The 70,292-nt window shown below is 41.8% G+C and overlaps 5 protein-coding genes and 1 long non-coding RNA gene across 15 annotated transcripts in view; 4 read left to right on the forward strand and 2 right to left on the reverse strand.

The window, feature by feature from the left end:
* Positions 1-4,024: 4,024 nt before the first annotated feature.
* Positions 4,025-26,383, forward strand: LOC147313853 (ATP-binding cassette sub-family G member 4-like). Of its 2 annotated transcripts, XM_086260554.1 has the most exons (16): positions 4,025-4,135; positions 4,789-4,925; positions 12,678-12,946; positions 16,870-16,987; positions 17,118-17,250; positions 17,388-17,438; positions 17,675-17,820; positions 18,858-18,981; positions 19,236-19,350; positions 19,471-19,592; positions 22,085-22,183; positions 22,299-22,467; positions 22,562-22,662; positions 23,216-23,374; positions 23,451-23,569; positions 24,930-26,383. In XM_086260554.1, the coding sequence occupies exons 3-16, from the start codon at positions 12,691-12,693 to the stop codon at positions 25,153-25,155; spliced, it is 1,938 nt and encodes a 645-aa protein (XP_086116680.1). In that variant the 5' UTR covers positions 4,025-4,135; positions 4,789-4,925; positions 12,678-12,690; the 3' UTR covers positions 25,156-26,383. The 2 variants fall into 2 exon arrangements, with proteins under 2 accessions (XP_086116680.1, XP_086116681.1); XM_086260555.1 differs by lacking the exon at positions 4,789-4,925 and having other exon boundaries at positions 4,040-4,135.
* A 301-nt stretch (positions 26,384-26,684) lies between these two features.
* On the forward strand, positions 26,685-32,926 carry lyrm9 (LYR motif containing 9). 5 transcript variants are annotated; one of them, XM_086260560.1, is made up of 4 exons: positions 26,685-26,747; positions 28,838-28,981; positions 31,189-31,281; positions 31,360-31,828. In XM_086260560.1, the coding sequence occupies exons 1-4, from the start codon at positions 26,685-26,687 to the stop codon at positions 31,375-31,377; spliced, it is 318 nt and encodes a 105-aa protein (XP_086116686.1). In that variant the 3' UTR covers positions 31,378-31,828. The 5 variants fall into 5 exon arrangements, 4 of the variants coding, with proteins under 4 accessions (XP_086116686.1, XP_086116688.1, XP_086116687.1 ...); XM_086260562.1 differs by having other exon boundaries at positions 26,698-26,794; positions 31,360-31,824; XM_086260561.1 differs by having other exon boundaries at positions 26,741-26,845; positions 31,360-31,823.
* A 163-nt stretch (positions 32,927-33,089) lies between these two features.
* Positions 33,090-38,603, reverse strand: ift20 (intraflagellar transport 20 homolog (Chlamydomonas)). 3 transcript variants are annotated; one of them, XM_086260557.1, is made up of 5 exons: positions 38,298-38,603; positions 34,730-34,867; positions 34,561-34,646; positions 34,302-34,405; positions 33,090-33,821 (listed from the first exon to the last, which is right to left on the reverse strand). In XM_086260557.1, the coding sequence occupies exons 1-5, from the start codon at positions 38,323-38,325 to the stop codon at positions 33,740-33,742; spliced, it is 438 nt and encodes a 145-aa protein (XP_086116683.1). In that variant the 5' UTR covers positions 38,326-38,603; the 3' UTR covers positions 33,090-33,739. The 3 variants fall into 3 exon arrangements, with proteins under 3 accessions (XP_086116683.1, XP_086116684.1, XP_086116685.1); XM_086260558.1 differs by lacking the exon at positions 38,298-38,603 and adding an exon at positions 36,187-36,493; XM_086260559.1 differs by lacking the exon at positions 38,298-38,603 and adding an exon at positions 35,966-36,137.
* Positions 38,016-45,019, forward strand: tnfaip1 (tumor necrosis factor, alpha-induced protein 1 (endothelial)). The gene is made up of 7 exons (XM_086260556.1): positions 38,016-38,172; positions 39,278-39,633; positions 41,506-41,675; positions 43,132-43,215; positions 43,488-43,540; positions 43,710-43,905; positions 44,332-45,019. Exons 2-7 carry the CDS (start codon positions 39,387-39,389, stop codon positions 44,560-44,562), a joined length of 981 nt encoding a protein of 326 aa, XP_086116682.1. The 5' UTR covers positions 38,016-38,172; positions 39,278-39,386; the 3' UTR covers positions 44,563-45,019.
* A 3,560-nt stretch (positions 45,020-48,579) lies between these two features.
* The window catches only part of sgsm2 (small G protein signaling modulator 2), a 111,011-nt gene continuing 89,298 nt past the window's right edge, over positions 48,580-70,292 (forward strand). The window contains exons 1-2 of one of the 3 annotated variants that reach the window (XM_086260566.1): positions 48,580-49,194; positions 57,550-57,625. In XM_086260566.1, the coding sequence (XP_086116692.1) occupies positions 49,135-49,194; positions 57,550-57,625 (136 nt within the window). In that variant the 5' untranslated portion in view covers positions 48,580-49,134. The remainder of the gene's footprint in view (positions 49,195-57,549; positions 57,626-70,292) is intronic. The other 2 variants (XM_086260564.1, XM_086260567.1) reach the window with 2 other exon arrangements.
* LOC147313858 (uncharacterized) lies at positions 67,439-70,027 on the reverse strand. The gene is made up of 4 exons (XR_015124816.1): positions 69,733-70,027; positions 69,197-69,275; positions 68,723-68,818; positions 67,439-67,968 (listed from the first exon to the last, which is right to left on the reverse strand). It is a non-coding gene; the product is annotated as an uncharacterized LOC147313858 (long non-coding RNA).

Genomic DNA, 70,292 nt, shown 5'->3' on the forward strand with positions numbered 1-70,292 from the left:
GGTTGAGCTGCTTGGCAGTCCGGATATGGATCAGGTTCTGATGATCAGTCCAGATCAGAAAAGGGTCCTTCGCTCCCAGAAGCCAATGCTGCCATTCTTCTGAGGCCCACTCGATGGTCAGGAGTCCCCGGTCCCCGACACCGTACCATTGCTGCGTGGGAGAAAACTTCCTTGAGAAATAGCAGCATGGGTGAAGTTTTCCATCTGGGCCATGTTGAGAAAGGACGGCGCCGGCGCCAACATCAGAGGCATCTAAAATCTCTTTAGAGATTAGTGAATTGAAAAAAATTCTCCAACAATCCTATTACTCTATGCTCTGTCAAGGCCTGGAGGTCTATCCATGCTTTGGAGGGCCGGGCCCATTTGACATCCTCCCTGGCAGGAAAGAGACCTAGGCCGCTCCATAAATGATCTAGTGTCACGGGACCGAGTGGTCTGTACTGAACTGAACTCAGGCGCAGAAACCCAGAGCAGAGACAGCAGATGGTTTAACAATATTTTATTAGGCTTAAGCGCTAGAAACGTAGCAAGGACAAAAAACAATAAGACGTAGAGTGACGTGGCGTGGCCTGGGAAACGTGGCTAGGGCGAGGGAACGGGGCCTGAGATGCAGAGTGGAGCTGAACAGGGAACAGTCACCCTGAAGAGAGAAGACAGCAGAGTTAGGGAAGTAGTGGAGGTAGCGCTGAAGTGGTAAGTAGTAAGTATAGCAATTCTTAGCTGCAGTGAGGGACACAAAGTGTTGAGAGGGGAGTGACGAGAATCCAGGGGAGCTGAGTGGCGTGGCAAGGCTGACCTGAGATCTTAGTTCTTCAGATGGAGTGTGATGGCAGGAGGGCAGGCAGGTGAGGCACAGAGTGATTTTTAAAATCATTGCTTGGTATCCTGAGTCCGGAGGTAGAGCGTGAGCCAAGATGAATCCAGTAACTGCAGCACAAGAAAGTCATGTTAACAAGATAAATCACAGAGAGAACTTGAAGCATAAGGGCCTGTTATCAACATGGGTTGATGACAAACTGGTGGTGAATGCACATCAACGTGTGGCTTAAATCCCTCTGGCTTGATTTCCTGCCATTGGCTCCAGGTGTGCAGGAGCTGGAGGAGGTGGCCCTGCCCAGGGACGGATCCCAGGTAGGTTCAGGAGCCTTACGGAAATTCCAGCCACCCACCGCAGACCATGACATCCAGACTGGCAGGAGATTTGGACGTGTGCCTCTAAGATATCTGTCTGTAATCAGGCTAAATGGATTCAGTTAAAAATTGTTCATCGGGTATACATCACACCCTCTTTAAAAAAGTATAATAGATGGAAACTCCTCCCCTTATGCTCGAAGTTTAATGCTGAGGACGGTGACTTTATGCATTGTTTTAGGTCATGTGTGAAAATTCAACAGTTCTGGTCTGATGTTGCAAAGGTGCTTTCAGTTATTTTCAACTCTGTTGTTCCTGTGGTCCCTCTGTGTCTTACACTGGGAATAATGGACAATCTGGTTATCAAAGGCAAGCACAATAGACTGCTCCAGCTGTTATTCTTTGCGGCCAGGAAGAATGTCCTGCTCCTCTGGGGCAGGCCAGCAATCCCAACTAAGAAATCCTGGCATAACATTGTATGGACTGTATTCCCAATGAATATATAACTTGTATGCTCAACTCCACCTTGGACTCTTTCCACAGAACCTGGGACCCATATCTGAAATATGTTGGACCTGTACTGTCATCCTCCTTGTTGCGGGGCTTTCCCAAACTGAATTAATTTGCCTGACTATTGGTCTTACTGTGATTTGTTTTGAGGGGTTGTGGTTTACCTCAGAATCTTGTATTTCCTGAGCTTAGTTCTGTCCTGGTTCTTGTGTTTGTTTTCTTTTGTCATTGTCTGTTTCTATGAAAAAAATCCTAATAAAAATATTTTAAAAAATGACCCAGGACAGTTACATTGTGTTCGTTTAATAAACATTGTTATAAAACGTTCGTTCCTCCTCCAGTCTGGGTTACTGCACTTGGGTTCAGTTCAAGTTACCGGCCTCCGGCCCCTTTTTGACAAAGGGAGTCTGAAGAATTCTTGAAAACAGAGACAACCACCTAGCTTTTGCCAGGCAAGGACACAATGACCTGAATAAGCAGGTAAACCAGTGCAGCCCCACAGTCTCATTGGAGTGAACTCAAGGGGCACAGCCACTGGAGTTTAACTGCCTTGGTGACCTCTCCTTCATCTCCAGACTCTGTCATCTCTGCTAGCTCTGTAGACCCTGTGTTTCTTACACTACCCGATTAGATCCTCATTTGAGGTCAGCAGCACTCCATCCACACCAGACGCGGACAGAAATCCGCCTAGTGTGAGCTGCCTGATGGTTTGGAAGAGGAGAAATCGGGCTGGCACCATCAACTATGAAATAAGATCCTCCCACCACACCCACCATTGTCATCGCTATCACTGCCACTGGACTAGAGCGTCGTGAAAGCATGAACAGGATCTATGATGGAATACAGTGGTGCAGTAATGCTGTTCTTCTTCCCCCCAATATTTTGGACTTGAATACTGTAGCTTATACACCACAGCATTCATTTACTTATAATTTTACAGATTTAAAACTATAGGTGTACTGCTATATGTTGATGTATTATTGCATCAGTAAGTGTATTAAATAAAATAATATCTAGCTACAGCATTAAAGTGACTCATGAATCAATCAATAAAATCATGTTTGTGATTCTATATAATGATCTACTAATACTGGGTACTCTATGTGCATTTAAAAACTGAATGATACATTACTTAAATAGGGTTGTAAGTTTTTACTAAATAAATATTTTTTATTACTTTTATGACAGTTAGTACAAAACTATTTTCAGACTCTTGTTGAGTGACATTTTCACATGTTACATCTTTATGAGGGTACAGAGGACACATAAGCCTGGAAACTGTGACCAGTGTTTTCTACAAGGATTTACAGAAAATATTTAATGTATATGTTGTTTTATGAGGAGAATTTGACAGATTACATACATGTGTGGATTTTTACTCTTCCTTCTAAACTTCATTTAGTGTCCAAAGTAACACACAGCAACAATGACTGCTTGCATAGCTTGCTCCTATCAAAAATGAGCTAATCTCTCAGTATTCGCTTCTTTTTAGGGGAAGCCTTAGTCATTTTCCTGGTGCGTCCTTTGTATGACGGTGTTGAAAACAAATCTTAACTGCAGAGTGTGGAAATGCAACTTCTCACCTGAAATTGACTCAGTCAATAAAGTTTTCATTCACTTTGTAAACACAGGTTTTCAAAATGTCTCTTTGCAAGTCGCCTTTTTTTCTGTTGTGTTTAAATCTCGTCACTGTTGGGAGTGAAGCAACACGTCTGAAGGGCCCCGTCGTCCCTGTTTGACACCAGGTGTGTTCAGGGCATGTCCCAGGTAGAGAGGGATGTGCTGTGAAAAGGTATTTGACACTTTCTTTCTTTCTTTTTGCACATTTGTCACACTCACATTTCAGATCATCAAGCAAATTTTAATATTAGGCAAAGATAACCTGAGTAAATACAAAATGCACTTTTTAGATAATGATTTCTTGATTTTAAGACTATCCATTGTTGCTGTACTTGTCACATCTTTGAAGACTCTGAAAAATTCCCATCCTTGACTTTCACTCAGTAGATACGGTGGCATCTGCTGTATCTCTACATTATACGTAGGCTGCACAGTTACAGGCTACTACTGTTTAGTGTTCAGCAGGACCTGCAAATACCATAAATCATCTTTAAATCATCTCTTTACCTTCCCAATGACTTCACTTTGCACATTGTGAAGCAGGGGTTAGTGTAAAATAAGGCTACAGGCTTTGGAAATGTGGGTTACAGAAACATAAGCCGGCACCTGTCTCTCATGATAAAGCTTAGAAATGCAGAAATCCACGTTTCTACGAAGTAAAGGAGAATTTTCCTCCCCTGTCAGATCCAGTGTCCCTCCTCCATCAGTTCACCAGGCCCCACCCCTCCCCTCCCAGTCTGCTCTGCTCTGCTCAGCGTGCAGAGATGCTGTAGATGCGGCAGACTGGAAGGTGTTTGGTAGTGGATGCTGCAGCCGGAGAGATAACAACATACTGACAGACACCGAGAAGGACAGTCACCCGACAGCAGTCATTGTAAGCTTTTTGTTTGCCCTCTTCTCTCCGTGTCTCCTGCTGACAGGCTGCCCATGTCTTAATCTGTGTTGCACTCTTTATATTAAAGCTTACTTAAAATACTTAAAATGTCTTTTTGAACCGGGTTGGTATTGTGTAACATTTAGCTAGAGCATTGTATTTTGAATGGGCCTAGCCAAAAATGACAGTTTTATCCTGCTTCATAAAGCTAACCTGTGTCTAACATAATCAATAGCTAACATTAGTGACAATAAGCAGATTTTGTTCTACAACAAAGCCTGTTACAAAAATTTTAGTATATTTAATGATTTGCATCTACAGACAACAAGCTGACGATACCTGTGTATCAGTGGCATGTCAGGTGATTTCTCTTCATTGAATAACATATTGTGGTTTATTGATGCCTTACCATGAATTTAAGCTGCATCGGTTTGTACACCGACTCTGCATTTAGAGTCAAACCTGGTCAGAAACATTTAAAGAAAATCAAAACGTATGAAAACACAGTTTATGTATTTTTATTACTCCTGCTTACAATAATTGCAGTTATGCTAACATGTTGCTCAGCAAGGATGTACTAATCAGGGAAGTAATGCAAACTTGGATACAACTTTCAAAATAAGATGTATATTTTGTTCATTAATGTGTTTCAGCTAAAATCATAGATGGAAGCTAAACACTGACTTGTCTGAATCTGCAACTGAAATGCAAGTACAGAAAGGAAAACTGGTGGAAGAATATTTGAACTCAATCTTAGTGAAATTGCAGCGCTCCTGCAACCCTGAATTGGGTAAGTGTAAGACGGATATGGATGGAAAAGCAGCTCAAACATGAACTGTTGGGTAAAAACTGAAGTGAAGCCCTGAAAGAAAACAAGTTTGCTTAGAAGTAAATTGATTAGCTGAATTTTCTCATATTACAGGAAGAAAAAAGAAGATTCATATTCATGTTTTCACTCAAATAATTTCAAGTCCCTACATGTAAAAATTATTATAGCTTATCAGCCTCTCTGTGCTGTAACTGTAGGAATGTGCACAAGCTTTCATGTTTTTTTTCTCAGCCAAAGCCTTTTCAGTGATTTAGTTCTCATTCTTTCAAAGTCATGGGAGATCAGTAGTATTAACATACTTTCTTGGGTTGGAACTTATCCTTATGGTCACTGTTCTCATGTCATGTAAGAACAGCCTGCTCTACTATAAGCTTTAGCAGAACAATCCGACCATGTTTAAGTTCCAAAGAGAAATCCTGTTTTTCCAGCAGATGTAAGGATCTGTCATATTTCACAGAGATGCAACACACAGAAAAGCTGTTGTGGCTTTTTTAGTAGTACTCTTTCCTTTCTCTTCGACGACTTGTTCATGTGCAATAATGCGAACTATCCTTACTGTATAGAAAGTGACATTTTTATCCACTAAAGTTTTGATATCTTTAATTGCAAGTCTTACATTATTAAAAAAGAGAACTCAGATCGTTTAATCAGCCCTGGTAGAAAATATGTCTGCTTGTAGGAGACAGGAGCAATAGTACAAGTACTTTGGCATTTCAACCACAGATGGGTGTTACAATGCTCGTTGGCTCAAGTGTAATGCCATGTATTAAAAGCTTTATTTATTTTTAATGGGTTGATCTGCTTGTGTGAGATGTGGATGGATTATGAGGCAAACAGATCCAGCTTTGCTGCGGTCATTTCTCCATCACTGTTTGATTCAGTTTGTTGTTGTTTTGTTCTCTTTGTTGTCATTTTCAATTTCTTTATGTTTCGAGTCTGTTTATGTGTTTGCACCACTATTTGGTTCTTTGGGTCTCTCTCTCTGTATGTGTGGTTGTAGTGGTGTTCATGGGTGTTGGAAGTGTCGTGTGCTTAAAAACAACCACACACAATTTTTCATGAGTGCAAATGTTAGTCATGGGATTCCACAAGGTTCTGTGCTGGGACCTGCACTTTTTACATTACTTCTTACTTCCTTAAACATTATTATTACAGAACACACCAAACTTTGTCATTGCTTTGCATTGCTATGCAGGTGATACCCAGTTGTGTTTATCCATGAAGCCCAATGATAAAAATCAGTTAAACCATCTGTCTGTCTGTTTCCTCTCAAGTATGAAAAGTCCGTCTCTGAACCTGCTGTGGCTGCACGTTTCTCACAGTTAAAAGAGTTTTTACTTCTCGCTGTTGCTAAGTCCTTGGTCATCTGATTGTCTCCTTAATATTATAATACAAATTATTTTTAGACAGTTGTTGGTGTGATTTGTTTCCCGATACATATAAAAAGTCTTTCTCTCCAGTGAGTTTCTCATCGTGTAGGTGTACTTCACCTCGTTCTCAGTGCAGCGGCGCATGAGGCAGTCCTCACCTGCTGAAAGTTCTCATTAGCAGAACAAGGTTCATCAACGCCAACTAGGCAATCCATCATCCCGGGGTCAGAAGGACCAGCACGTGGAGGAAAAACCACTTAGATTTAACCTGCAATCTCAAGGCAACAAAAGCAGACTACAGTAGACCAGCTCAAAACAAATTCACTGACACTTATTGGAGTGTTATTAAAGATATGAGTTTTCCTACAAAGAAAAGATACTTGTGTACTTTTCACTTATGTATATCATTGATTAGAGACTTTGATTACTATTTTTTCGTGCTCCACACATGCTTTTGAATGGTGAGTCAAAAAATTGTCACCTTGAAGCTATAACAAAGCCAAAGGCTAACAAAGCATGAATAAAGTGGAACATCCTGAAAGTAGAGTTTTTAGAGAAATTATGTGGTACAGACAGGAGACTCTAGGAAAGGGTTTTGATAATGCATAACTACAGGCATTATCAAATGGAAGGTTTGAAGCCTAATCTTGAAAGTAGAGATAGTGTCCGTCTCCTGAATCCAAACTGGAAGCTGGTTCCACAGAAGAGGGGCCTGAAAACTGAAGGCTCTGCCTCCCATTCTACTTTTAAATACTCTAGGAACAACAAGTAGGCCTGCAGAGCGAGAGTTATTTCATCTAACTGTAAGCCTTGGAGTCAGAAAAAAGTGTAACAGCAGTACAGTAGATAATCTAAAGCAGTCTAATCCCAGGTCATGGAGTTCTTTCCTTATCCTCTCTTCCCTCCGTGGACCTTCCCTCTCTCCAGAGCGGTACAGGACCATCCAAGCTGACTCGTGACACGTTGGCATACATAACATGTCTCATTTCTCATTTGTACCCTTTGACACCAAGACCTCTGGTTTCTCCCATGTGCGTGGAAGGCACGTAGAGGAGCAGTCGATTCCCATACGTTACCTCGGTTGGGTGCTTGGTAGTGTGCCTGACTCTGCAGATTTTTCCCAAGGCAGTAACTACAGCCCCTCCTGCAGATCAAGGAAATAAAAGAAAGTTCATTTTAATCCCCAAGCGGATTAAGAACCCCATGAGTGATTAAATGAGGCTTCTGTCTCAAAAAGGACAAATTACTGTACCACCTCAGACTTGGGAACCATTTTTACAGTTGTGTGTGCAGAACAAAGTAGATTAGACGTATCTCAGTTTCAGTGATCATTAGTCACGTCAGGAGATTGCATATTTCTGCTGCTTAAAGTTCTGCATGGATAGTAGAAGTGGGTTTTGTGTGACGCTGGTCGTGCCTAAGCTGTCTTTTCCCATGAAATGTACAGATGTTTACATTTAATCTAGACTAATGAACTAATAATCACAAGAAAATCTATTCAGGACATTTCCAACTTAGTTATACTGAATTATCAGTTGTCACTGATTAAATCAATAGCTTTTGCGCTCCTCAAGTAATACTTCAGAGCACAACAGCAATACTTCTACATCTTACTGAAGAAACATACAAGCCATGTCTTGTTTTATACTTGGCTTAATGAATGGGAGACAGTCAGAGGCAGCGTTGTACTTCAGGTTTTTGAATGGTGAAATCAAAAACGTTCTGGCTAATGTGAGTCCTGGTGTGTTTTAGAATAGCGATGCATTATGTACAAAACTGAACAAAAGCAATATCAGTTGGAAATATGAAGCAGTATTCAGTAAAGCAGCCAACCGTCTTAGGAGTAACCAACCCGTTCTCACTCCCAAAGCGTAACATTTTACGCTAGGTGACAAATCGTCACCATATTACGTTTTCGGCTACCCACCACGTTCCTAAATGACGACCTCGGAAAAAGAGGAAATATGAGAACCGTCTGGACTGAACCTACACATGTTCGCTCTTTTTCTTCAAATCGCTTAGAAACACGCTATTTAACATCATTAAAGTCCTGGTTAAGGTCAGGAATAAGGTTATGGTCAGGGCTAGGGATAAGGTTAGGTTTAGGGCTGGAATACAGGGCTGGAACGTCTACTCCCGCGGGAGCGTCATTGCACTGGATTCCAGCCATAACCCGCTGCGTACCATAAGAACGCCGAAGGTCTCCTTTCGCGTTCCTCAGGAACGCCGCGGGACGTGACAAAACGTCGACATGTTACGCCTCGGGAGTGAGAACGCTCTGGAGTAACCCAGGACAGTTTTTTCTCACTGATTTCAGAACTTACACCAAGCTATTGTTCGGTGTCCTACTTCATAGAATACAGTTGTAAGATTAGCATCAATCTTCTTCATCTAATTTCTGGTATTTGTAACATGGAATTAAGATCTGGACAGAAAAACAGTGTTAATTACACAGGGATCTCTATCTGTGTTCAAACAGTCAAACTGCAACGCTGCGAGATCGTTTAAAACAAGGCAGCATAAGCAACCCTTGATTCTGTCTTTACTGTCAGTGCTTCAGACGGGCTGAGACTTATCACCCAAGTGATCTCAACTTTGACAACTGAGAATAAGGTTATTGCACACGGGAGATCTTTACCTTCTGTCAGAAAGCTTTTCTAGTGCGCTAACCCAGTGATCGCCAACCTTTTTCGTCCGACAATGTTTTCACAGACTGGCCTTTAAGGTGTCGCAGATAAATACAAACCAGTACCGGTAAAAAAAAGAAGAAGATTTATTCATAACACACGAGAAAAGACCCAGGGAAACCAAGTTAAAGCTAAAAACCGATAAAAATCCTGAAAACCATAGATTTCACACCCAAGCCTCAACTCTCACGGCCCGGTACCAAACGACTGATACCGGTCCGTGGCCCCGGGGTTGGGAACCACTGCACTAAACCATATGAAGGGGAATTGGATCAACAATCCAATAAAACAAATTTGGTAGTGGAAAAAATGAACGTTACAGTCTTGCTGTAATACCTTTCTAGGATAGTGTGGGTATTCCTTGTTGTCCACAGATAACTAATCAAAACTGGGCACTTACTTCAAACTACACAGGAAACCTGTTGTTGACATGACGTAGCTCTCCAAGTACATGTACTACAAAGCAAGTTCAGCATACATATATTTTCTTTTTCTGGATACGGCTTCATTAACATCAGGAATCATGTGGTCACATAAAGGTGTTTATCAACTGGTCACTCAGCCCAGGGTTTCCCAATAAGTTACAATATTCCTAATGTGGTGTTCAGATCAAAGGGCGGGTTTTTGGCAGAACCTAATTAACCTAACCCGGTCATAGAACGGTCTACCAGCAGCCGAGGAGCTGATTTTACAAACTATAATATCAGAAAAATATCGAGAGGTTAAAAACATGATACAGGCTGAAGCAACTGCACCAGATAAATAAAACTTAACTGAATGTAGCCAACAGGTAAAAAATAGGAACACGGTTAATCTAATAATTCTTGGAACTGATTGGTCGATAAATTCATTATGTAGGAAATCAGTAAGTGCTGATTTTGTGGTCTCTCGTCTTCAGCATCACCTCCTTTGGTTACCATGGGGATGAACGCCAGCTCATAAGCACCCATTGTTACCAGTTGTGGGTGGTGTTTTTTTCACCAGTCAGTTGCCATGGTGACACCTACTGTAGCAGGAAGAAACCCTCGTATTAGTTTTGGATACTTTGGGAGTCACTGTTTATCTGCAGCGTAGTTTTTAGATACTACAGTGTTTCATGAAATTTCCTCTGTAGAGATGACATGAAAATTAAAAGAAATGTTGATACTTGTTGTGATCCAGAACTTGTTGTTGTTACAGATCCCGGGATTATCTTAACTTTAACACAAAGATATAATTCATCATGGGCTGAAATGCATCAAAAGGAAATGATATGATTAATATAAAGCTCACAAACCTGCCATGAAACTTTGAGGAACAACCAGGATGTAATTTATGTTATAACTGATAGTGGAGAGGAAGTGGAATTACAGGCATTTTATACGTGCTGCAGACTGGATCAACATCACTGCCTGGAAGAGCAAGTATTAAAATAATCACCTGACATTTCTAATTTGCATGAGTGTCAATGTTGAGAAGACAGATTGATATAAACCAAGTGGATGAGACAGTCTTTGTTACTAACCATCATTTTTTTTTATTATTTCTGTGTGATTCTCGCGTTTGGGGAAATGGACTTTAAAAAAACACAACTCATAGATTAGTTAACTTCAACATTAAAATGGAACATTAATTGCATCACATTACATAGATCAAAAGACTGAAAGTATTAATAAAATATAAACCTGAGAGATTAATAGATCATACTAATTGTTAGCTGCTACAAATACAAAATTCATACTGATTGCAAACTATCAGTATCCTCTTGCTGAACCTGAAGCATTAATAATATTATTAATAACATTTTATAACACCGCTCAGGACTAAGGCTTTAATTTCCTTAGAATTAAATTGAATTTCCATGTACTTTACGTAAAATGAAAGTATTTACAAAGAAGTACTTAGCAGTATATAACCTAGCAAGTAACATTTATTTATTAGTGCTTTTCAGAGCAAGAAATCAGCCCCTAATTAATACAGGGATCTCAACAAATAAAGAAATAAAGAAATTACTTAATCAAAGCTTGTGCAAGAATGAACACACACACGCGTGAACCTGTGAAACAACAAAACTCAAAGCAGAGCCGGAACGCACACATTAACTTTTAGGGACGTTACAGGGTGCAAAAGAGAGGGTGGCGAGCTGTTTCAGAGTTTTGGAGCAAAGTTTTTGGACACACTCTTACTTTTCAGACGCATCTTATCTCAATGACCTTGTAGTACCATATCACCCTATTAGAGCACTTCGCTCTCGCTCTGCAGGCCTACTTGTTGTTCCTAGAGTATTTAAAAGTAGAATGGGAGGCAGAGCCTTCAGTTTTCAGGCCCCTCTTCTGTGGAACCAGCTTCCAGTTTGGATTCAGGAGACAGACACTATCTCTAATTTAAGATTAGGCTTCAAACTTTCCTTTTTGCTAAAGCATATAGTTAGGGCTGGACCAGGTGACCCTAAATCCTCCCTTAGTTATGCTGCAATAGACGTAGGCTGCCGGGGATTCCCATGATGCATTGAGTTTTTCCTTTCCAGTCACCTTTCTCACTCACTATGTGTTAACAGACCTCTCTGCATTGAATCATATCTGTTATTAACCTCTGTCTCTCTTTCACAGCATGTCTTTATCCTGTCTTCCTTCTTTCACCCCAACCAATCACAGCAGATGGCTATATAAATAAAATTGAATTGAATTGAATTGAATTAAAATGAATTGAATTGAATTGCATGTTTGGGATCAAAAGAACCGTATCTGCAGACCGAGGGCGGGAGTAGATTGATAATATAGGTTAGGGCGTCACCTCGTAAGGCCATGAAAGTAAGAACTAAATGCAAATCCAGAATTGAACACATCAGGATTAACAATAAACTGATGAATATTTTTATTTACACTTTGCTTTCTTTCTGCTTTCTTCTTTATGTTCTGACTTCTGTTTTTCCCCATTTTTTGATGATGAATACATGTGAGGAGGAAGAGGAAGACTCCCTGGCCCTGCTCTCTGATGCATATTCAATTTTTTTTAACTCTCTTGTAGATGATATTCCAGGCTCAGTCATAATTATATCTCTATGCCTAATTAAATGTAACCCATTCACATAAAGCAAATCTTTATAAATAATGAACATTATACAACCTCAGATGTTTGGAATGACACCATCAGAAGAATGCTTCCAGTGCTGTGTTTGTGCCATGTTGTGACTTGTGCTGGTGCAGTGGCGTTAGTGGCTGTCACTCCCAACATGCTCCTTTAACATACAGGTTTACTATGGATTATGACACAAGTCCTGATGTAAACCTAACCAGGTACATTTCTGTGGTATAACATCGCTGATTTATTTTTTTACCTGACCCTATCCAGGTAGGCCTTGTTGCCTAAGCACCAATAACGTTTCATGAATTGGTCAGCCTATTTTTAGCTGGTTGCTGGCCTCATAATTCACAGCAGTGTGGATGGGAAACTGAAACAGTGTGCAAGCCAGCAGTGAAAAGGGCAAAAACATCGTCTCTGTTCTGAGCAGAGCTGCTCGCTGGCTCAGCTTCTCTGCTGTTCTGTTGTTTCAGCGTTGATAGATAACTTAACTCAAGCACAAAACCTCACCTGTAAAATTAGACTGTTGAACCGTGAATGACCTCCCTTCTCCTTTTTGTCTCGTCTCTTTCCTCCCCACACTCCTCCACCCACAGTCTGTGATCTAATATGGATAATAAGGCACTGGAACTTGACTCTGTTAGCCTCCCTATGGAGGAGGTGGTCATATGTAATGGTGACAGCCAGCCTGCTGCTCAGCCTCAGCCACAACAGGAGGTATCCATGCTGACCCACCTGAAGAAGGTTGAGAACCAGATCACTGAGGCACAGCGATTCACCCACCTACCCCGACGCTCAGCTGTTGACCTGGAGTTCATCAACATCTCCTACACCATTCGGGAGGGACCGTGCTGGAGGAGGAGAGGTAACAGACTTCTAACCATCCTTTATATACAGTTTTCCACTTTAACCAGTTTCTAACTGAGTAAAGATACTGTGAAAAGGCAAAATCAAGACACGAGACAGTAGATGTGTGGATGGATGAACCCCAAAATAAACCGCATGTATCTAAAAGTGTTCCCAGAGACAGCGAGCTAGCACAATGCTTAAAAAGTCGAGAACAGCTAGATCATTCATTGTTTCTAAGCGGGAGACATCACAGTAGATGGACACGGTAGTACTTCTTCAAACTAATAATAATAAAATTAAATAATAAGAGTTATTTAATGGATGTCAAAAACAAAAATAAACTTGGACCAACATCAGTATCGGTGGGTGTTCACCCAAGTAAAGTCTGTGTTTGCTTCAGTCGGTGAACGCTCGGCTCATGTGGAATCATTCTCTGTTTCTCCATTCAGTCATTCAGCTTTTGTCACCGCGCTGTGTGTTAAATATTTGCTGCCTTCAGGCTTAAAAGGCGCCTCTGACATAAAGTGTTAGGAAATCTCTGGCCTGTGTCTTCTCTGTTTGCTGTGCAGCGCATTCATGCTGCACAGTAAACGGCAGGGTGCACGTTTCACATTTGATACTGGAGATGTGGAAATAACGGTTTTGCAACGCTGACAGAAATAATTAATAAGTGGTTTAAATCTGCACTCAGTCTTTCAGTTTAGGTGGGAAGGTTTCTGAATGTATTGTGTAAGCTTGTCAGTCATGCTGCAGAGGCATCTATATTATTTAATATATAGAAAACACATAACTGGATTTGGTTGTGTCATAATGGGCTGCTCAGTAGTTTTGTGCATTGTAGTGATACTCAGGTACATAAATCATTCTCCTTGTCTGTCAGCTTTAAGATGCATGAGGTGCAGTGCAGTCACGGGTATGTCTCCTCACGTTTTTGATGACACTGGCTCAAACACAGCACGAGGTCTACCCTCCACATGTTATAAATGACAATGATTTCCTGTAGTTTTGCAGACTCATTTAAACTGTTAATATTTTGTTGCCAGCGGTATAGCCTACAATAACACACATCGTGGGTAAATTATGACTCTTTATTTGGGCAGGACGTTTATCTGCTTTCTGCAGCTGACAAAAAAAATCATTTTTCACTAATATTTCTCTCGTGTGTTTCTTTGCGACTGAATCACCAGAAGATGAAACGTTGACACATTCACTGACAGCAGTGTGTGCTTCCAGCTGTTGTAACCCTGATCGCTACTGATTTTTCTTATTTCCCCGTCACACAGAGGAGGCGAGGCTGATTGTTTCTGACACGCTGCCCTCCCTACGATCCACCCTGTTCACACCCCCGATCAATCCATACCATACATCGCTCACAGAGACTAACACACAGATGCTATGGCTATTACTGCATGTACTTTAGTCAGTACAAATAAAAAGTTATGTGTATTTGATTTTCTTGCATGCACTGCCTTAACTTTTAGATCTGATACTGAATTTATGATTGAATGCAAGATTCCTGAACCAACCTCACTCAAGAATATTTGCACCACCAGTCTTTAACACTCGTACAAAAGTTTGTTGGTCATTTGTCCAGGCAGGTCGTGTCTTAATGCACATCTTTCTTCCTGTCTTATGTTCTACATTCATCAGCTAAGCGCTATGCAAATACAGGCCATTTACCATCAGCTCCTTGAAGCCCTCCTTGTATTTCTAAGCAGCCTCTCTTCACGTGTTATTACATTTCCATTTGTATCCTTAAACATCCAAACAAGCTGCACATCTTTTCCAGCCAATGAATACAAGTCCTTCTCTCCTTCTTTGGTGTCCGGCCTCACATATAACTGACAGCAGGCCATTTCCTTTGCGACCTTTGTCTTTGCTGGATGCCTGGCCTCCCAGTACACCTTACTCACCCCCACCCAGAGAGAGAGAGACATTTTCATCCAAAACAAAACAATTCATTTTCTAATCAGTAAGTCAGAGAGTTCCTTTTAAGATTGATGATTTTTTAACTTTGAACTCAAACAGACACAAAACACATGAGTTGTTTAATTAACTTTACTTCTGGGCAATATAAAGAAAATGCACTCTTTAGACTTATGACAAGCTTTACAGAACACAGAGATAAGGAATTTTAAGATGACACAGATAACAATAACACTGGGGATGTGCTGCTCAGTGTCCTGTGGATTGCTGAAAAGTCAGGGATCGCAAACTCATAACCAGAAATCTGTCTGAATAACAAGACAACGTCACAGCTTTACTAAGGGAACACGCACTAAAAATGGTGCCGCGGATACTAGAATAAATTAATAAAATTAGAAAGAAACCAAGGTATTATGAAATTCAATTCAATTCAATTTTATTTATACAGCGCCAAATCACAACAACTGTCACCTTAAGACTTGTAAGGTAGACCCTATAACAATACATGCAGAGCAACAATCATATGACCCCCTATGAGCAGCACTTTGGCGACAGTGGGAAGGAAAAACTCCCTTTTAACAGGAAGAAACCTCCGGCAGAACCAGGCTCAGGGAGGGGCGGGGCCATCTGCTGTGATTGGTTGGGGTGAGAGAAGGAAGACAGGATAAAGACATGCTGTGGAAGAGAGACAGAGGTTAATAACAGATATGATTCAATGCAGAGAGGTCTATTAATACATAGTGAGTGAAAATGGCTCAAAAACTAGTATAGAGACTCAGAAAGCAGAGAGAAACACATATGAAAGCAAAAACACTCAATAATCACTTCAGCCATAAACTAGAAGACATCGAAGAATTGTTTTAAATTATGAGAGACTTGTATAAGGAACCATAAACAACCACCCTCACCCACAGCATAGTTGGTGCTCCATGTTGATGCTGGTAAACTTGACATTGACACGTGATTCTGCACAGTCTACTGTAATATAACAGCTTACTGTCAAAAGCAAGGGCCAGTTTTTACTGCTCATTTGTACAACAATCTCAGATTCATTATAACTTGGACCTAAAATTAAGCGCCTTGAGGCAACTGTTACTTACAATGTGTTTGAGGCTGTCAGATTGTGTAGTGGGAAAAGCATTTATCAACCTCTCAGAAAATGTGACCCCGGTGAATCCAGAGTTGGGAGTGTGGGAAGTTTACTGGGGATCATCAGTCATCACCATCCCAAAGTGCAGAGGACATTCATCCACTTTAACCAACCATATTTGTACTGTAAGTGTTGATGCATCTGCCAGCTGAATTTACTGGTCAGTTTTACTGTCAGACATGTATTAATATTATTCCATATGAGCCACTTCTAGTAGAGAATAATGTGCGATTGTAGCTCTGAAGACATTATTTTATAATTATGTTATAATCAGTGGAAGGTGGAATATTGAACCTCAAATTCTTACCTTGTTGTATTAGCTCAAAACATTTCCCCCTGTGCTTACATTTCTTTTAAAGTTTTAAGCAGTTCCTATACGTGTTAAATGATGAACAGAGCAGCAGAAAAATAGGATATGTTAGCTAACTGAACAGTTTCATTTCTTGTCCCTGCTTGCCCCTGGTGTTTAGGGAAAGTAGGGATCCTCTCATGCCCCGGCTTGTAACACAGTGGGGAACACCTGGCCCCACCAGCTCACATCTCAGTGGAAACCCTTCTATGCATGTTTAATTGAGGACTCAATATTTATGTTATTTAGCCACAGTTGCTGTGCATCTACAAACCACTTTACAACCCTCCTCTGCCCCAAGACTGACTTTCATCTGTGTCATATGTGTTCACGGACTCCTGCTCTGTTCGGTGATGGGGGCAGTGGTGAAGTCTTTTATTCCAAGTGGCTTTTTTTGGAACTAGTAGCTCCTATTTAACATGAGTATTTGCATTATGCTTACATAAAGTTTGTTCTTGTGGAGTAATATAATATCACTGCTCATTCCCATGAATACCCTGTCACTTATTTGCAGGTTTCAAAGCCTTATTAAAGTGCCTGTCAGGAAGGTTCTGCAGCAGAGAGCTTATAGGGATCATGGGACCATCGGGGGCAGGGAAGTCCACCCTGATGAACATTCTAGCAGGGTACAGGTGAGCCGACTCTCTGATACAGTTATGATGACATAAATGAGGCCTGTGTGGTACAAACATAAGGTGTAGTTAATTAATAAAGTTTGTCTGGGCAGTGAAATGTTTGGTATCTGTCCTTCGTGCTGCTCAGGGAAACAGGGATGAAGGGTCAGATCCTGGTAAATGGGAAACCCAGGGACCTGAGGACCTTCAGGAAAATGTCCTGCTACATCATGCAGGAAGACATGCTGCTGCCACACCTCACTGCCAGGGAGGCCATGATGGTGAGCCGTAAACTCAGCCTCGGAGCACATTTTGAAGCGTTGCTTTTGTGTAGCATCTGAACCTGGCTTTGTGTTTTGTTTCGTAGCTTTTTTTAGCTTGTGATTACGTTAATGCGATCTACTTTCTCTTTGCTCAGGTTTCAGCCAACTTAAAGCTGGATGAAACTATGGATGTGAAGAAGGAACTGGTGAGAGCAGTTTACCATGCGCTGTAAACTGAACCAGCCAGTTTACTCATAATGTCCACAAGCAGTATTTTATTACTCACCATCTATTTTGTTATGTAGCACCACATTCTTATTCCTGCCGAGCATTTTCATGTTTTTTCTCCCTGTTTAGATATAAATATAAAGAAGACATTTTTTATTGGTGCTTTGATAATCAGTGAAATCCGGCACTGTGCCTTTCTCTCTTCTCTGTTCAGGTGAACGAGATTCTGACTGCTTTAGGGCTCCTTGACTGCGCCCACACTCGTACCAGCTCACTGTCAGGTGGTCAGTGTAAACGTCTGGCCATCGCCCTCGAACTGGTTAACAATCCTCCAGTCATGTTCTTTGATGAGCCCACCAGGTGAACGGGGAGGAGATGATGTGTTGCCGATTGTATACCTAAATTATATCTTTTTATTATGTGAGATGTGCTTCCATAAAATCACATGCTGATAGTTGACTGCTGGTTCAAAGACTCAGTGAGTGTCAGAACTGGAATACCTGGTTTTAAATCGCACCTCTCTCTCTCGTCATGTTTCTTTATATCAAATGCAGCTGCTGCTCGAGACATTTTCAAATACAGATGAAATGTCAGTACTTTCCTTCATCTTTGTGTGCAGACCTGAGCTTCCGACAGTTTTACACAATAGCTTACTAGATTCAGCACTTCAAAAGGTTGCTGTTAGCATTCCAGCTCTTAGTACAATTTTGGTATCCAATCTTCCAGCCTCTCAACTAACATTACACATGTTTGTGTTTCGGATTCTTAGATTTTTCTCATATAAACTTTTATCCAGAGAACCATTCGGTGCATTTCAGCAGCTTCAATAACAATTACAGAAATGTAAGAAAAACACTGATGTTGTAAACAGCAACAAGAGCATTAGCTTTAGTTGTCAAACTATTAGCAGTTAACTGATAGCAACATGAACCAACATGGTAGCAGCTAGCCGCTATGGCTAGCCATTATAGTAACATTTATGTGGGAGCTTTAAGGTTTATAGACTTATCTAAATTTAACAGATTAACAATTAAAATCATACAGTTATTTTACTTTATGTATTAATTATGTTATTTTTTGCAGTTTTCCAGTTTTTACATAAAGCCACGTTTTCTGGTTGTAGGACGGAGCTTAAACGGTGTACATCCTGTATGGTAGTGTATCATTAGTGTGTCCGTTTCCTTTAAAATCTGCAGACAACTGAGAAAACATGTTTCCAAAATTACTAAGCTAATACAATAACGACAGATTTTTTTAATAGAGAGATATCATCCTCAAGCTTTCTCATGTTTAGCTAAACTCTTATGTGACAGAGTGAATCTGCAAGTCATTGTGATTTATCTACTCTTCCGTTTCTTTTAGACCGGTATTCATGGATCTTGTCTCTGTGTTTTAAGTGGCTTAGACAGCGTGTCATGCTACCAGGTGGTGTCCCTAATGCGTTCTCTGGCACAGGGCGGGCGTACCATCATCTGCACTATTCACCAGCCCAGTGCCAAACTGTTTGAGATGTTTGACAAGGTGTGTATCTGCCAATGAAGGAGGAAATAATGGACAGAAGCATAGACGCTGTATTTTGAAACCTCAGCGTATTGTTTTGGCTGCCACCATGTTGGTATTTGGAGCCAAGTGTCTGAGAACCAGTGGGTGATATCATTCATAGCTATCTCCACCTTTTAATATACACCACTGCCATGTAAAGAAAAATAAGTTGCAGTTCTGTAAGCTTCTGTAGAGGCTGCTTTTTGTCAAACCTGAATGTTTTTGCTCCACAGCTTTACATCCTCAGTCAGGGACAGTGCATCTACAAAGGCACCGTCCCTTACCTCATACCCTATCTGAAGACGCTCGGCCTCTACTGTCCTACCTACCACAACCCTGCAGACTTCAGTATGTTCACCTTACAGTACCTGTTATTGCTAGTTCATGTTCCCCAACTTTTCTGCATGATAGCAGCATTTCCAGGGAGTTCATTCTGTTCACGTCTTTCTGCTTTTGCTTGTGATTCAGTCATTGAAGTGGCATCAGGAGAGTATGGAGACCTGAACCCGGTGCTGTTTGAAGCAGTCCAAGGTGGAATGTGTGCTTTAGAGGAGAAGAATCAATCAGTCTGTGCAACAATCTGCCCCGTTGTAAGTAACAGATGCTATTCCACACATGGGAGAGTGTGCTGCAGAGAAGTTACAGTGACAGCAGTGCCATCGAGCAAGGAAGAAACTTGCTAGGACATATTGCCCTACCAAGACGACCACTATAGAGTCTCTGTACGCTCTTCTTGTCAATCGTTTTGTTTTATTGATTTATTTTATTACTCACAGTATTATCAGTGAGGGTATTTTGCTGGAGCGGACAGCCCCCCCAAGAGTGCCTTCAGACTCTTGGGGGGGCTCCTGAAGGCTGAAAGGCAGCAACAACCAGTGGGGAGCGGCATGGAGGTGCTATAACAATCTAGAAGACAGATTCCCGCTGCCCAAATCATAAATAAAATTAGCCCGATCTACAAGTCCCTGATCTCTTCCACCCAGTCCTCCATAGCAGAACCACATGCTGACGCTTGTTCTGGAAGGAGAGGATTATTTGCAACAGAGTAGTGATGGGATTTCCGGCTCTTTTTAGAGAACCGACTCTTTTGGCTCTGAACTGGCTCTTCAGGTTGTTTTGTTGCTTTAATTAATTTATTATTAACAATAATATAAAATTATGCACAAAAGGAATTACTAAAGTTAAAAAAAAAGTGGTTTTATTTATATGTTTATATATAAATATATACGGTGGCCCCTAGAGACAAAACACGTACAAACTCCAAAACACATTTCTAGCATGAACTGAACTTCCAAAGCAGAGCTACTAGATCACTTAAATTACACAATTGAAAGCATGTGTGTATTGTTTGTGTATTTATACACAGGCACTTATATATATTCAAATAATTTAAAATATGTTCATTTACCTGTTACTACCACACACCAAATCCGGTCGTTGGTACTTGCTGGCTTGTGTAGCCACTAGGTAACAAAGCTCAACACTGCCCCCTAGCATCCTGGAGCACTTCTGTTGTGTTTGTACGTGTTTTGGAGTTTTTACGTGCTTTGTCTGTAGGGGCCACCGTAAATATACTTTTATTTATTCACTCCACATAAAATGTAATAAATAAATCATATAATACAAAAACCAACTATTCACATTTCAACTTTTAACTATTTAAATTTTCAGCTTTTTCTTTTTAAACAAATTTAAAGTGAAACAACACAAAACACTGCAAACCACAACACAATTAAATATAAATTAAAATATGAAAACAAAAAGAAGATGCATATTCTCTGTCATATGGACCTGCATGAATAAACTTTCTGAATCCTTTATCATCTGCAACTGAAAATAGTTGTGGATGATTACTATACCTTTCTAATGTGATGTTGTTGTCCCTGCTCTCTCTCTCTCTCCCTCCCACTCTGTTCCTGTGCTACTGAGTGTAACTAACGCCCCTCCCCCCTCTGCTCAGCGTAAAGCACAAGGCTCGCTGTGGAGTGAAGCGGGAAAAAAGAGAGAGAGAGAGAGAAAGAAAGAAAGAAAAAAAAACCCACGGCTCGCGATAAGGAGCCGGCTCTAAGAGCCATTTCGTTCGTGACCGACACATCACTACAACAGAGTTTAAAGAACCATGTTGACCATTATCTGAGTGGGGTGCATTAGGTGCAGTTTGCTCCTGCAGTACCTGTTCCTAGACGAGAAACTCCTGGAGCTTAGTGGTCATGACTGAAACGAGGGTGATTCAGTGCAATAAACACAGGTACTTCTTCTCCAGGATGACCAGAAAACATGCAGCACCAATGCTCAGCAGATCTCTCAGTGTTTGTACTGCTGTTTTAAAATTACATTTAAAATTAAATCAAACTCCTCTGAACCATTGCTGTGCCCTGCCAACCACAAGAATGTGGCCCTGCCCCACTGCATCAAGGCATTCGCCATTTAGTCTTAGATTGATTTACAGTCCTTTCACATTAACAGTTTAGCTTAGCTGTGTCCATTTCTGTTTCTCTGGATGATTGTGTTGCTTCCTAAACTCAGAACCAAAGCAGGAAACCATTACCCAAACTGGGACCTGTCATACTAGAAAAATAAGGGCTGGCAGGAAATGGGTAGAGCTTAGCTAACTATAAAAACCAAGAACTACCAAAGCCTGCAGAGACCTCAAAAGTCCCAACAGAAGAACACAGAGTTCAGCTGATATGGTCTGCAGGAAGCAGGGTACACTCAGCGAGACTGACAAACATTTACGCCTGTGGACAACCTAGAATCACCAGTTTAACCTAATTCCAGCAACTGTACCTGGAGAGAATCCACAGAGACACAAGGAGAACATGCAAACTGCCCACAGGAAGGCCAGACAGTGGATTCAGACTCGGGACCTTCTTGTTGTGAGACGACGGTGCTAATCACCAGGCCACTATGCTAGCTGTGTCAATAAAGACAAACTGACAGCAGGAAGTAGAACCAATATGTTCTGGCAATACCAGAAACCCATAAAAATGGTCTGTTGCTCTATTTTTACCCAGTTGATTCAGCTCTGACTGCAGGATGCTTTGTGTTGAGTTGACGATGATCATTTCTTCCATTTTTCCAGGATGCCAGGCACATAGAAAGCCACACCTTTGCCACAAGTACGCTAACACAGTTCTGCATCCTCTTCAAGAGAACCTTCATAACTGTATGTCGAGACCAGGTGGGTGGAAGGATCGCTTCAATAATCACAGCTGTCACGAACAAATCAGATGTGCTCTTACCTGAAACGAGCCTGATCATGGATGTTTTCTTTCTCTGCTGTCGTCCATTCTCAGGTTTTGACCCACCTCAGAGTGATATCCCACATCTGCATAGGTGTGTTAATAGGTTTGCTCTATCTCAACATTGGCAATGATGCCAGCAGGGTGTTTAACAACACTGGATTTCTCTTCTTCTCTATGCTCTTCCTCATGTTTGGAGCACTCATGCCTACTGTGTTGACCTGTGAGTATGATCGAGAGGTTATGGACTTCCTCCCCTGTTGATACTATTATGATAAATCTCATAAATGTGTGTAAACATTTTGGGCTTTTGGCAGTTCCTCTGGAGATGTCTGTATTCCTGAGGGAGCATCTGAACTACTGGTACAGCCTGAAAGCCTACTACCTGGCCAAGACCATGGCTGATATTCCCTTCCAGGTGAGCTGGCAGTGCTGTGATTGGATTGGTGGGTTTACTCACTGAGGGCCTGAGTGCTGACAAACAACAAAATATATCCACTTAGCTTCACAACACTGTACTCTAGTGTTAGCAGATGGTGTTTGCAGGTTGTAGGAGCAGATTAGTTTGCTAACATTGTTGTTGGGTCTCATCATGTCAAAGAAGTCACCCAAGTGTCGGTTATTGGTTACACTGTAGAGCGGCAGATTCAAACGTTCTCAGATGTAATGCGTGGGCGTTATCATGGATTGAAATGGAAACGAGGTAAATGTCACAGTGATTTGGAAAGCTACTTTTGATCCTGCTGACCATCATTGTCATTGAGTACAACCTTAATTTGTATTAAATCCATCAACATTTATATCTATTAAATAAACCATTGTGCAGTACTCCAGTCATTGTGATTGGCTGGCACGGGAGCTGAGGGCTCTGTGTTTGGATGCGAGTGTAGCTGCAGCACACTTTAACATCTGTGACAGGGTGTCCTCGCTGTTCCTCTACTAAACATCAGTTAATGAACGTGTTATTTTAGGTGATCTGCCCCATCATGTACTGCAGCATAGTGTACTGGATGACAGAGCAGCCTCCTGAGGCAAGTCGCTACCTGCTCTTCATAGCCCTGTCCACCTGCACTGCCCTGGTAGCCCAGTCTCTTGGGCTGTTGGTTGGCGCTGCCTCCACCTCACTACAGGTAGTGCATGTTTGCATTGTTTAATACACATTTTCTTGGCTGATGTAACACGATGTATATCCTCTACACCTCCCAGGTAGCCACATTTGTAGGGCCTGTTACAGCTGTCCCTGTGCTGCTGTTCTCTGGATTCTTTGTCAACTTTGACACAATCCCCAAGTATCTGCAGTGGAGCTCCTATGTTTCCTATGTCAGGTGAGTGTCGCTGGGAGGAACAGCTGCAGGTTCAGTCGGGTCCACAGGGTTTTGAGGAATGACACATTGCTTTTCTGTCTGTACACCATCACAGCACATTTTACATCAAGCATTTAAGAAAAGATTGAAGAGCAGACTTTCAGCTTTAATCATAAAATTATAAAACTATGTTTTCTTGCCCCAAAGATTATGAAGTTAACAGTATTTGAGTTTGGCTGATTAATATATGATTTGTGAATGTTTTATTTCTTTAGCAGCTGCCAAAACCTGGAAGAGTTGGTATCTTAAGTGTTTTGCTTAATTTGGTCACTTTCAGTCATTCATGTTAACTTAAGACAAGGATGTCAATCTCATATGGATAAAAAACCACACTCATAAAAATATAAACAATCTGCAACACAAAGCTTGCTGCTGCAGCATCGAGTGAAGCACCAGCTGCTGCCCTCCAGCACAAAATGCTTGAGCCTACTGTAATAAGTGGAGATTAGTGGACAAATAACTAATGGTAAAACACTGTTAACACATTTACATCTGGTTCTGTGCAGTCATGGTGACTCTGTGTTTGTGCTTTTTGATTATTAATGTGCTTCGTTTCAGTTAGTTTCTGGTTATGTTTCAGTGATTTCTAGTTCTTAGGTTTTGTTCCTGTGCCTCCCGTGTTTAGTGTGTCATGTCTCTAGTGTAGGTTTGGTTCTGTTTCCCATGTTTCTGCCTCTGTTCTTTATGTTCTGTCAATCTGCATCTCTGGTTTCCTGTTTTATTGTGATAGTTCCGCGTCCTGTGTGAGTCTATTCTGTTTTGCTTCTTCTGTCTCGTCGTGTCTGATTAGGTTCAGCTGTGTCTTTCTTCTGTTGTGTATTTCCCTCGTTACCCTCTGTGTATGTGTGTTCTGCTTTCTTACCCATCGGTTCGTCTGCTTATCATCCACTGATAACCGTCCATGTCTCAGGTATTCATGTATTTCCTAGAATTCCTGGTTTTTGTGTATTTCGTTTTCCCGGTTTAGGTTTTTGTGATTAGTTTCTCATTTATCTGTTTTTCGGCCTCAATAAAAGGCACGCCATTTGTTAAAATCCAGTTCCGTTTCCACGTTTCGTGCATTTGGGTCCACTACTTTCCACTCCACAGGGTCTACCTGCGCTGACACTGACACTTAGATTATAAAGTATCTGACTGATCCTTTCAAGCATTTTTTGTCCAAAAGTTATTCATAGGATGCTAACTATTTGTAAGATGCATTCAAATCCTCGATGGCTGGGCCTGATTACCAAAGTCATCCGCATTTATTACAGAAACAGTAAGCAATATTTGAGCTATTGTGACCGGGCTGTTTACAGATAAGACTTCGTCTCTCTCGTAGGTATGGCTTTGAAGGGGTCCTCCTGTCTATCTATGGGATGAACCGCACAGAGCTGGAGTGTCCAGGGCCGGTGTGTAAGTTCCAACAGCCTGAAGAGGTTCTGCAGCTGCTAGATGTGGAGGATGCAAAGCTCTATGTAGATTTTATTGTCCTGGGAAGTTTCTTCATCATCCTACGTCTGGCCACTTACCTTGTCCTCCGCTACAAGGTCAAGTCAGAGCGATAGATTCTCTTCAGCTCATCTCCAAAACACACGACCCCCCCTAGACTCTGGACTCTTTCCTGTGCAGAGAGAACCTGTCACGTCATGTAGGAGTTTGTTTCATTTCATTTTACATGTTGCTGCTAAGTGGACAGAACAAATTCTGGTTGTGTTCTCCTGCCAGCTGGTGACAGTCCTTTAAACCACTATACAGCTGTTTTACCTCATCAAGAACTAATGGGCATGCACAAAGCCATGTCACAGAGACTGAGCCACATTCAGCTACACGTGCTGTACGTTTTATAACTTACAGAAGTTTTTAGAGCCAAGCAGATGGGACTCAGTAGCAGAACTGACATCCTGCTTTAGTCCACACTGTGCTGCTGCTCTGGCAGAGTATATCTCTGGTCCAGGATACTCACCCCTTACGAAATTCAAATGCAAAAAGAGTGTTTACTTTTGTAAGCCAAAAAAAAAAAATGAAGTTGCACTAAAGATGTTTGATAATGTGCCTGAAAGAGTGAAAAAGCAACAATCACGCGGCCTTTGTATCACTGAAAGAGAGAGCGGATTTGGGCCGTAGCCCTAAAAACATTAACTTCTCAAAGCTGTGGTTTTTATCATATTGATAGTTGTAAATTGAGCTTTGCTATGATCGCCTGAAGAAATTTGATATTTTTTGTACTTCCACATTATAATCATGAATCTAAATAAATCTGTTAGTGATGATCACGAGGACAAGCCTTAATCATATTCCACTATGTTTTATTATCTTTAGTACTCCATGCATATGCAGTTCAGTTAGAGCCAAGCAGGTGGGACTCAGGAGCAGAACTGACATCTTGCTTTAGCCCACACTGTGCTGCTGCTCTGGCAGACTATATCTCTGGTCCAGGATACTCACCCCTTACGAAATTCATTATTGTATTTAAGCTACATAGGTGAGTTACTGTACTGTCATTACTGTTTTTGTGTCCGCTCTACGTCCACCAATGCCACTGATCTGGGTGCTATCTCACATTTCATTTTAATTACACGTTTTTTTTAAAAAGCAGATGTTGAGACTGCACATTACAGCATACCGAGCGACCAAAGACTGCTAATGAATCTGCACGTGTCTTCATATTTTTTACATTGTGTTCTGTTTTTGTTATGACCACTTGTATGTTTATTAATCCATTCCATGTTGAAACACATAACAGCCAAAAGTTCTGTACAGCTATGTAAACTTCCAATAAACACTGATATGACAGATGCTTTGTTTAATTAATAACAAAACATGAAATATCCAATCAAAATTCCAAGAAATAAGATTTAAGATTCTGCATTTAAAGTGTCAACAGTGGCTAAGGACAATCCACAGAAAGATCTGGATGATCTACTCTGAGCTACAGTCATGTACCAGAACATTAGACAAATCCTCAGGTCTTAAATGAGATAAACACGACTTTATGAACAATGACCAAAGCTTATGTATTACACATTACTTTGACTCTTTAGGTACAGATGTGTGTACTTATGTTTGTAGTTTATAGATCCAACAACAGGAGTCGATGCTCTTTCAATGTAACACATTTGTCAACCATAGAAGAAGACGGGGCATCAAGTACATCCGGGTAATATTATAGTCGGAGCTTATGAATGCAGTGGTCATAGAAGTTTGGTAAGAACACTGAGGAGAGTTTGTGATGTTTCGTTCACCCTGACAGCTACAGTAAGCATACCCACGCGTGCTTTATAGTAACAGTGTAGCCTCCGACCTGTGGAAAAGAATGCTTCTGTCAGGGAGTAGCTAGCCTCAGTTAGCAACACTGTTTACATCCAGAGCAGCCAAGCGTAAACCTGGAAGGTCAGGATGAAAGCAATTTCTAAACACCGAGAGCGAAACCTGAATATTTTACTGCCACGTGGAACTGGAAACTGAATGATGGACACTGTTTCATGTTTGTGGCTGATAGGTGATCTTTATGGTGTCCACGTCTCTGCTGTATCTGAGGTATTCTTGTATCTCCATTAGGGCTGCCACGATTAGTCAACTAGTCACGATTATGTCGACTATTAAAATCGTCGACGACTAATTTAATAGTCGACGCATCGTTTGAAGCTTTGTAAGATCACAAAGGACGCAGGAATGAGTAGCAGGATTTAAGAGTGTAATAACGGACAGAAACAGAAGATGGCAGCACTGCATGTACAAGGATGCCAGCTGCCGTTAAACCCCGAAGAAGAAGAAGCTGTGTCCCAGAATTCATAGCGCAGCCCAGCGCAGTTGTCAACAATGGCGGCAGCTAGTTAGTTTTAACTTTACTCTTATTATTCTTTCTGGGTCACAAAATAAACCTTTAACATATTTTCAGGCGAGAATGTAGCTGTGTAAACCTCAAATATCTGCTCAGTTTATCAAGACACCACATATTTTCAAAAGCGCTCCGACGTTTTCGGAGACGTCTGTTACCCACTAGCTCGTTAGCTAGGCGGGGGCAAGGCTAACTAGAGCCGTGAGAACACCGGACTCCCGGCAGATCGTTTTCAAACCCACCGCCGTCTTTCCCTACTCAGGTTAAACATGATATATGAGTCACTTAGAGAACTTAAAAATGTTAGTTTGGCTTTCTTTAGTATTTTATTTGTTCCTGAGTAAATCGGTTTGGTTGAGATTAAAGTTATAGTTTTTACACAGCTAAAACTGTCAAGCAGACAGCTGATTATCAGAAGTGTGAGACGCTGGAGAATATACTCCGGTGTCCTGTTATATTTTAGAAAGCAAGGAGTTTATTAAACTTCACCGAAACAATCTGCAAATTTCATTAAAAATTAATAAACTACCATCTTGTCTTTATTTTTAGTTAGCACAAACACTTCAAGCTGTAAGCTAATGATAGTTATATAAGACCAGATGCTGCTGGTGCAATAAGCTGTACGCTGTATGTCCAATGGATGATGATCTGATTAGTCGACTAATCGCAAAAATAATCGGTGACTAGTCGACTATCAAAATAATCGTTTGTGGCAGCCCTAATCTCCATTTGTCAGTATTATTATTTTTAATGTACTTTGAACTACTTTAGCCCAGCTCTCTTTTCCCCAGGGCGCCAAACCTACACAAAACCTCACAAGCTAGCCAGTGTCCTTCTGATCCAGGCCGGTGTTGTGCCAAAAAATGATAGCTCGTATTTAAACTGCTATAAATAACTTGTTGCTCTGTAATATGTGAAACAAATGTATCCCTCATGAATGCTATCAGGTCATCTTGAGGCACAAACAACATTCATGTCACAAGGTAGAAGCTGCAGTCGTTTTTTGGCAGTGACGTTTATATATCCTTAATTTTTCCAGTTAAAAAAAACATCTTGTTGACTTTTAAAATGTCTTTTTCAGAGTATTCTGTTCACTGAAGTCTATTAACCAACATACATAAAGATATTACACATAAAAAACACAGAAACATTTGAAATCAGTTTTTGGCACAACACTGGTGTTGGCATTACTAATGCTTCGTCTGTCTGAAATCACTAACCACATGCCTGTACCAGATTTATGTTTCCAGGCATCTTGTTGGTGTTACTGCTGTTGGGGAATCATCTCTATAAAAGCTTCACAACATTATATTAAAACGCATGTGCTTTCCCCTGCTGACACACACTTAGCCCAGATGTTCTCACATCTGCAGTCTACACATAGAGTCCGTTTTTATTTTTACCAACAGCTGTTTAACCAGGAAGGGATGCCACCTTTAGCTGGAGCCGAGTTGGTCCACACTCCATTGCAGCTGTATCGATACCTGCTCAGGTGCTGCAGGCAGTTACCATCCACAGCAATGCAACAACACTACCGACATGCCATAAGACAGGTGAGGTCATTTTATGCACCGATCAATGACAAGCAAAATGTTTTCCAAGTGAAACTGTGACGGTAACTTTAATACCTTTTGGACTCTTGTGTGACAAGACTAACTGAGCTACATCACATCTGACACAGAGAAATGGTTTTAAACAGCTCATTGAGAATCAATCTGTGCTCATGAAGTATTCATATAATCCTGCACATAGTGAGGATCGGGAAAACGATGAAAATTGTCTCAATGCAGAATTAGTGAGCCGTCTTTATTAAGCACCAGTTCACAGCAATAGTTATTTTAGGGACCTGGCATTAATAAAGAGAGAACAGTCACATGATCACAGGGTGACAGTCGGGAGGAAGAACGTCACTTTAACAGGAAGAGACCCACCCAACCTGGTGTGTTTTCGGGATAATTCAGTAATCTTTGTATTACTGTAGAGCAGGGGTCCCCAATCCCAGTCCATGAGGGCCGGTGTCCTGCAGGTTTTAGATCTCACCCTGGGTCAACACACCTGAATCACATGATTAGTTCATTACCAGGCATCTGGAGAACTTCGAGACATGTTGAGATGGTCATTTATCCATTTAAATCAGCTGTGATGGATCAAGGACACATCTAAAACCTGCAGGGACACCGGCCCTTGAGGACTGGGATTGGCGACCCCTGCTGTAGAGTCTTGATCTTACAATATAAAGTGCCTTGAGGAGAGTAGCGCTTTATAAATAAAACTGAATTTATGGCCGTGTGATGTGATGAAATATATCAAATGACAAAGCCGATTGTTTCATATTATACTCGACAGTTTATTTTGTATTGTGTGAAATACACCGATAACTGCGATACTTTTGCACCGACAGTAGTCACCACGGCAACACAGAAGGAGCATACAAAACAAATCGAGGGGCTCGTTGCTAGACGAGGGGTTACCTCTGTAACCGAGTCTGACATGGAGCAGAAAACTGTGCCGACCCGGCCCCCTCCACAGACACCCACACCACAGACCTCTGACACCACCTAAGCAAGAATCGCGTGTTTGCGAATGAGAAGCACAAAGAATCCCGAAGATAAATATACATATATGGTTTTGTTCACTGATCAAAACACACAACACGTGACTGTGTGGGGTGTATTTATAATTGTAGCGACTTCCACAGTCGCTAGAGGCCGGGGATGAAGCCTGCCTATTTGCCTGACGCGCTGTCAACTTTACGCAATAATGCGAGAGGTGGAATTGTTTGCTTGTTTATTAAAGTGCTTTGCGATTTTTACAGAGTAGTATCATCGGCTCCTGATTCAAACTCTTACAACATCACAGGCTCTAATATAACGAAGCAAACATGTAGTGCAGCGGTCAACAAAAACTACGGCTACCCAGCCCTCCTCTCTGTCAAAATCAAAACCAGTGAATGACAGACTGACAACGCCCATTTATGTCACCGCTAGCACCCACGTGACTCCCATAACAACCAAACAAATAAAAACCCAGTGATCATCAAAATTCAATACATTCAATTATGGCTCCTACAATAATCATATTTATTTAACTTTTTATTATTTCAATGAAGTAAAAAACGAGCAGTACTTTCAATGTGTTGGTTATATAAACTATTCACTGAATTTACAGAAAATGCCAATATTGTGATTATATCGTTATGGGGATTAGAAATGACTTGTGTCAGGAGATTTGGGTGATGGTGAATACAATTCATCTTTTGTTGACTGTACTGAAAACCCCAGTCTTAGAGTCCATACTGACCACTTTAGACACGTGTGTTGTGTATTTTAAGTCAACAGAAATGTTAAAAATCTGACCATTTTTAAACAGATATAATATAAAATGGAGAAAAGCAACAAAATATCTTAAAAATAACTCGTGCACAGTTCTACAAACGGTTGTTGCAGTGACGTGAAGAGGCCCATCTAACGCTGCCTTCATCGCTAACCTTATTTTTGGTTTCTGTTGTGATGTGATTGGCTGGCAGCAGCAGTAGAACAGTTGAATTGTTAACGAGCCGTTTCCTGTGAAGGCAAACTCCCGACCTTTGACCTTTGTGCTGCACTATTGATTTGTATTATTAGATAGTGCTGACATGTTTATGGTCACCATAACAACCAATAACTGTGACTCATGCACCATTAATGTATCATCATCATCATTACTGCTGAAAGTAGTTTCTGCCAAGATCATAAAGTCTTTGTTTGCTGTTTGTTTCCAGGGTTACAACAGCCACTCAGATGAAGACGACCCTGAGAGGACACAGATGATCATCCAGAGAGCGATTGCAGATGCTGACTGGATTCTTGATAAAGTAAGGATAAAGGAAAGAAGACCTCCAAGGTGACACATGAACATAAAGCGTAATGTTCATTTCGTTTGTCATTCACAGTATACCAAGAAGAAATGAGCGCGTGTCCACGGCGGTGCATTTTGCAGGGCTGTCCTGGAGTTACACTGGTGAAGGTGCTGTCCCTGTCTGCGAGTGCTCAGGGTGTTATGGTTTTTTTGAGGGATGACTCGCTGTAAATACTGTTCTCAAACTATGCCATTAAATGTGCAATCATGAACTTAGTTGGTTTGTTGCTTGGAGCAAAAGTCGAACAGGAGATGGAAACTGAAACTATTCAGCGAACTACAAAGAGTTCATGGTTTTATGCTTTATATACATATCAATGTCCTCTACAGCCTCTGTGTCTGAATGATGAACACACGCAGTAGTTGGTCCAGTGTTGTCTGAGCATGGCTCCCACCTTAATGCACGTTTAAAACTTTAAATATGTTTACAGCCTACTAAGAAAGGTACTAACGTTCGTACCAGAACTGTGAAAAATGCTACAGTACTTGTTTTTTGTTTGTTTTTCCTTTACTGCCGTAGGTTCCTCAGGCTGCGTATGTAATGATGTAGAAGCAGAACTGAAGGGGACGACATACGACCGACAAGGCTTCTAGATTATCTTCCATGCTGAAGAAGAAGGAGAACATGGAAGATGGCAGCAAGTACAGCTGCTAACATATCGCTGCCCGTACTTGTTAATAGTAAAAGTCTGGTATGGAAGTACTGAAACACACTTTACTACTTTGTTTGAGACAGCTAGCATCAAATCAGCTGTGTTCCTTACTAGAGCTGGGCAGTCAAAAAGGAATCAAAACTGACACTGGGAATCTCTAATCCACCTGATCTTTCCCGTGTCGGTTATTTCAGTTTTTTTAAATTCTGTGTTGTCACGTGACTCTGTGCCTTCTGCAGCATCATGGAGAAAAACAAACAAATCAACACATCGAGCTGAACGCACAACTTCAAATCTCACGTCTGTTGTTTGGACACGTTTGACTTTAGTAAAGACGACTTCAAACAAAAGGGAGAAAAACATTTCATCATCCAACAACAATACTACTAATCTGTTGCAACGCTTGGAGGACAATCGTGTCACCAATTAAAAATATCCCACCTTTAACAGTTCGCATATTTACAGTACGACCTGACTGCACGGGGTTATGGTGTGTTGTGTGTCGAAATTTAAAGTGAAAAATGAATCTAGTTTGGAAAAAGGCTGGAACGTGACAAAACGTGGGACAAGTGAGTGCTACGGTCAGTGTACTGCACACAGTGGTGATGGACACGTTTGAAAAAGCAGACCGTGTAATATAATGTACGCCTATTGATGGTGTCAACAACAAAATCAATGTTAACCACCTGAAAGAAAATCATTCAAAGTGTACTTTAGCTGTCAGGCTGCCCTTTCAGACTTCCTGGGTTAGATCCTAAAGGCCTGTTTCAGGAGATTTGCAGGTCAATGTGTAGTCGGTGGTTGGACGAATAGAAAAGCTGCTCTCATGTTGCATCAGTGGAGGGTGTCCGATCCAGGATTGCAGGGGAAGCAAAGATATTTCTCTTTTCTTTTAGTAAATGAGGATTTTCAAGTGTTGCTATTTAAGTACTGAAAGAAGAAAAAGAACTGACTCGAGATCAGATTTCAGCCAGTTTGTCACAACCAGGAAGGAGTTTAGGTGACTCCATCCGTGGACCTACAGTATATAAAAGCACACGTGAACTGCCCTCTGCAGTTTTAGGCTTGTGACATGCTTTCTTCCCTATGTGAGGTAAAACAGTGCCAGAATATTTGCATATCACGTAATCTTTATTAACACAATACTTAAATTGCACATTGTTAAACTTTGCTCACGCATCTCTTCTACAGCTTGGAGGCAAAGGTGATACTTCTGTGCAACATACAGTATTCAAGTATAACCATTTTTCTCAAATAAATGCTGGATAACAAGGATACACATACAAGAAAACAATGAGAATGTTTCGTATGTACTGGCCTCACCAACCAATGGAATAAAACAAAAACATCCTGATCTGCTCATTTTTCTTGAACTGAAACTTATTTACAGCTACGTGCACATGCAGTATTAATCTCCATTGATACAAAAAGTAATAAAACTAGATATACAGACTAAAGTATAAATAGTATAAATAGGTTCTCTTTGTATAAATAGCTCCATCGTCTTCAGTGTTGGTGTGACATGTTGAGACACTTGATGCCAGCAGAGGTGAGCACGTGAAGCTGCAATGTAAATGCACACACCTGCTGTCCACAGTGGGAAACAGCAGGCAGTCAGTTCACACACAGCACGTCAGAGGAGGAGGCGTCCGTGACGTCAGAGTTTTGGGACTGCTTCGGAAAAGGAGCTGCAGCGGAGTAGTTCTCTGAAAATGGGATAGGCACTGAGGAAAGTCGCAGACTGTTTGGTCTCGGGAGTTCTTACTTCTGGAGAATAAACTGGTCGATGAACTCGTTCTGCTCTGACTCCACTTTGGACAAAGCTTCGTACTCTATACGATATCTGGGACACAACAGAAAACAGCAGACAGACATAAGAAAGGGATACCTGACTATCCTTTACTTACGCCTACCACACATTAGGACAGCACTGGGCCTCCTCCGCTAGCATGTGTATGGAAATGTTTCTACCCTGCACAGAAAATATATATGTTCTCCACACAAGGCCTTTATTTAGGCACACACAAGTACTATTATAATTTTTTTAGGAGTGTTACAATTAAACATTGGAATACAATATAAATGCAATATTGTATAACTGTGTGACAACAACATGGAGGGTGCTGGTCTGATGAAAGCTGGAAAGTTTATGCTACATGTGTTTTTTTCCTATTGTGTTTCACATCCTGTAAAAAAACAAACAAAAAAAAAAACACTAAGGTTTTGGAGAAATGTCATATCCCCGATTATACACATGGGACATCATAGCCTACTGTCCTGCACAGATGGGTGTCTCTACCCACTCTTTTTTTTCCTATATTACCTTTCAAGCTGCATCTTCTTCTCTGCTATGAGAGCCTGAAGCTGCTGCTGCTGGGCCTCTCTTTGCTTTGCTACAGACGTCAGCAGGTTTCTGGCTCCAATGGCCTGAAGGAGAATAACACAGAATCATACCTGATAAAAGTCTCATTCTCATGATCACATATCATACAGACACACTCAGATGTTATAAAGCTTTAGTACACGAGCACTACAACTTCTTTTGCAAGAGCCAATGAAAAGTCTTCAAATACCGAGCTTACCTTCATCTTTTCTGTCTCTGCTTCTTTTGCCAGTTCATCCACGAGCTCAATCAGACCTCCCACTATCTTCTGAAACTGGCCAATTTCTGTAAAGAAGAACACGTGTCTGTAGATGCAGGACCTGCTAATGTTAGGAGAGCAGGTTAAACTAAATGTGATCTGTGCTTACTGTCCACAAACTCTTTGCACTCTTCTTTGAGCTCTGAAGTCTTCTGGCTGACATCAGGCTCCAACACTCGCAGCTTGTTGAGTTCATCAAAATAAAAGCCTGCCTCAGCTAATGGGTCTGTAGCCATGGCCACGGGGCCTGCCACAAAGGAGACAGAAAGAGTGATAGAGGAAGACCGGCATGAGAGAAGTTAAACACGGATAAAACATATAGCTTTGATATCAGCATCCAGAACAAGTCCTTTAACTGCTACTGTAGTTAGCAGGCTTTCCAGCCCGATATAAAATCTTACAGTACAGATGACTTCATCTGGCCCTCATTTACTAACACTGTGTTTGCATCGGTTTTCTTCAGCTTCTCCCACAGAGACATGCAGTTAGTGGGGTTAGGTTAACTGAATCAAAATTGCCCATAGATGTGACGGTGAGTGCAAATGGCTGTCTGTCTCTGTGTGTTAGCCCTGTGACAGATCAGTGACATATAGAGTCTCACCCTATGGTGCCTAACAACAACAATATAATAACATTATTATATATTATATACATAAGTTATAAAATAATTAGAATAATACTAAAATAATATTGTCTTTTTGTTCATTATTTGCAGTCTTCCAAAACATCAAAAGTCACAAAATAGATCAAACTGCAGGTAAAGAAACCAACAAACTAAACTGGAAGGTCTAGTGAGGTCACTGTTACGTCTATAGTGCCACAGCACTATCTGTTGAGCCCTGTGCTGTGGTTGTTTCTGCTGCTGCTGACTGAAGGTTTCTGGGAGTTTAGTGTCATCATGTTTGTTCTACTGGCTAACAATTAAAGATATCGCCGCAGGGAAGCCACCTGTTTGAAACCGAAGACCTCAGTTAGCCATGGTCACATGACGTCAGTGTTTCCAACCAGACGTCGGAGCCTTGTTTTTGACTGTATGTCTGCACGTCCAGTCACGTTTAGCCACTAACGGTAACATATGGTCCGTTCATGCAAAATGAACTTTTCGTTGAACTGTGGTCTTCAGTGAGAGACAGGTTCGAAACGAACATTTTACAAGCAGCTCTATTCACGGTCAAATTATCATCAAATAAACACGTACACATAACTACAGGCTTCTCCAGTGCAAGTCATCAGAATCACATTAACATCGGATACAATGGAAACTAACCTTAACTTATTTGAATGTACAAAAACGTTATAAACAGTCTGAGTAAGTAAAACAAAAGAAAGCTGTAGTATTACTCACTATTTCCTGCCAGTCGAAATCACTAACTGTGACACAGGCTAACACTGTTAGCTAGCTTGCTAAAATTAGTTAGCTAATTCAAATAGCTAGTTAGCTAAGCTGCTCACTAACGCTAGTTGGACGCAACACATTAACCCCGTTAAAGCTAATAAACCTACGAGGACAACACGGTTTCATTAACCCCTAACATGATTTAAAAACGCTTGTACGTGTGATTTTACCTCTTCTAACCGCAGTCACAGATGGTTCTCTGTTGTTTGACTATGTGGCAGAGTAACAACCAACCAAAGCTCCTCCTCATCTTCTCGCTGCCAGGGAAACCAAACGCTCCTCCCTGTGTTTGTGTGTGTGCGCGTTTGTTTCCGTAACCTGCCTCATCCAGAGCCCTATACTATGAAGGCACTTCTGTATTTTATAAAAGGTGCTTCCTACAGTCACAACAAAGAGTTAAAACTGAAAAACCAAGGTAAGACCTGTGGGAGGCGTGACAGCTGAATGAAATGGAACGGGACTGGCGTGTACACGAACATTCCAATCCAATGAAGGCAGGGCAGTTTGTCTTGCAATACCTGTTACTGACGGACGAGGGCAGCATTGTGCTTTGCAATTGAAGGCCTGGCCAGCGTAAACTCTAGTGATGGGATTTCCGGCTCTTTTTAGAGAGCCAGTTCTTTCGGCTCGTCTCAATAAAAAGAGCCGACTCTTTCGGCTTCCAACCGGCTCTTCAGGTTGTTTTGTTGGTTTAATTAATTTATTATTAACAACAATATAAAATTATGCAAAAAAAACGTGGTTTTATTTATATATGTTTATATATAAATATATACAGTGGCCCCTAGAGACAAACCACGTACAAACTCCAAAACACATTTCTAGCGTTAACTGAACTTCCAAAACAGAGCTACCTAGATCACTTAAATTACACAATTGAAAGCATATGTGTATTGTTTGTGTATTTATACACAAGCACTCATATATATTCAAATAATTTAAAATATATTCATTTACCTGTTACTACCACACACCAAATCCGGTCGTTTGTACTTCCTGGCTTGTGTAGCCATTAGGTAACAAAAGCTCAACACTGCCCCCTAGCATCCTGGAGCACTTCTGTTGTGTTTTATACGTGTTTTGGAGTTTTTATGTGTTTTGGAGTTTGTACGTGCTTCGGAGTTCGTACATGTTTTGGAGTCTGTACGTGCTTTGTCTCTGGGGGCCACCGTAAATATACTTGGTTTATTTACTCCACATAAAATGTAATAAATGGTAAATGGCCTGTATTTGTATAGCGCTTTACTAGTCCCTAAGGACCCCAAAGCGCTTTACACAACCAGACATCCACCCATTCACACACTGGTGATGGCAGCTACATTGTAGCCACAGCCACCCTGGGGCGCACTGACAGAGGCGAGGCTGCCGGACACTGGCGCCACCGGGCCCTCTGACCACCACCAGTAGGCAACGGGTGAAGTGTCTTGCCCAAGGACACAACGACCGAGACTGTCGGAGCCGGGGCTCGAACCGGCAACCTTCCGATTACAAGACAAACGCCCAATTCTTGAGTCACGATCGCCCGTTATAAATCAAAAACCAACTATTTACATTTCAACTTTTAACTATTTAAATTTTCAGCTTTTTCCTTTTAAACAAAATTAAAGTGAAACAACACAAAACACTGCAAACCACAACATAATTAAATATAAATTAAAATATGAAAACAGAAAGAAGATGCACATTCTCTGTCATATGGACCTGCATGAATAAACTTTCTGAATCCTTTATCATCCGCAACTGAAAATAGTTGTGGATGATTACTATACCTTTCTAATTTCTAAGTTGTTGTCCCTGGCTCTGGCTCTCCCTCCTGCTCTGTTCCTGTGCTACTGCTAGTGTAACTACCGCCCCTCCCCCTTCCCAGCACAAGGCTCACTTGTGGAGTGAAGCGGAAAAAGGGTGAGAGAGAGAGGGTGAGAGAAAGAAAAAAACAAACCCCCACAGCTCGCGATAAGGAGCCGGCTCGTGTCGTTCACGTCAAAGAGCCAGCTCTAAGAGCCGTTTCGTTCGCGACCGACACATCACTAGTAAACTCGGTGGAAGAAGAAGGCGTGGGCTTGAGTTGGTTGAACTTCTTTTTCTTACGCAGCGGCGATAAAGCTGACTGCTTGTGTACATTTATCTAACAACTGAAATACAGCGCAGGGAGGTCGGTGAGTAAATGTTTGCAGACGTATTTAGTGTCGTTTACTCTCAGGATGTAGCAAAGGGCGACAACGTTAAGCTTTCCACTGAAATCTGTCAGTTTCATGTGACTTGTTGAGTGTGACACACTTACTTGGCAACGTAAAGTTTCTCTGCGTCATATTTAAGCTTTGCTATCTTTGAATAGATTCAAAACGTGCTCACACAAACACATTTTCAAGATCTAGGATTTCCAGGTTTTCGCGTTCGAAGTCTTGACATCCTGCTCAAACATTAGCTAACCTTAGCGAAACACATGCGCAGGAACTAGCTGTGAAACATTGACACAAAGCTAATAATCCAGTAGCGTTACTATTTCAAGGATCCGGTGAATTATCGGTAATAACGTAACGGTGTGAAATGAGTACATAATAACGTTTCGACCGAACAAAGCATGCCGAGTGACCTGACCCCCCCCCCACTGACACGTGAACGCATCTGGTTAGTTTGCTGAAAGTCATTCTGCTGCTAAACGGTCTCTTTCTTTGACATGCGCACTCAACAAAAGCTGTACGAGATTATTGTTATTAGCCTTTTACTCGTTATTAGTGATTTTTTTATTATTAATCCTTTATTTATCCAGGTAAAAAATCTCATTGAGATTAAAAATCTCATTTCCAAGAGAGACCTGGCATCATAGCAACAAAAGTCACATACCACATAGGTATATAACATTTAAAACAAATACAATATCGCATACAAACATGTGTCAAATATACAATAACAGATCAAATACAAAAAAAAAAAATTAAAAATTTTAAAGTTGAAAAATAAATATTTTTACTACCCTTCCCGAGAAAAACATAAAACGCGATTTAAGCTTTTTATGTGGCCCTTTTCAGTGACTAATGATATGTGCCCCCTCCCCACCCTTTCAGTTTCCGGTCCAGCCTCATTCCTCTGAGGGAGAGATGGCAGTAGGGCAGGTGGTTTCCACTCTGGGCAGATTCCCCTCCATCTCTGCGTGTTTTATATGATTAATGCAACAGTTTTGATCAACGCTGACCTCCGTGTAGCTCCACAGAGAATGTTGGGGTGTAATTCAGGACTCTTGTTTGTTTTGTTGTTTTTCAGGAATGACCTGGAGCACCAGGAGGTTGTGGCGGCCTCATCAATAGTGGTCAACACGGCGGGGGACCTGCGGACCTCCATCTGCAGGGTGGTCATCTATCTCCAAAGGGACATGTCTGGGGACAGCTGCCTACCCCAGGACCTCAGCAAGTCCGAAACCACCTCCCCAGACCTTCCTCTGGCTTGTCCCAAGACCAAGACCTGTAGTCATCACGGAGCAGTGGGCTTAGGCAACAAGTATGTTCGGCTCAACGTTGGAGGGATGCTGTTTTATACGACGCTGCAGGTGCTGACCAAGCAAAACTCCATGCTGAAGGCTATGTTCAGTGGAAAGAAGGAAGTGTTCACAGATAAAGACGGTGAGCATTTCTGAGCTGCAGATACAAGTTTCCCAAAGTATAACCTCACATACACTGCATGCATACATTCACTGTGTTTAAAGTAGGAAAGATTACAAAAGTTCCACTAAATGTTTAAGTCAAGATTCTGGCTCACGAATCCAAGCTTGACTTTAAATTTCAGTCACTTTGAATTAAATTTTAGCTGCCAGTATTTATTCATTTATTTCAATCTGTACTGATTGAACAACAGGTGCTTTTGGATAGTGGGGAGGCATGCTCTAAACTCGCTCTGTCCTTTGTGGAAAATGCTAGTTGACGTCAACTATGCAACAATTAGTTTTTCAGCAGACGTCTTTCTTATAGAGAAGTTCATCTGCAGAGTTGCACTGATCTAAACTCTATTTGATATCAGACTTGTCAGCTGTTGATAGTCGGACTCTGACATCTGCACCCAGACAAGCACAGAAGAGGAAATGCTTAGTCGTCTTCTAAAGCTTCATATATGCGTTTTCTTACATGAACGGGAACATGTTTACCATGAACTCGTGCAGAAAAGTTTCACAGTGATGTTTACCAACAAGGTTTTAGCAGCAAGCCGCAGAAATTGCACAGACCAGTTAAAATATAAAGTTTTATGACCTTTCTAATTTGCTAGAGACAGGTCTCCATGAATGTGTCCGAGGGTGTCTGAAATACAAACCTATGGGCTTGATAATAAAAGGCCGGTCCAACAGTGGATAAGACATTTTGACAGCAGTAACACCAGCGAGACTTGCACACAGCTTCCTCTCAGAGATGCTGGGTTTGCTGTAGGGCTGCCACGATTAGTCAACTAGTCACGATTATGTCGACTATTAAAATCGTCGACGACTGATTTAATAGTCGACGCGTCGTTTGAAGCTTTGTAAGATCACAAAGGACGCAGGAATGAGTAGCAGGATTTAAGAGTGTAATAACGGACTGAAACAGAAGATGGCAGCACTGCATGTACAAGGATGCCAGCTGCCGTTAAACCCCGAAGAAGAAGAAGCTGTGTCCCAGAATTCATAGCGCAGCCGTCAACAATGGCGGCAGCTAGTTAGTTTTAATATTACTCTTATTATTCTTTCTGGGTCACAAAATACACGTTTAACATATTTTCAGGCGAGAATGTAGCTGTGTAAACCTCAAATATCTGCTCAGTTTATCAGGACACCACATATTTTCAAAAGCGCTCCGACGTTTTCGGAGACGTCTGTTACCCACTAGCTCGTTAGCGAGCCGGGGGCTAGGCTCACTAGAGCCGTGAGAACACCGGACTCCCGGCAGATCGTTTTCAAACCCACCGCCGTCTTTCGCTAGTCAGGTTAAACATGATATATGAGTCACTTAGAGAACTTAAAAATGTTGTTGTTTGGCTTTTTTCAGTGTTTTATTTGTTCCTGAGTAAATCGGTTTGTCTGAGATTAAAGTTATAGTTTTTACACAGCTGAATAAACATCAAGCAGACAGCTGATTATCAGAAGTGTGAGATGCTGGAGAATTTACTCCGGTGTCCTGTTATATTTTAGAAAGCAAGGAGTTTATTAAACTTCACCGAAACAATCTGCAAATTTCATTAAAAATTAATAAACTACCATCTTGTCTTTATTTTTAGTTAGCACAAACACTTCAAGCTGTAAGCTAATGATAGTTATATAAGACCAGATGCTGCTGGTGCAATAAGCTGTACGCTGTACGTCCAATGGATGATGATCTGATTAGTCGACTAATCGCAAAAATAATCGGTGACTAGTTGACTATCAAAATGATCGTTTGTGGCAGCCCTAGTTTGCTGCCATGTCGGCTACACGCTGTTTCCTTTGAGGTGCCACAGCAGGTCCATGTTCTCAGCACTGTCTCTTTGCTCAGGTTGGATCCTGATCGACCGCAGCGGGAAGCACTTTGGCAGCATCCTGTGTTACCTTCGAGATGGCAGAGTTGCCTTACCCAAAGGTCGACAGGCCGTCCAGGAGCTGCTGGTCGAGGCAAAGCATTTCCTCGTCCAGGGCCTAGTGGAGCTCTGCCAAAACTCGCTGCAGGTCAGTTCCATCCATACGCATTGCTCCGGTTTTAGCCAAACTACATTGGCTCCCTGTTAAATATCGCATAGATTTTAAAATGCTTTTGTTCACTTTTAAAATTCTGAATAATTTAGCGCCCAGCTGTCTCTCTGAACTCCTCCACTTATACAATCCCAACAGAGCACTTAGATCATCCAATCACAGGCTCCTAGCACAACCTAGGTCTCGAATGAAGTCGAGCGGTGACCGGGCCTTTGCAACCGTGGCACCTCTGGAATAACCTCCCTGTTCATGTTCGTACTGCCGAGTCGATCCAGTCTTTTAAATCACGTCTTAAAACTTATCTTGTTACTTTGGCCTTTGATTCTGTCTAGTTGGCTGTTTTAGCTTGTTGTGTGTGTGTTTGTTGTCCTGTTTTATTGTTTGTTTTAACTGTCTCATGCTTTTACTGACTGTGAAGCACTATGGTCAACACTGTTGTTTTACTATGTGCTGTATAAATACAGTTTGATTTGATACGGACTCGTACGGTCCACACAGTGTTTGGGCACTTTGTTGCTCTTCAGACTGCAGCGCTTCAGTACCCAAAAATGAAATACTGGAAACTACTTTCAAGTGCCAAACTGTGATCTAAGTAAGCTTACACAAATGTGAGTAGCTCTAGACCCTCATATTAGCACATTATCGTCATCATTAATAATCATAAGATTACTGATTCTTGTTGGTTGTGTGGACGCAGCCTTTAGTCTTGTCTTCAGCTCTGGGATCAGGTGATGAACACAGCAGGGCTCCGGTTCTCCATGATGTAACCTCTGTGGTTACTCCTGTCAACCTGTTCCTTGCATTAGCAGTGAGATTATCTATAAATGCCAGTTCACCTGGCAGACGTGCAGGCCCAAAGATGAGCTCCGTCTCGCCTGTGACACAGTCCCTGTGTTTTTGAATTTAGTGAAGGCTTTTGGTATCGTGTGCTGGAAACACGTTACTCTGTTCTTGCTGTGCAGGAGCCACGAAAGTGCTGAGAAGAAAACATTTGGAGATAAAATATCTTTTTCGAAGCTCTCAAATATTCATCTCGCTGTTGACTTTAAAAAAATAGAAATATCGGAGGTGTAAAGCGAGCAGTGTCTGATCATGTGACTCCCCAAATTCTAGTTTGTTACTCATGTGGTCACTGAGGAGTTACAGTGCTGGCCTTCAGTGTAGTGGCTTTCACATTTACTTAGCAAGTGTAAGGTTGCTGGTCCAATTCCAGCCAGGAACACCGAGTCTTGTTTGGGGCTGTGACGGGAACGACGGCCTGTGTAAGAACTCTGCCCACTGTAACCACCCACAGTTTGTCTCAGGTTCTGTGTGAAGCTACAAACGTCTCTGTGGATCAGCCTCTGTCTGGTTGGTTATTGTTAAACTTCCAGGAAAAGCAAGACTGTTATGATGTCAGATGTAAACTGTAAATTATAATTATTGTTAACAGGGTAATAAAGAGCAGCCCATGTGTGTTATACCTGTAGTCACCTCAATTAAGGAAGAAGAGAAGCTCATCCAGTCTTCTACCAAGGTACATGCAGAGCATCACTGTTGTCTTTGCAGCATCAAGTAAGGCTGTCATTTCTGAAACAATGTGTTTTTGATTATAGCTTCAGTGTAGCCTTGGTCATTTTCATTGTTACAGCAGAAACATGTCAGTAAAACGTCATTGTAGCTGATCTCTAACACATCATGTATAAATTTTTTTTATTTTTTATAGTACTCTTGCAGTATTTGAAATGCCTGCTTGAATATTAACGCAGTGGAATTCAGATGTTTGATCTTTGTGCTTGCTCCTGGTAGCCTGTCGTGAAGCTGGTATACAACAGAAGCAACAACAAGTACTCCTACACCAGGTAACAAAGGTTCCTCCAAAGATCTTATTGGCTCTCGTAATGCAAGAACAATTGTTTTCCTTCCTTTCAAAGTACTCTGTGAGGGGAGACTGTTGGTTGTTTTGAAGCTGATAAACTGTACTGAGCTCGTGGACCTCTGCTCTACATCACTCCGCCTTTATCTCAACAGCAACTCTGACGACCACCTGCTGAAGAACATCGAGCTGTTCGACCGGCTGTCTCTCAGCTTCAACGGCCGCATCCTCTTCATCAAAGACGTCATCGGGGACGAGATCTGCTGCTGGTCCTTCTATGGCCAGGGTCGCAAGCTGGCTGAGGTTTGCTGCACCTCCATCGTCTACGCCACTGAGAAGAAGCAGACCAAGGTGAGGCGGAGCGGCTGGTGGGAATCTCCCGTGTTGCTCTTTGTGTTTTGTGGGTTTTCTTCGGGGTACCGAGTTCCTCCAGTTAGATTCTTATTGTGCTCAGCATAGTTTCTGGGTCACAGGCATAACCTCTGACCCTTCATCATGGACGCTGGACTGAAGGCTCTGCTGCCGGCATGCTGATGACTGCGCTGTGTTTGCCAGCTCTTCTTGTTTGATAGCAGCTTTGTGCACTTTGTTGCTTTTTTACACACATACAGGTCGTTGAGTTTGTGAACTAAAAGGAAGTAAGAAAACATTAAAGCACAGTTTGTATGGTGTGAGTGGCAGCAAAGGTGGATTGCTTTACCTGCTGTGACGCTCCAGGTGATGTGACTAAGCTGGGTGGTGGGATTTCAACGTTTCCTTCCAATCACTCCTTCTCAGGTGGAATTCCCTGAAGCGCGAATCTACGAGGAGACTCTGAACACCTTGCTTTACGAGACGATGCCGCTGCCCGACAACTCCCTGCTCGAGGCCACGCGTCGGAGATACAACAACTGTGGCTCTCACAGCGAGGAGGAGGAGGGGCCTGGAGGTCCAGAACTGCGCGAGCGTGTCCGTAGAATCCACGTCAAGAGGTACAGCACATACGACGACAGGCAGCTGGGACACTAGGACCGCTGGACAGACCGCAGCTTTTTTTTTGATGATGATGAACTTAAAGTCCGATGGATGCTCATATGTTTTTTTTTATTACTTTCTGCCGTCTCAGAGGTGCAAGTGATGGCCTCAGTGAAACCTCACGTGACTGTAGATGTTCTCTGCTCATTCTTACTTTACACATCATCAGGATTCAGAGCAGCGTTAAACACCAAATACCTGCAGCTTTTTCTTTTCTAATCAAATTTACATTTTGAAGTGCAACAAAGAAAACCTCTACCATGCACTGTTTATTAGAACCATCATAGCACACGTAGCAGCAAAGCACGTTTCACATTTATTGACTGTATTTTTCACAGACACATTTCCAGGTTGTTGTTTGCCGGTGACGAATCTGTTGGATTTACTGGAAATGCTTTGCCTCGAAGGTGTTTTAATGGAGTTTTTCATAAAGCCTCTAAGATAAAAGTTAGTGTTGTTCTGTATTTGTTTGTCTTTGTTTGTGGGAGGCAGGTGTTATTGTGGTTTGAGCTCAGCTGTCAGAGGATTCAAACGCAGTCGACTCGGAGACCAGCTGATGCTGAGCTATTCTAACGCCTCAGCTTTCAGTCTTCAGACAACTTCGACCATTTTCAGAGGACTGTTGGGGTTTTTGTTTGTCATTCAAGCATTTAAAAACAGGAACCTAGCAACAAGGTGATTCTCCATTACTGAGAGTTGATTTTGTCGTCGGGATAAAGGAAAAGGGAAGCAGGGAGATGCTCTAAAGCACAGGTGTCAAACTCCAGTCCTCGAGGGCCGGCGTCCTGAAACTTTTCCTCGTGTCCCTGCTGAAACGCACCTGAATGACATTAGTATGTATTTTGAAGATTTTTACAGGTTTAATATTGATTCATTTGTAATGGAGTACAATACAAAGTGTTTGTGTAAAGGGAAATTGTGCAAACACGTATTCTAAGTCAACCATGGTGACTCTGAGCTGCTGGCATTGAAACACCTGAAGCAACGGACACAGATGGAGGAACGGCTGCTACAGCATGACTGCGGCTCTTTATTATTCACCCAAAGCACCGATGCATAAATGCTGAAAGAGCAAATGTGTTGGTACCTTTGCAGGATCACAGTACTCACTGCAACACTTACCTTGTGTCCTCTGCCTTGGAGCTTGTTCCCACTTTCAGTGACACAGACGGATCCACTCATCATCCTGTGGGTTCAAGTCAGGTGTCATTATTAAATTATAGCGGGCATAATGCTCACTAATGCTGAACCCTTGGCCTGTCCCGACCAAATATACAGTTTCTTTGTGAAACAGAACTGGATGTAAAATTTCATTTAGTCTTAAATGGATGATGGAACAAAGCTGTTCACTGGAAATGTGTTATACCATCTTTGGCCACAAGAGGGCGAGTGTGCACACACATATAGACTGATCAAACCTGACTGTGCTACAGGAAACAGATACTGTCTAGTTCCTGCATCAAAGAAGGCACCGCCATCAAAGTTTAACAGGTTGTCAGTTGCCCTCAATCACATGTGATGAAGGTACTGGAGACACTGATAGAGGTCCACAACCATTACATCACCAGGTCGTGGCCCACCTCAGACCACAGGTGAAAACTTCTTGAAACGTACCCGTACAAGGCGACTGTGATCTCTGTTTCTGTTCACCATCAACTAAGACTTTCAGCACGACTTCAGGTCATGTCACCCACACAAATACTCACAAATACAACTGGATGGATGTGTTAGTGACAGGAGCTCCCGCTGAGGATTTTGCAGAAACATCTGGCGGGAATCATCGGCTGCTGTGATGGAGGAGTACCTGGGCACCCACTCTGACAATTTGCTAAAATGGAAGACCAACATAGAGGCTGTATGCAACAAGATGAGTATTGTTACAAAATGCTTCAGTGAGAGCACACATACAAGGTCTTAAATAATCAGGCCCCATCTTATCTTAATGACCTTGTAGTACCATATCAGCCTATTAGAGCACTTCGCTCTCGCTCTGCAGGCTTACTTGTTGTTCCTAGAGTATTTAAAAGTAGAATGGGAGGCAGAGCCTTAAGTTTTCAGGCCCCTCTTCTGTGGAACCAGCTTCCAGTTTGGATTCAGGAGACAGACACTATCTCTACTTTCAAGATTTTCATAAAAACTGCCTTTTAACTTAACTGTTAAAAGGGATTTTTTTCCTTCCCACTGTCGCCAAAGTGCTTGCTCATAGGGGTTCATATGATTGTTGGGTTTTCACTGTATTATTGTTGAGTCTTTATCTTACAATCTAAAACACCTTGAGGCAAATGTTGTTGTGATTTGGTGCTATGTAAATAAAACTGAATTGAATTGGTGCCCTGAACCAAACCATGTGCACACAGACACCAGGAATCACTGCAAACATGGGACGTGCAGGGCCAGAGTCAATGATTCTGACTTTGATAGGACGCGGATAGAGGTCCACAACCATTACATCACCAGGTCTGAGGTCACCATGGAACTCAGGTAGGACGGGGCATTTGGCAGCTGATATAAAATTATACTCAGTTCTCTTATAAGGAAGCGCTGATTATGATGACAGCAGTCAAACAGGCATTGATGAAGGAGTTCAAATGTAAACAGATAAGCTCACTGTAGAGGAAAAAGTTGTTCCACTTCACACTGGCAGGGATCTGGATCCACGCATGACAGCTGCTCCAGGATGGAAAGGTCCAATTTCAGGATGATTCTTGATCTCAACGGGTTCAACAAACTAGCCCGCTCCAAGGAAAGGCTCTGCATTGGTACATTCCCAGAATGTTCCAATCTCATCTGCATTCATCGACGTGCTGAACTGTGCTTGTTCAGGAAATTGTAGAGAAATTTTTAAAAAAAAATTTGGGGGGGGGGGTGATAAGCACTAAAACAATTTTTCTCCTACTTAGAGAAAATCTCCAAGACAAATTCATCATTTTCATTCTAAGGCGTGTATCTCATGGAAGAGGATTGGGGCTAGGGGGGGGGACACAAAGGGGGGGGGGGGGGGGGGGGCTGTTTTGAGGAAAAAAAGTCACAATTCTGAAAAAAACAAAACGGAATCCAACCCCCCCATTTATTAGTTCCCAGTGGCCCTAATCCTCATCTGTACCTGTGTTACTGTCCGTCGAGGCTGTTCCGGGTCCCGGACTGAGCCACATTTATTCATTGTGGGTCAAATCAATGGAAGTTGTGGTTTCTGGGAGTTTTGAAATGATGAAACTGTGCACGCCATGATGCGCGCAGGAGCTGCAGCGTGTCAGTATGTTGTGAAAAGAAGCAAACACGTTTTCTTTTCTCGGAGTTGCACTGCTCGGACAATGACAGCTGTCGGTTTGCATTCGCAGCTCTCTGTTAGGCAGAGGCTGCGATGTTTGCTGAAGCTGCGTTAGTGCTAGTAATGAATTCCCCAATCTGGACATAATGAAGAGTCATCTTTCCGTTAGTGCTGGTGTAACAATATTGATGATGACTTTGGGAAGAGATCAGCTCCACATACGTGGCATCTCTTTCGTGCCAGTACTTATGCTAGCAGGAGCAGACAGGAAGCTTTGACCCTGACATGAACGGCAGGCCCATCCTGCCACCTGTTACACGCCACGGACAAAAGAGCGAGCCAAGGTCGTTACTAATGGCGGCTTATTTGTGAAGGCGCACACTCCCACGCGTGTAGTTCAGGCAGCTCTCAGAGCAGAAACCAGCTGAGCCAGAATAAGAGTCAACACGACGTGGAAAAGATTTAAAGGCACTTCTGAAGCAATCCCCGAGTCCGTTGCAGAGATGCAGTCCGTGCTGTAAAAAGCACCTCTGACATCCTCTAACGTCACTTACACGCAGCAAGCATTTGCTGCATGTCGAGTTGACTTTACTGTCACATTCACGTGAAACGTCGTGCTGCAGGTGCACACTCAGTCCACACGGAGGCACAAACACAAAGTTTCATGACGGGGTCTCCACTAGAGATTACTGTGCGTCACGTTACCGTGACGTCATTCATTTTGCATCTGGCCGACCTGGCATCAGAGGCGACTGCGCTGTCCACATGTGCTGTAATCAGATGCTGCCCCCTCCTGTGCCTATCAGCGTGTGGATAAAGACAGAAGGAATACTGCACCTAACGACCTCACTCCACGTTCACGGCACCGGAGTCCCGGTGGAAAGCTGTGCGGAGGCGTTTGCTCCAGACAAACATAAAGTGGGGGGATTTACAAGCTGCAAACATCGACTGAGCCGGAGCAGCATTTTCACACGTTTCCACAGAATATGCTATAAATAACTCGAGGCTCTACAGGTTGGTGTGTTGGATGCTGAGTGGCTGCAGGCGGCGGGTTGAGGAGGGGCTGGATGCTGTGGGCTCCAGTGATTGTTTTCCTCCTTTCTTGCGCTTCCATTGATCAGTAACGCGAGGAAGGCGGATCCTCTGACGTCGCCGTCAAGCTGCTCGGCTGCGTCAGAGTCCTGCTGAACCAAGGAAGAAGGAACCAAGAAATAAAAGGAGAGCGCTTCGGAAAGGCCGAGCGGAGCGCACGGAGCGTGACGGGGACATACAGACGCGTCGTGAAGAACACCGCGGACATGGAGGGCTGCACGGAGGAAGAATACAAGGAGAAATTACTATGGAACGTCAAACGAGAGGTAGGCGCTCACACGTGACGGCCTGCCGAGCTGCACATCAGTACTCTATTACTTTATTGGACTCAAAAATGCCCACAGAGAGGGGGGTGTTTGGGGTGGAAGGGGACCGTGTTCGTGCTGTGTGGGGCTCAGCTGTCAGCGTCACAAGTTCAAGTTGCCAAACAGTTCAATAAATGCACCATCAGTCCTCATCCACCTGCACTCCGTCAGTGATAAAATGCCTGTTTTCTTTGCTTCGTGTTTATTACTGTTACGTTACGAAGCTGGATATTTCAAATATGTTAGCATGTCTGTTTTTGTCCACAGTAATTCCACTTTCGAGTACACATGAAGGCTTTTTAAAATGTGGCGTGGCTGTCTGTGAAAGCCCAATCTGGGGTAATTACATGTTTAAATGATATCAAGTATTTTGCCTAATGATCTGACAGCTAACGATCATCAAACATTTGGCAGAAGTGGGGAGGAGGAACCCCTTATTTTCCAAACTGTTTGTATCGACATGATGATGTACGTAATTTGCATCCAATCATAAGCGAGCCCTCCAGGAGGATTGCATTACAAACCTCGTGTTTTAAGTGATAAGCCGCGGCATCTACCAGCAGCACTAACATCCACGGTGCACGCTGTGCTACAGGCTTTTTCTCTTCCTGATGATGAATGTCTCACATCTCCCCAATGAGGAATAAATCATTACCCCTTTAACCTTTCTACCCACTCTCTTTGTAATCCTCATGCTGAAAGCTACAACTGGAGATATTTCCCTGCAGATGAAATGTCAGTAAAAACCAAAAGCAGCCTCTTAGGAGGCTGGATGTGGCGAGGTGTGGCTCACTGCTTGTACCTCAGTCTGAGCATGAAGCTCCTGCCATTATAATGGAGAAGAAAGGTCAGGCTAAAAATAACAGGCCAAAAATCTGATAGAGCGAAGAGGTGGGGGGATTACCTAATCAGTGCTCTCTGTGCTGTGAGTTAAAGTATCCTGTTCATCAAACAGTACCTCATTAGTTCTCCGTCACTGCTTCGCTTTAGGCAGCGAATGACTTGATATAGTTGAGTTGTCATGTTTGCGCCAGTATTCAGATACATTGACTGAAGATTGTGGTTTAGTGGATTAATATCACTGCTGCATCTAAAAGAAGACGAAAGCAGAAAATGGAAACACTTTTACTTTAAGGGAATAAAAGCTGCAGCTGAGTTGGACATTTGGAGCCATTGTGCAAACCTCACCACACTTTTCATCTTCCTTTTACAACTGACTAAAGATGCTAAATGCTGATGGCCTGCTGACAGCATGCACATTATGTTTGAATCAACAGACCTAGCAGTGAGACCTAAATATGATCATTATTCCTGTAGCTGTTTCTTTCATTCTGTGTTGACCACTTAACAGTGTGTTACCTTTTCTCTTCATGTCCAGTCAGGATGCAGAATTCTGGGCTGATAAACCTGTATTTCAAACAAGTAACATTAAACATGAACATACGCAGTTTTATCATTATTATAGATTGATTGACAGGATTTTTAAGGCCAATATTAATATTTAGTGATTTTAAAACATGTGATTTGTTGGTTTATTTTTTTCAGACCCACAATAATAAACAGATTTTCCTAACACTTGTAATGTGTTGTATATATGAGTGCAGTTTAAAAATATCCTTTTTTATTGTTAGAAGTCATTGAATACTTTACTCTCTGTCTTTGTGTTGCCAGCAAAGGGAGGTTGCAGAGTGCCCTCTGGTGGACAAACTGTAAAACATCAGTATTAATTACGTGGTTGAAGGGTGTTTCTCCTGCCTGTCATACATACTGGGAAATGGTTAAAATAGCTCCTGTGCAGTCTGAGGTGCAAGACTAATTTTGAATATCTAGGCTAAACACTTGTGTTCTCCTCCAGCTATTCCAGAGTCACCTACAGGTTTGAGTCTTAAATAATTGAGTCATAGCATCGCCTCAGGCTCAAAATAGCTCCAGTTCTCAGGATGACTGTAGGTGGTGGGGTCTGCGTCTACTAAACACAGACCACGTGGGAAAAGGAAAAGACTGTTGCAGTCTTGGGTGACTGAGCCACTGACAGGTGTGTGTTGATATGCCGAGCTGCGTCTTCAAATACACCTCCGGTCACTGTCTTGTGCTGCAGTAGCATCAATTGTTAATGCATGCTGGCTGTTAACATTTAAACAACGCCTCGGTGTCTCGGTGGAGTGTCTTTGTATTTGAATTTTGAAATAATTTAAGTTGTATTAAAATCCTCTCTACATGTGATGAGGTGGTCCTGTTTCTGAGATCTGTTCAACATGTAATATTGGACCATCTGCTTCTTCAGCGTAGTGCTTCTCAAACACAGGGGTTATTGTCAGTTTCTTTTTTTCATACACACCAGTTCCTGTTTTCTGTCAATTAAATGCAGATCTTTTAACTTTAGACTAGGATTGATGTGCCCTCACGTGAAGGAGATGCTGTTGCTTAAGAAAGCATCAGTTATCTGTTTTTGCCATATGCTCTAACTGCTCTAACTCTTCATGTTCTGTATATCTTTGGTATACACGATTATCCCAGAGTTCATCCATGGCACGCCCGTCACTGTCTCAGGATGTTTTAAAGCATGGCAAATTCAGCTGTGTTGAGAGAGCCTGGTTTGAACGGGGCTGACTGGCTCCTGCGTTAAAGCTCTGTCTCTTTAAGCGGCACTCTGTTCGCTCACTATTGCTTGGCAACTGAAAGCCTGTGCAGCTCCCAAAGAAGTTAAATTGCATCAGTTGGCGATTAATATCTCAGCAGTGAGGCGGCCCTGTCAGGTGGTCTCTTATACCGAGTCAAAAAGTGCCTTTCTGTAGTCACCTGTTTCCTTACGCATCCTTCTCCTTTTATAAAATCTGTCGTAGTTTTCTGGTGGTTCCAGAAGCAGCTTAGTCGTCCTGTAGATCAATACTTTTCTCTGTCTCCACAACATAGAAGATTTTTGGAGGAAATTAATTTCCCTCTAAACACAGAGCTTTTCTAGCAGTTTCTTAACTAGTCAGATAACAAATCAAAGTATATGAAAGAGGCTCTGTGTGCTTAAAATATAGTATCCTGGGTTTTTCTGTTTTCCTGCTGCAGTAAAAGATACTTCACTCAAACCTGAGCTGAATCGAGTGTTTCATACTCAATTCAGCTCAGGTACAGTGCATGTGCATGTAGCTGTACTGAACTGTTACCCTCATGTAACTGTAGCCATGCTTGCTGATATGAGTGATTAAATACTGTAGTGTTTACACGTGTCAGTGTAACAGCTCTGCACATGTTGGCCGTCGCGTTTACTCTGTGATAGAAATAAAGGCTCTCTTTAGAAGAAGCAGAGAGCCGGGTGAAATGCATGTGCGCACACACACACACACACACACACACACACACACACACACACACACACACTCCACCCATGAAAAGTTGCATAGTTGTAAAAGCTCTTCATGAGTAGTTCCCCAGCTGCTCACAGAAAATGGAAAATCATCTTCAAGATCAGGAAACTGTCACATGACCAACATCAATACTGTGACGTAGTGTTGGAAGTTGGCTTTCATTTCCTTTACGTACTACACTGGGTAGCCTTGGATGCTGCTGTGTAACAGCATTAAATAGTTTCTTCTCTGAAGAAATATTCTAGCATTACAAAATAGTAGAGGTGGGAATCACCATACATCCCACAATATGATATTATCGCAATTTTTTAAAATATTTTGCGATATTCAGATTCTGTACATAAAGGTAAACTTTATCAATATTCATTTTATCTAATATCAAAGTCTCACACTCAGTCTTTCTCTCATTTCAGTTTTATTGTTGACAAACTGAACGGTTTGTATTACAGTCTAGTCCAACTTAACTGAATGCAACCATCTGGTACAATTATAGCTATTCTGAACTATGCAATTTATGAAAACTATGCAGCCCCTTCAGCAACTGAAGAATTTGAAAGTAAATTAAAACAAAATATAATTTTACATTAAATAAAAAAGTTTTAAACTTAATTAAAATAAAACATGTCTTAAATTAAAATAAGTAAACTGTCATGTTTATTGCTGCCAAAAACAAGTTAAACACATTTGGACAGTGAAGGAATGTCAGGATTCTTGCTCAGAAAAAGGATCAACATGCTCTGAAGTCAGAGCACAAAAACCTTTTTTGTAACAAAATATCGATTTCTGCTGTCGCTGTATCGATACATTATTAGCAAACAAAATATCACGACACTGCACAGTATCGATTTTTTCCCCCACCCCTACAAAATAGAGTGTTGGGTAACGTTTCCCTCAGACTGACACTTTCTCCAGAACCAAATAATTTCTTCCTGTAACAATCTTATTTTATGGCTGCTGCTACGAGAGCTTCAAAGCCAAAGCAGCTCGTAAAACTACACAGACATCTACTTGATATTTTATACTCTTAAGGGTAAACGCTAATTACGTTTTCTTTACAGGAATATCAGAGGTATTGGTTTGATACAGGATATGTCTCTTTAAGGAGAGAGTTATCTCAGCGTCATAGTATCTGTGAAAAGCAGCATCAGGTCAACAACTGCATTATGAGTGAGGACAAATGAAGTCCACCAACTCATCCTTCAGCCTCCCTCTGCCACCACCAGTGTTACGAGGGCATTGCTTATGACCTCATTAATGACGGTGTCTCTGCTGTGGCCCCCCCACCCCTGAGTTAGAGGCTTCTTCAACAACATGGACGCTCAGTTTTGAAACCAAAAGTCTTAAAAACAAACAAACACATAAACAGTCATTTATTACAGTTTTTATAAGCCATCAAATTGAACATCCACCCAGGATTAGATAAAGTCAGTGTGGCTGGTTTTCCAACTGTGAAACGAATCTAAGAAACACACGTGAGGCTCTGAGATTATTGCAAAAATCACAATCACACTTATTTTGGACAACATTGTAATTTCTGCATTATCTCAAAGCAAGGCGCTTCCTCTAAATTCCCACCTGATACGGAGACGGGACGAGCGGAGAGAGCTGACAAACGAGCGAGCAGTTAACACCATCCTAATTTTTGCAGTGCGCTGTTTTAAAAGTCACACATGGTGCACCTTTATCAAACACACAAGTGACCTAATAGAGACAGGCTGTCATTGCCTCCTCCACCTGTTGGGGCAGCAAAGATCCCACCTGGGTCGGAGGTATTTTTCACAGTAGCACAAACTTGTAATTGATAAAAACTAACAATGGCGACTGAGCTGCTCGGGCTTCAGTATCCATTCAACCTAATTATTTGTGTTAAAGTCGAGAGTAATTCCCGTCACAGCGCTGCCCGTGTTCCACTCTTAGACACGGGTCTAATCAGCAGGAAGTGGAAACACCTGTGCCGCCGTTAATGAGCCAGACTCGTATCTAAAAGCGCGCACCCGTGCCGCTGTTGTTTACCTTTCAGAGAAGAGCGCCGTGCTTCACGCTAATTACAAAGTGATGAGCTGAAAATGTGACAAATTAATGTGAAATTCTCGGCTGTCACCTTACGGTCATTTAAAATAGTGAAGCACGTTTAAAGGTGGCACAAAAATGCTTTAATATTGTTATTTATCACAAACCAAAGAGGCTGGTGCTCCGATAAACTGACTCACCTCAGGAAGTGAACAAGCCCTGATTACTCTTCCCTTAATCATAAACTCAGTACCACCCTGGGTGGACGAGAAACAGCCTGAATTAGCAAACTGTCTGCTGCACAGTCCCGTCACTTACTGTATTTTCCACTGTGTGGAGCACATTTGCATCAGGAGCATGGTTCTTGGTGGTGAGCACAAACAAACTGTTGGTGTTCGGTTGTTTGTTTAGTCACGAACATGAGATAAAGGGAAAATTAAACGTCTCCTTATGTAACAGAGGGGGGCTAATGAGCTCCTTTCTCCATTCCTCCCAGAAAGCATTAGCTTCAGGATTCGTAGAAGTGTGTCAGAATCACCCAACTCTGCTCAGCCATTAACGACACAAAACCCCAAACACAGTGAGTTTGTCTTCAACGTTGTCCCTGGAAGTGCATGCTTATTAATGCAGGAACGTCATCTTTAAGCTAAAGCCAATAAATGCAGCTAAAGCTACTAGAGCTCACTGCAAGGCTGTGTAATCACTGACAACTAGAACTAATTAAACTTGTTAGTTTCATAGTCCCACCAGGTGAAGGTATCGATCCCGCTCTGTGGAGCTGCTGGTGTGGGTGGAGCTGCTCTCTGCATGAATATATGGTCTACTTGCACATCTATAAAACTGGATGAGAAGGAGAAAGTTCCCCTAACCTGACTCATGGGGTCTGCTCCTGTCTCTGTGTACATGTTCTGTTAATTCAAGCTTCTGAGTCATGGATCTTTTAGCATACTGACTGGAAATGTACCTGCCAAATACAGGAGCAGGTAATAGTGAAGCCTTTATAACTGAGCGGTATTTGGTGGTAGACTGAAAATAGCATTTTGTTTTCATTAAAGGTATTGCTGTAATCGCAGAAATATAATATTTAGAATATGTGTTAACAGATGACTCAGTGTTTGCCACTCTGACCTTCAAATGCCACGACATTTCCTTGTTTTTCCTTGTGGCATCTATGACTGACTGTTACGCTGAGACAGGAATGGTAAAGAGCCAGTTTGACTGGATCTGTGGGCTACTGGCATGTGTCCATCTGGTAACATAACAGGCTCCGTCATTAGGAAGTTTGATTTTTATGAAAAATTGCTTCTTTCCTTTAAGGGAATGACCCCAGAGCCCAGCAGTACTACTATAATACTATAAGACTACTAGTAGAAACTGCTGTTTGCTTCGCCAGCAGTTAATAAAAATGTATTTTTACCACACTGAAGTTTTATTTAACAAGTACAAATTTAACCCTGATGCAGAAAATAATTTTTCACAGGCTCAACACCTCTTAGTGACTATTTGTATTTGCAGGTTTTCAGTGCAGCCTCGTATAAGCTCTTTGTGACCAGTTTAACCTGTCGACTGTTCAGCTCATTTCAATGTTATTTATACAGCACCAAATCACAATCACACAACAACAGTCGCCTCAAGGTGCTTTATATTGTACAGTAGATCCTAGAATATTACACACAGAGAAAACCCAACAATCATATGACCCCCTATGAGCAGCACTTTGGCGACAGTGGGAAGGAAAAACTCCCTTTTAACAGGAAGAAACCTCCAGCAGAACCAGGCTCAGGGAGGGGCGGGGCCATCTGCTGTGATTGGTTGGGGAGAGAGAAGGCAGGATAAAGACATGCTGTGGAAGAGAGACAGAGATTAATAACAGATATGATGCAGTGCAGAGAGGTCTGTTAACACATAGTGAGTGAAGAAGAAACACCCAGTGCATCATGGGAATCCCCCAGCAGCCTACAACTAAGGGAGGATTCAGGGTCACCTGATCCAGCCCTAACTATACGCTTTAGCAAAAAGGAAAGTTTGGAGCTGTTTTAAACTGAAGGTTCTTCCTCATATTCTTCTTTTCAGGAACAACAAGTCTATAGCAGCTGTTTGTTTTTGTGGCTCTCCAAATCGAGCGATTTAGCCCCTCCCTTACTAAAATCTTAACAACCTCCCACTCCTCCACAATACAGGGAAAAGGTTATGAGCGAAAGAACGATATTGTAGTAAGAGCTTCATTATAACACAACCACACAAGCAATTAAATCCATTCTGTTTATCAATTAGACCCAAACCAGGCGGAGGTGCCAGACACGTCCTGGATTAATTACCGACTGCAATTAATTTTTTGGAGAGAGCGAACTTGGACAAGCGAACGGCAGATTGAGTCAGTGTTGCTGAACTCGCTCAGGCTCTCCTCCCCAGAGACACAACAGATAGCAGCAGAAAGACTCATTTGAATGTTTCCAGGATGCCAAGATATTAATTGGAAGTCAGCAGTGCGGATGTTTGGGTGAGATTGTCAGAGCTGTTATTCCTACGTGTCACAATTTGAAGGGGAGACTGCGTCACTCTTATTTATATATATTTTCAAAAACAATTCCCCTCTCGCCCCTGTGGGTGGTCCATCCTTCAAACTCGGGTCCTCTACCAGAGGCCTGGGAGCTTGACGGTCCTGCTCAGTATCCTAGCTGTTCCTGGGACTCTTCTGGACAAAGATCTCCGATGTTGTTCTTTCTCTCTCTCGATCGATCGATTGATAGATAGATATCTGGTAATGGGGTAATTTACGTTCCATAGAAAAACATTGTGTGTGTGTTCAGTTCCTGTGACAGTAGCTTTTATGTAAAACCGATGCAGATTAGCTTGACTGTGAGACTGGATGCAGCTACCATCTCTAAGGTTAAGGTTAAAGACAATGACTCTTAGCACAGAGTCACTCCGGCTCTTCTGTGTGCAGGTGAAGCAGATTATGGAGGAAGCAGTGACTAAGAAGTTTGTCCACGAAGACAGCAGCCACATCATCGCTCTCTGCAGTGAGTACTCTTCCTTTTCTCTCGTTTTCCACCACATGTACAGTTGTGTGTCTTCACAGGATGTTGCATCGACTTATAGTGATTGTCTGGATTTGATCAAAACTGTAATTGCTGCGGTGATGACACATTTTCACGTCAATATAATTTTCATTCCCTCCTGTAAAATGTTCTCACTAAACATAATTTAGCATCACCCTTCCCATCAGTGCCTCTCTCTCACTCACACACACACACACACACACACACACACACACACACACACACACACTCAAACTTGTTGAACTCCTTACCAGGTGACTTAATGCTGCTTCTCCATCAAGGACTTCCTTTGACGTCACTGTGACTGTGCTGCTGTCTCAGTGGAACGTTAGTAATCACAATGGAGATAATGGAAACCTAATTTCATAGAGAGGCTGTACAAAACCCAAGCTTTCTAAGCCTGTCTGTGTGCAAGTGTGTGTGTGGCCGGACACAGGGGGGTTGCCCCTCCTGACCGGCTTGTTGAGCTTGCAGTACTGTATGAGTCACAGCTTCCATGCTGGTTACAAAGCTGCCTCCGCCTATAGCTGCAGATCAGCCAAGTCACCGATCTCACAGCCAAAGCTTCTCTTTCTTGGGATAAAGATATATAACTGCACCATAACTCGAATAAAATACATGCGTTTTAAAATTTTATCTGAATATGACAAATGCTGCCAAAGAGGTTTTGGCCTCTGACTATTTAATTAAATGTCCAAATATAACAGAAAACGTAGAGACTTCTGATAAGTCTGGGTCGTTGCTTTATTCTCTGACCCAAAACATCCGTCACTCCTGATGAAGAACTACCTCCAGAAGACCAAAGTGAGTCTTACTGACTGGCCTGCACAAAACCCGACCTGTGAACTGAAGACCAAGGTCTGTGCCAGAAGAGCAGCTTGTGAGACAAGGATCAGAAATCATTTGCTGTGGTTCAGAGCATTTGTGAAATATGTATTTAAAAAAATACATGTTCATAGTGGGACTAATAATTCTGCAGATACAAGCAGTGGAAATGAGATTCATCTCAAGGGTAGGTGGGGTATTTTAGGGGGGTGGGGGTCACGGTGCTACTCCTTCACATCAGGAGAGTCATTTAGGATGTTCAGGCGAGGTGTTTCTGGTCTGTCCTATCGGAAATCCTTGTTTCCACGGTTCTCTGTCTCCCTGAATATGAACAGCAGATAAAATCTAAACCCAAGAGCAGGAGTCTGTATATGGACGTCACTCTTTCTTTTAAACATATCAGAAATCGTGTGTCCACTGGGTGTTACCTGGTGGCTTGCTGGCTGCCATTCATTCATCCAGTTATTCCTCATCTGGCAGAGCTTTTCCCCCTAAACGGATGCTCCCTGAGCGTATTTCCATCTCTTCATGTCTTCTCAGCCTCAGTAACTGTAACCTGCACGCTGTCTCATCTCCTGTCACATTTCTCTCCCCCTCTGCTCTCCTGTCCATTTGTCCTGTCCCCCTCCTCACGCATCTATATGTGTAAGAAAAATGATATTTCATATATATGCTACTTTAACCTTTATTATTATAAATGCTTTACAGAGACTGAAATGAAAAGAAAAGGCTTTTTTTTAATTAAAAGTTGAATTTTCTCAAATGAAACTAAGTAGTCGGCGTCTCGATGGATGGCCACGGTTCAGCCTAGATGATGCCTGAGGACTGACAGCTGCCTGCTGGTAAAATTCCCCAGGTGTCTGGATCGCACGTCAGCTGCTTGTCCGCTTTGTTGACCGAACCAAAGAACCACCTCTTTGACTTAAGATGTAGTAATAAGATCATCCTTTCCACACCCACACAAGCAGCGACACCAGTGATAACACGAGTGGCACTGCTGTCAGGTGCACAGTGGGGGAACGCTGTAGTATAAGAGAAGTGACTCAGACTGCACATGCTGGTTGTTCAGCCTTAAGTAACCTTGGCACTATCGATTTCTTCTCCTTTATTCTTATTAGTTTGCATTAAGCCCCACGTCCACAGGATTATCACTGACTGACGAGGACCAGAAGTCTTCATGATAAAACTGTGAATCCGTCCTTTTGGATTCATAGGAGGATTGTTCAATCCAGTTAATCCAGTCTGGTTATTCTGTAGAGTCTCAGTTAGAATTCCTCAGTATTATGGATGATGCAGTGTTGTTCCTCCTCAGCCACAGGCAGCTGATTTTCAGGAGATCATCCCTGACTCCTTTAGCCCACATGTTAAAGTGTAAAGTCTTCTCATGTATCAGAACTGATTCAACCTTTAGTGCGACAATAAAGTCGTTTTTGACATTGAGACAGTTTTCAGTCACGTGCGGGGAAAGCTTTAAAGTAGAGAGTGTGGCTGTGTTAAAGAAGGGAAGCAGCCTGAAGTATGAGAATGCGTCATTAAAATGTTCTGTTTACAACCTGCGGTCAGAGTTTTGCAGCCCACACTTTAAAAATGCTGCACTCTTCAGTGCTCCATGAAACCTGCTCTAATCACTTGTCATTTGAAAATTTCCAATGTCCTTTCATACGTCAGCGACACATCCACCTTACTTTCATGTTGGCAAAGAGAAGGAAGAACGGCTGCTGAGTGAAACACTGCCATTGCAGCGTTCTCAATAATCCTTGACATGAACGCCGAGTCTGGCCGAGTGCTCAGATTTGCACGTCCAGAGGTGCGAAAGGACCCGACCTTAAAGGCCAGGGAGGAATTACAGCTATTGTCATGTTTAAAATGAAGGAAGGTCAATTTTTGAAACGTTGTGTTGATAGATTTTTAAACTTTCTAGTTTTTTCCAGCCACTAAATGATCCTCATTTCCTGTGCCAAAGTAAACCAGGCAGTAACTACATGATGTTGCTGCACATGTACGTGCTTCTTCCTTTTCGAGGTCGAGCTGCTTCAGCACAGAGCGTACTGCTGGGAAGGACGAACTGCTGAAACCAGATCATTTCTCTGAGATGTGCTGACATTTAAAGATAATAGCAGCCTGTTCTCTAATGTTGGTGCACACACACTGGATCATGCAAATTTCTCATCCACCGTCTTCACTTGATCCAACATTTGTCTTCAGAACAGCCAGAACCATGTTTGACCTCATCCAAGCTGTGGGAGTGCATGTCCTTCTAACTGCTGATGTGAGAAGAGGGCGCTGTGGAAATTAAACTGTCAGCCTTAGTTTTAATCATAACTCTTCAAGACAGCACCCAGAGGCGAGGTCTCTCACCTGTCACTGCTGGGCTGGAATGACGTTGTTGAAACAGGCGCTAAAGTCTCGGCAGCGCTGCGCTGCTAACTCAACAAAGCTAAGTGAACTCGACTAATCGAGCAGATGAGATTAAAAGTAAAGGAACTTTTACACAGTAACATAGATGGTTTTATTTAAAACATTGTGGCCTGTTACATAATAACTGGTGTGTAGTTTTAGAAAAATAAGTGAATCGATAGATCTGAAGTAGGAGAGTAGGAAAAAACGTTTCTTAGCTTCCTTTTTAAAAACCTTACCCGTATTCTGAGCTGCATTTCTCAATGACTGGTATATTTGGGATTTTGACATCCCATCAGTAACAATTTATATCAAGCTGTTATTCTTTAAAAGCCTGTTTTATGCTAACTGCACTGCAGTGGTTTCTATGAATGTAGCGGAAAGTTTTACTTTTGTTCGAGTCTATTTTTCCCGTTTATTCCCGTCACCGTAAATGAATGGTGGCAATAAAAGGGAAGCACAGCAGTAACTATGCTACTCTAATTAATTTCTTAGAGCCAAATGCATGATGTGATCAGTCAGTGTCTCTAAAATCTGCTCAAGTGATTTTAGACAGAGCCTGAAGCATCTCATAACGTTATCTGGAGCTGCTGATGGTTGAAACGGTTGCTTATTAGATATATGGGCTTGGACAGTGCAAGTGTGTGGTTTCTCTTTTATTTAATAAAGCAGATCTTTAAGGAAGAGTAATTATTTTTGTTAGACCTTAGCAGCGGCACACAGCAGTCCGGATTGTTTTCAAGCCAGCCTTGGTGGAAATGTGATGTAATCATATTTACATATTTGGGGGTTTAGCACTCATTAAAATAAATGGAACTGGCTTTAATTTGACACCAGTGGCCACATAGTTAGTTAGAGCTCAAAAACTGATTCTAAGCGATATCTTTAGGCTCTTTGTTAGTGTCAGGCTGTTTCTTTAGTTGAATCTACCAATAAAAACCAAAGATGTTTCAGGCCTAAACAAAAACAAACTCTCTGCAGCAGATGAACAGTATGTGAAAGTGATATCCTTCAAAAATAGGACCTGACACAGTTGGTCTCATAGGAAGGGTGTCCATCAGCAAGTCATTCTAAAGGATGAGAAACAGGGAAAAGGCTGAGGTATTCCAAATTATATAAGAACTGAAATTCAGTGGGTTTGTTCTTTATCCTGTCTTCCTTCTCTCACAGCAGATGGCCCCGCCCCTCCCTGAGCCTGGTTCTGCTGGAGGTTTCTTCCTGTTAAAAGGGAGTTTTTCCTTCCCACTGTCACCAAAGTGCTGCTCATAGGGGGTCATATGATTGTTGGGTTTTTCTCTGTATGTATTGTTGTAGGGTCTACCTCACAATATAAAGCACCTTGAGGCGACTGACAGAACTCTTCCTGAAGATTTTTGAAAGAAATTGCAAGAAAGCTCAGCTAGGCCGTTCAGATCATGTTGAAGAATAAAGGTGGTCTTACCAAATATTAATGTCCAATCTTGTTGGGATCGTGCAAACTCTGCTTTTGCTTTTACATCTGGACATGTTTCAATAAATTAATGATTAAATTAATGAAAAACTAAAGAAATGAGAGCTGGCTAAAGATTTTCACAGTAGTGTCCTCACGATTTTGCTGCTTATATCTCACACAAAAATGATTTGAAAATTGTCTTCGACCCACACACTGCACTGAAACCTGTTTTCTATGCGCCGCTACTGTAGTGTACGCGTCAGCTTCCTCTCTGATGTTTGCATGAAGTTTTGTGACACAAGTGGCTGTTACTGACTGTACAAATCTGCTGTGTGCCCACACGACCCCATCAAGGAAATTACTATTTGACCCTGTTGCACCTTTAATGTGCGCTCGGCCCACAGATGCGCAAATGTGTTAATGTGTGTATGTGAGCGAGAGGCAGAGAGAGAGCGTGCTTATAATATGCCAGCTCATGGAGTGTGTCGTGAGATGCACATGCACACCTATGCCTTACTGTTACAGAGACTGAGGACATTTCACTTTCTTCATGCAGCTAAAATATTCCAGTGTATAAGCAGTTGGTAATATAATCCGGTGCAGATGCTCCCTCTTCACTGTAATGTCCTAAACTGCTGCAAATGTTACATAGAGTCTGTAGAGTCGAGCGGCCTGGTCAGACCCTGTCATGTTCATCTCATCACTCCTGGGCTGAAAGCCCACAGGCTAAATAAGTGACGTAACCTCTACAGCTCAGGGGTTCTCAGGAAAGGTGAAAGGTAAAAGGTCAGGTGGTAATGATAAGTAATGATCTCTGCAAATGAATGAGTCACGAGGCTCTGTTAACATCTACTGATGAAGGCCACTGTTTTTATTATTAAAAGCCAACAGGAAGCACTTTGTTATTTTGGTGGAGAGGGACTATTAACCAAACAAAGAATATGTATTTCATAATTATTTAATTTTTATGGAAACTGCCAAGAAGGTGTTTGATGTATCCTTTGGACAGAGAAGAGAAGACAAGCAGACTCGGTGGTGGAATGAAGAAGTACGGGAAAGTGAAGGGAAGGAAGAGGTTAGCATTGAAAGGTGTGATAGCCGGGGAGCTAAAGTAGAGAAGAGCTACTGGGAGGCTGCGTGTACAGCAAAGAGAGAGGTGGCAAAGACGTACAGTGAACTGAATATGAGGCAGAAGAAAGGAGACGTTCATCAACAAGGCTGATGTGAAGAGTTGTAGTAACTACAGAGGGATAAAGATGATGTGCCATGAAGATATGGGAAAGAGTAGTTCAAGCGAGGTTAAGAGGAAAGGTGACGATCAGCAAGCAGCACCATGGTGTCGTTCTGAGAAGAAGCACTACAGATGTGATGTTTACTGTGAGAGTGTTGATGGAGAAGTATAGAGAAGGTCGGACACAGCAAGACGATGCTGAGGGAAGATACAGGGGTGGGGGTGAAAGTACATCGGGCATCTGTTCTGGTTGAGTTATGCACCAGATAAAAGAGAAATGAAAGTAGACGCGAGACAGAATGCATGCAATTGAACGAGAGGGGGGGCAGATGAGCCGGTGAAGATGCAAATAGGTGAGGCAGTGAAGGTGGACGAGTTTAAAAACCTGGGGTCAGCCGCTAAAGGCAGAGGACGGTGCACGAGAGAGGTGACCAGTATAGGCAGGATGATTGTGGGACCTGCTCTGATGTATGGAGTCGGTGGCAATGACAAAAAGACAGGAAGACCAGGATGGACAAGAGTGGAAATGAGTGCATCAAAGGGGTTTGGAGATAACGTTAGACTGAGGAGGGATATCGAGTATGAAGCTGTCACGCCGGAGAAAAAGAGAAAGACCATAGAGAAGATTCATAGATGATACCATCCCTAAAGCAGCAGCTGACATCTTGTGTGACTGACCTTTCTGATACAAATGAAAACAGAAATACTTGAAGAGTTGATGCACAAAGTACCCATTGTGTTTAAGTGGCCTGTCGGGACTCTTGTTGGGTCCTCCTCCATCCCCTCCACAAGACCCAGAGCTCATTAGAGAGAAGGAAACTTGATGCAAAGACATTTCTTTAGTGCACTTCCTCTTCCTTTCCTTGCATTGATATTAATGAGCCATTCAGCTTGGCTGACCAAAGAATTTCAGTGGGAGCTGGTGTCAGCCCTGGTATCTACTGCAGTTATACATAGACATAGTTATACAACAGTCAACTCCAACCACACAGTGAGACTAGCCAACAAACATCCTGTGCGTTTCTATGTGTAGGAGTCCAGAACGTCTAAACAACCTTCAGACCGATAATATAACTCTCCCTCATTAGCCTCCTGGATGGGGGAGTCGAGTTGTGCAAAGTGTGATTTCTGTTTTGTGAAAAGCATTACTTGTTATGGTGTCATACGTATTAGCCGTGTGTGTGTGTGTGTGTGTGTGTGTGCATTCAACACACAAAATCTCAAAAGAAAATCGTGCCCAGGACTGGGCACTGCGCATGTGTTTATAAAAAGAGATGCTAAGAAATTGTCTTGACATTAAACCAGAACATTTTGTTTTTAATATTAAAATGTAACTGCTTTCACACTGTCTTTAAAATATAAATACACATGCTAATAAATCAAACCTTCTCGTAACCTCTGTGTACACATACTGAATTTGGCTGTGGGGGGGGCACAACACTTGACGGATTATTGAAAGCAGCTGCACTGGACCTTAAAACACTGGCAACCTATTGCCTCAATTTTGCCAGTTGATGAACTGAAAAGTAAAACATTTTCAAATATTTGATATTTTGGTTTAGGTTTTATATTTTCTTATTTATGTTTCCAATTCAGTTTTATTTATATGTCGCCAAATCATAACAACTTAAAAGCAAGGTAAAGACCCCACAATGTAATAGTTATGGCTGTAATTCCAGTATATACTACATCTTCCATAATTAAATATTGGTGTGATAGTTTCATCTTTCTCACACACTGAGACCTTTTTGTAGGGCGGCTCGATTATGGCAAAAATGATAATCACGATTATTTTCACTGACATTGAAATCTCGATTATTTGACGATATTTATTTAACAATAACAGTGTAGTGAATAATGACTTTAAAAAATAATATAAAATAGTGTGCAAATACCCGTAACAGTGCAAATGTTTGCAATATAAGAAATAAATGAAAAATGTGAACATCTATGTTTAGTGAACTTTGCAGTGTTGCTCTGTGGTGCAGCTACACCGTAGCAAAGTTTACACACTGTGTCTACTTGATCCACGTCTGACTGCCAACCCATTTGCCACACGGAGCAGCGCGAGAGTAAACCACGAGGGAGGGGCTGATAATCGGCTCGGTCATTTTTAATGATTGTCGAAAGCCCAGATCGTAATCGAGATTAAAATTCGATTAATTGAGCAGCCCTACCTTTTTGTGTTTGCTGATATTTATTGAGCTGTTTGAAACGTATTCTAATTATCTGCCACTTAAAACACGTTACTCCTCTTCTGTTCACTCAGCAGTAGCTGTCAGTCTTTAGTGCTAGATATGAGTGCTGGGACTGGATTTATTTACGTATGCACTATGACTGCCCTGCAAGGATCCAGTATCTCACTGCTCTCACTGGGATACCATCTGGATGCAGCACATGACAGACTGACTCTTTCGCTACTGTTTTGCATTAGAACCTGTCTGTCAGATTTAAGGTGCTAGAACACCATTCAGGATTGCACCGTTCCACTAATCCACTGATTAAAACCAAAGAGCAACAGAAGGATACATAACTGAAATCAGCAGTGGGAATAGAGACTCGTCATACGAGATTATTTGGGGCCTACAGAGCAAAGCATGTACCTTTGTTACAGAGCAGTTATCACCAGAGAAAAGTCATGTACGACTCGGTACTGAGAGACTTCTAATGCTGAGGTCTGAGTGCTATCTCCCCCTTACCCTAACCAGTGCCATGTTTTTGGGAAAAAAAAAATCCTGTCCACACATGCAGTTTTGAAAAAATATCTTTGTTCACATGTAAATGCAAAAAACTAAGTCAAACGCTGTCAACATGCTAAAGCAACAGGTGGCGATGTAATCCTAACCATGTAGAAATGTTGGCCAATCAGAACTGTGGAAGCCTGAGAGGGAAAGAGTAAAGAAAGACCACCGACCTGATCTCGTCCAAAACCAATGTTGGCGTCAGGATTTGGGTTGTGAGAGTGTCTGTGCTGAAGCCACGTCTGAAGTTCACTCTGACCTCTGTCTTTCTAAATGGAGGGACAGTAACTGTGTGTAAAAACTGCAGATGGTCAGATTGACAGCAACAGTATTTTGTCCACCATTGGAGAAATTCATTAGCAATAACGTGGTGCACAGCGTGACGTCAAGACAGGCGCACACCTTTGACGTCGCATGACTAAATCTCTGTTTTCTGTACACACGTAAACACAAAGACGGAGTTTTCGAAAATCTGCACCCTGGCAGGAGTTTTTAAAAATCTCTTCTTTCAGTGATTCGAAACGCCGTTTACGTGTGGACAAAAGGCCCAAACGCATAGAAAAAAATGCCCGTGTACGTGTGGACGCACACTGTAAACCCGAACAAGTTGACTGAACTTAAAACTTTTGTGGAAACTAATTACCTCAAAAGATTTAAGTACAAAAACTCATATCTTCTAAGTATGGGGTACTCAAAATTTGTATTTATTGTTAACCTAAAAATTTTAAATTATATTTTATATTTTATTAATTGAGCTTTACTCAAAGACTGTATACTTTAATTTCAATATTTTTGTGTTTCTTGTAGTTTATTATTTTGATGCAACACAATGCAATTATATTACAACCTAAACTCAAATTATCTGATTATTAATTAAAAGATATTTATGTTGTGAGTGTAGACTACTAAAAAAAAAAAAAGTACGGAAATTCAGTTACTTTACATTTTGTTTATTTAACATTTTTTCATGAAAATTTAAAAACATCACAAATGTTTTTATAAAACAACTAACATGGACATCGGCACCATAAAGTGAGCATTATAAATTCTGTGTAGAACATTTATCTTTTTATAAACTCACAAAGGACGACATCAGTCCTAATTGCATCTTTCTCAAAATGCACAAAAATGCAAAACAAAAAGTCAAATACTAATCACTTTTTTTTAAATAGAAATGAAAAACAATTTTTTAAAATGGGTACAAAGATGATCAGCTTCCAAATAACCAGATAAGGCAGTCAAGTATAGGAAAATTAGGTAAACTGATGGAGTTAAATCCACCCAAAGCCTGTAGTAAACTTAAAGTGCTTAAAGTGCTTCAAACAAAGTGCTCAGTAACAGAGTGCGTGTCCTAACAAACATTGCCTTATATTCCTTAAGAGCATGTAGGCAGGGTTTCAGGGGTTTGCCGTCATCAAGCCCCATGAAGATATTTTGGACTAAGGCAAATGTGTGAACCAGCTTCCTGGGGTAGTCTAAATGCAGAGCATAGATCAAGCCAAACAATAAAGCAAATGCATTTGCAAATCTGGGAATATCACGCATCACCTAGTCGCCTTTCACCAAAACAGCCATGCTTGAGGAAGTAAAATGGACTGGACTGGGAAGCGCCGTCGGTAACCACAGTGAGAAGGGCAACTGAAGTGTCAATGAGGGTCGACTCATCCAATGCGTCCGCCTGGAATAGACACAGTATCAATGGTAAATGGCCTGTATTTGTATAGCGCTTTACACATTCAGTCATCCACACCCATTCACACACTGGTGATGGCAGCTACATTGTAGCCACAGCCACCCTGGGGCGCACTGACAGAGGTGAGGCTGCCGGACACTGGCACCACCGGGCCCTCTGACCACCACCAGTAGGCAACGGGTGAAGTGTCTTGCCCAAGGACACAACGACCGAGACTGTCGGAGCCAGGGCTCGAACCGGCAACCTTCTGATTACAAGGCGAACTCCCAACTCTTGAGCCACGATCGCCCCAATTAAATAAGTAAGGTTGGTTTGAGAGAATGTGACAAGCATGACCTGTAATCTAGCAAAACATTCAGCAGTGTAGTGGGTTACTTTGTAACGAGTTAGGGTACTCTACTTTTTTTGAAAAATGTACATTAACGTGCTAGCTTCTTGCATTACATAATTTGTATTTTTATTATTTTTCTAAAAAAAAAAGTAATTTTTTATTTCATGACTTTATCTCAAAAAGAAACTAAATCTTGACTTCAGCCTGGTTTTTGGGCCACCTGCAGCATAGCCATAGTGCTGTGATACGCCTGTGCCCTGCTCCTGACCTGTGTGTGTGTGGGTTTTCTACAGAGAGGGTATTTTGTTTGTACAATTTGGTAGCTGCTAGGGTATTAAATTGTATTTAAAAAAATCCATAGCATTTTATCTTACTGGCAGAATTTAAGTAATGCAAAAATACACTTACATTACATGTCTAAAAGAATTCTGGGTCCTCCTCCCGCAGGTATACAGGAAGGGCACGAAGTACTGCAGTGCGTTTCACGTTGATATCAGGCGCCTCCTAAAAAGGGAAAAGAAAAGTTCATTTAACGCAAAGTTTTCAGGTGTCATTCTTTGGGGAGAATACATGTTTATGAAACTGCATGACATCAGACTCTACTAAATTTTGGAGACTTTTCTTTTAAGACACAACCTTTCTGTCTCTTGTGACAGAGAGTCTGTTTCTTAATCATTTGACAAAAACCCTACACAGTATTTTAAAATAGTGTTCTCCAGATCAGAGCTGTGATCTATATAGAACATGGGGTTCAAAGCAAGGAAAAATTGTGTGTTTATCAGTGAAACTTTTAATTTGTGTTAATTTTATCATTATCAATATATGAAATCTTCACCTTAAGGGACTTAATGAATGGTTTCTTCAATAGATCTTTCAACTCACCTGTGTTTACTGTCTCCACCTGAAATTAATTGCAGTCTGAATTTTTTTTTCTTCTGTCTTTTTGTCTTTGGCCTTCAGCCTTGGAAGAAAAAATAAAAATATTGAAAACCTTATCAGCACACTAAATATACAACACCTTGCTATATTTCAATTGTTTTAGATAGAAGTTGCCACTGCTAGCTAAGTCACTTTTGAATGATGCTAATGAGAAGAAAAAAAAAAACCTGCCGAACAATGAGGCTGCTGTTGTAAAAACGCCAACTTTCTTGCGTTGGCAAGGGGTCGTTAAAATATCACTAAGACCCTTTATGTGTGATTCTTCGTAAAACTGTGTTTTAATCGGTTAAAACTGTAAAACTGACGACATAATCTATGTTTGAAAAAGAGCGCGAACAACCGCGAACAACTATTCACCACCTGGGTCTGTGCTTTTTAACACAACAGCGCATTCGAAAACAAGTTATTGGCTGCAACATATTAATATACTTGCTTTTTTACGGAAAAAATAAACATAACGAAGGTTCCGTTTTACTTACAAGTTTCTCCAAATGTGTTCTCCAGTCGCTCGAGAAGGGCAGCCATATTGAACAGAATTTTCTGTCAACGTCGTTCAGGTTAGAGAGAAGACGTCATGACGTCATGACGTCCACATGCGGAGCTCGGAAAAAAACATTTACTCAAAAATCATAATTAAGAAAGCAGTATTTACTCTTAACTTCTAAGCCATGTACAATTATAACTGTTTGAATCGTTAACCGAACAGAAAAGTTTTAAGTTGTTTCAACTTTGTGAGGAATTTTAATTGTTATATCCACAAACTTTATAAGTCAGGTAGACTGTTGGGGTTTACAGTGCAGCCGTAAACTGTTTTTTTTCTTGATTGCAAAGACTTGAGAAAAACAATTGTCCAAATCCAAAAAGAACATAGTCTGATAACCTGGGTTTATGGTTATTACGGATGATGCCTCAGGCCTGACAGGGTTAATGATGGAGATGATGTTTCCCAGTTATTACAGTTGTCCCATACTCCTCATAGATGATGTTATCTTCCATTAAAAGCTGACCTCTACAGATTGTCAGTGGGTCTGTGTTGAGC

This window comes from Aulonocara sp. 'chitande type north' Nkhata Bay, linkage group LG14 (assembly GCF_057382095.1).
Source record: "Aulonocara sp. 'chitande type north' Nkhata Bay isolate Kocher_YH1m ecotype deep benthic linkage group LG14, A_spYH_male_GT1.1, whole genome shotgun sequence".
Taxonomy (NCBI): Eukaryota; Metazoa; Chordata; class Actinopteri; order Cichliformes; family Cichlidae; genus Aulonocara; species Aulonocara sp. 'chitande type north' Nkhata Bay.

Bases quoted from the DNA above. Each gene is read 5' to 3' on its own strand.
- ift20 (XM_086260557.1), bottom strand. From the start codon at position 38,325: ATGACGCAGAGAAACTTTACGTTGCCAA. The intron at 34,647-34,729 runs GTAAGCACAGAT...TCTTCTTTACAG, and splicing joins GTGCAAAGAGTTTGTGGACA to AAATTGGCCAGTTTCAGAAG. The intron at 33,822-34,301 runs GTAATATAGGAA...GTTGTGTCCCAG, and splicing joins AAGAAGATGCAGCTTGAAAG to ATATCGTATAGAGTACGAAG.
- lyrm9 (XM_086260560.1), top strand. From the start codon at position 26,685: ATGCTCTTTCAATGTAACACATTTGTCAACCATAGAAGAAGACGGGGC. The intron at 26,748-28,837 runs GTAATATTATAG...TTTTACCAACAG, and splicing joins GGGGCATCAAGTACATCCGG to CTGTTTAACCAGGAAGGGAT. The intron at 28,982-31,188 runs GTGAGGTCATTT...GTTTGTTTCCAG, and splicing joins ACCGACATGCCATAAGACAG to GGTTACAACAGCCACTCAGA.
- tnfaip1 (XM_086260556.1), top strand. From the start codon at position 39,387: ATGTCTGGGGACAGCTGCCTACCCCAGGACCTCAGCAAGTCCGAAACC. The intron at 43,216-43,487 runs GTACATGCAGAG...TGCTCCTGGTAG, and splicing joins TCATCCAGTCTTCTACCAAG to CCTGTCGTGAAGCTGGTATA. The intron at 43,541-43,709 runs GTAACAAAGGTT...TTATCTCAACAG, and splicing joins AACAAGTACTCCTACACCAG to CAACTCTGACGACCACCTGC.
- LOC147313853 (XM_086260554.1), top strand. From the start codon at position 12,691: ATGGATAATAAGGCACTGGAACTTGACTCTGTTAGCCTCCCTATGGAG. The intron at 18,982-19,235 runs GTGTGTATCTGC...TTTGCTCCACAG, and splicing joins TGTTTGAGATGTTTGACAAG to CTTTACATCCTCAGTCAGGG. The intron at 19,351-19,470 runs GTATGTTCACCT...CTTGTGATTCAG, and splicing joins CCACAACCCTGCAGACTTCA to TCATTGAAGTGGCATCAGGA.